At 44.6% G+C, this 72089-nt stretch overlaps 3 protein-coding genes across 4 annotated transcripts; all 3 read left to right on the forward strand.

The window, feature by feature from the left end:
* Positions 1-217: 217 nt before the first annotated feature.
* Positions 218-3069, forward strand: LOC120030056 (tripartite motif-containing protein 35-like). The gene is made up of 7 exons (XM_038975375.1): positions 218-303; positions 606-1046; positions 1402-1497; positions 1618-1848; positions 1942-1964; positions 2048-2166; positions 2307-3069. The coding sequence occupies exons 2-7, from the start codon at positions 633-635 to the stop codon at positions 2855-2857; spliced, it is 1434 nt and encodes a 477-aa protein (XP_038831303.1). The 5' UTR covers positions 218-303; positions 606-632; the 3' UTR covers positions 2858-3069.
* A 20185-nt stretch (positions 3070-23254) lies between these two features.
* On the forward strand, positions 23255-26800 carry LOC120030058 (tripartite motif-containing protein 35-like). The gene is made up of 7 exons (XM_038975377.1): positions 23255-23345; positions 23465-23893; positions 24542-24637; positions 24758-24988; positions 25084-25106; positions 25192-25310; positions 25647-26800. The coding sequence occupies exons 2-7, from the start codon at positions 23489-23491 to the stop codon at positions 26195-26197; spliced, it is 1425 nt and encodes a 474-aa protein (XP_038831305.1). The 5' UTR covers positions 23255-23345; positions 23465-23488; the 3' UTR covers positions 26198-26800.
* A 29368-nt stretch (positions 26801-56168) lies between these two features.
* LOC120030061 (nuclear factor 7, brain-like) lies at positions 56169-58855 on the forward strand. Of its 2 annotated transcripts, XM_038975379.1 has the most exons (7): positions 56169-56273; positions 56387-56817; positions 57355-57450; positions 57570-57800; positions 57896-57918; positions 58004-58122; positions 58264-58855. In XM_038975379.1, the coding sequence occupies exons 2-7, from the start codon at positions 56413-56415 to the stop codon at positions 58782-58784; spliced, it is 1395 nt and encodes a 464-aa protein (XP_038831307.1). In that variant the 5' UTR covers positions 56169-56273; positions 56387-56412; the 3' UTR covers positions 58785-58855. The 2 variants fall into 2 exon arrangements, with proteins under 2 accessions (XP_038831307.1, XP_038831306.1); XM_038975378.1 differs by having other exon boundaries at positions 56189-56817.
* The last annotated feature ends 13234 nt before the right edge of the window (positions 58856-72089 follow it).

The following is a 72089-nucleotide window of genomic DNA, read 5'->3' on the forward strand; positions in this document are numbered from 1 at the left end:
GTTTAGAGTTAGAGAGAATAAAACATACAGGACAAAAGTGCCAAGTGTTTTAATCCACTGTGATTGGCCCTGTTTGTACTTGTTGCATGTATTCACAAGGGTGGGGTGCATGTTAAGTATTCAAACAGGTATTCCCAGGTTCACAGTAAACTCCACCCCCGAGTCACATGATGACTAAAGTTCATCTCAGTGCTGTAACTTTAATATCTCTCCAGGACTCATGTCTGTCTGACACACAACACAACACTGGGATTTTATTTAGATTGTTCTGAAGAATCAGGCTGTTAAACCAACCAATACAAGGTAATATCATTAAAACTGTGAACTTTATGTGCAGCTTCACTTGTTTTGAATGAAGTGACTCTTTAAGACTGTAACTTGTTAAAAGTGAAAGTAACTTTCAGATCCAGGACAGGACAGGGAGTGGCATGGTCATGTCTAGAGGGGATACAGCATTTGTCAAATGTACATCAAAGTAGATTTTTGTACATTTTAGCGAACCCTAACCCTTTTCCTAACCTTAACCTAATTATCCTAACCTGCTGCGTAAGTTATCCTAAACCTGTTACGAAAGTCCATTTTTACAAAAACTGTATCCCTTCTAGACAAACCGAGTGACACAGCGTGAGAAAATGGCTTCTAGTTCGTCTCTCCCAGAGGAGGATTTCTCCTGTACGGTGTGCCTTGACATCTTCAAGGATCCTGTCATGTTGTCATGCAGCCACAGCTTCTGTCAAGCCTGTCTAAAGGAATGCTGGAAAGACAAGGAATCTCGGGAATGTCCAGTTTGCAGGAGAAAATCCTCAATGGATCATCCCCCTACAAACCTCTCTCTAAAGAACCTGTGTGAGGCCTTACGGGAAAGGAGACAGACAGATCTGAAAAGTCCAACCACAGGGTCCAAGGTGCTCTGCAGTCTACACAGTAGCAAACTCAGGCTGTTCTGTCTGGAGGATAAAGAGCCCATCTGTTTGGTGTGTCAGGTCTCAAGGAAACATAAAGATCATGTCTGCATCCCTGTAGACGAGGCTGTACAGGATCACAAGGTAGGAGAAAGATTCTGATAGAAAATATGTGATAGATCAATACTCACACTATGGAACATGAAGTTATCAATGTTTTATTAATGAGTCTGACTCATTTAGATAATAAATTGATTTTCTACACATTGTGTTGACTCAACTGGATGATTGTGAATTTCAGTTTCTGATCCTTTGTAAATCAGTCTTGGTAAGAAATGTAGTCAGAGATCCTGAGTGAAAACATAGGTATCTCTGACATTGACACTTAAGACAAGGATAAAAAGTCTCTGCAGTGATAGAGATGTGTTGTACAGACATGTTCTCTCCTATAAAGAGAGTCCAGAGGTTGTCTCCTCAGTGAGGTTCTGTCTCATTCCAGGAGGAACTCCAGACTGACCTGAAGCCCTTACAGGAGAAGCTGAAGCTCTTTAATAAAGTTAAACAAACCTGTGATCAAACAGCAGTGCACATTAAGGTTAGTATAAATTATGCAAAGTTACAATAGTACAGCATGTATTGTTTCAGTTGTAGCCTACATGTTGGATTTTATTATGATAATAATTGTAGAATGATATATTGTTCTCACTGTCTCCAGAGACAGGCCCAACACACGGAGAAGCAGATTAAAAAGGAGTTTGAGAAACTTCACCAGTTTCTACAAGAGGAAGAGGAGGCCAGGATAGCTGCTCTGAAGGAGGAAGATAAGCAGAAGAGCCAGAAGATGAAGGAGAAGATAGAGCAGATGAACAGAGAGATATCATCACTTTCAGACACAATCAGAGCCATAGAGAGGGAGCTGAAAGATGAAGACATATCATTCCTGCAGGTAAGAACTGCTCTCTCTCAGACATAGATTATAAATTAACAAAGATTTATAGATTAATCATTGATATTGATGACTATATACTCTACTTTCCAGAACTTCAAGACCATGAAGGAAAGGTAAGTGATCTGCTTCTCGTCTCTCTTCTCTGTGGTTGTGAACCCAACCCCACAGAAGTTCTGACTCCTGAATGTTATTCCAGAGCCCAGTGCACAATGCCAGATCCACAGCTGGTGTCAGGGGTGCTGATAGACGTGGCCAAACACCTGGGCAACCTGAAGTTCAGAGTCTGGGAGAAGATGCAGGGGATCATCAAACACAGTGAGTACTGGATAGGAGAGGACATGATGGAGAATAATGTAAGATAGATTTAATTAAGTAGGTTATTTTAAGTAGTATTCTTAGTGTTTATGAAAAGAGACTACATGGTATAATGTGTGGAATATCTCTTTGTTCTGAAGCTCCTGTGATTCTGGACCCCAACACTGCACACCCCTGTCTCTCTCTGTCTGATGATCTGACCAGTGTGAGTCGAACTGGCCCAAAGCAGCAGCTCCCTGACAACCCTGAGAGATTCATGAAGTATGCAGATATTCTGGGCTCTAAGGGGCTCAGCTCAGGTAAACACAGCTGGGAGGTGGAGGTGGGGGACCATACTGACTGGGTTATGGGCGTGGCTAAAGAGTCAACTGACAGGAAGGGGGAGCGGCATGTATCACCAAAGAATGGAATCTATGCGATACTGCAGAGGAGTGGTAAGTATACTAATGGAATGGGAAAGACCCTCCTCCTGAAGAAGATACCCCAGAGGATCAGAGTTCAGCTGGACTACGACCAGGGGGAGGTGTCCTTCTACGACTCCAAAGACATGACACTCATCTCCACTTATAAAGACACATTCACTGAGACTCTCTACCCATACTTCACTATTGGACCAGCTGGTGATGCAAAAGGCACTGGTGTACAGATCTGCCAATCAGAGGTGTCTCTGACAGTGATGCCATCCCAATGAGGTTGTGTGTGTGTGTGTGTGTGCACATGTGTGTGTGTGTGTGTGCGTGCGTGACAGAGAGAGAGAAACATGAGTCAACTAGACTCATACTTTTTATTCTAAATGTGCCTCTTCAGACTCTTGCAGCCTTTTTCCACAAATTCTCTCTCCCTCTGTCACGGATCCCTCTGGTACTGTTGCTCATTCCGTGCACCAGTTTGGAAGGTCTACGTCACCGGCCTCTAGTCACTGAACTGTCTCATCACGCACACCTGGTCCCCATATTCTCCCCTGATTAGTAATTGTATAAGTGTGCCCTTTGTTCACTGTTGCCTGTCGATTATGATGATGTCCGTTGGTCGTGTGAGTACCTTTGCCTTGTTGTTTTGGCTTTCGTGCTGCTTGTATTGTGCAGATGATTACGGGTCTCGTCCTGTGGGGCGCTAATGCAGCCCAGACAGCTCTAGCAATGAATTAGTAAGTGGAGCAGGTACTTTGGTCTTCATGCTATAAAGGGGCTGCACTGATAGACAGACTTGATCCTCTCAATCACATGAAACACATTAGACGAAAGTACCAAACGTAACAAAAATTCTAGTACCGAACCATTTTTTTGTAGTGAAAAAGTACAGAGGTTTTTGGTATACCGTTTAACACTAGTTGGTAGAGAGTAGCACATGCAACACCAGGGTAGTGGGTTTGATTCCCGGGACCACCTGTACTTAAAATGTATACACGCATGACTATAAGTCGCTATTGAGAAAAGCATCTGCTAAATGTCATATATACATTGTGCGCTTGTTTTGATTGGTTAATTAGTTATTCTAGCCAGCTATTTAAACTTGTTGACATCATGGATTAATTATTGACCGGGCAGGCAGTGCACGTGCCCAGAGGCCCTGACCTCCAGAGGCCCTGACCTCCATGGGGCCCTGACCTCCAGGGGCTCTGACCTCCAGGGGCTCTGACCTCCAGGGGCTCTGACCTCCAGGGGGCCCTGACCTCCAGGGGCCCTGACCTCCAGGGGCTCTGACCTCCAGGGGCTCTGACCTCCAGGGGCTCTGAACTCCAGGGGCTCTGACCTCCAGGGGGCCCTGACCTCCAGGGACCCTGACCTCCAGGGGCTCTGACCTCCAGGGGGCCCTGACCTCCAGGGGCTCTGACCTCCAGGGGCCCTGACCTCCAGGGGCTCTGACCTCCAGGGGCTCTGACCTCCAGGGGCCCCAATTGATTTTATTAGTCACTTTCACTTATATGTCATATTAACATGGCATACGTCACGGCAAAATGTTTAGAATTGCAGGAAAGTAGCATTACAACTACAAAATAATTGTTCTATGAAGCAAACTCATATGTTTACCTTTTGTTAATACAATTCTTATTCTGCTAACAGATCCCTCTGTACATATTAAATTATAGTTTTTGATCCCGGTGCTGAGTTAATGTGAGTTAATGTGTAGCGGCTAATTGTATTGCTACCAAGCTATGTGTTTGTAGATGGACTGAGGTGAATAAAGCTACAGCAACCAAGGTGATAATGGCTGGGGTCTTTTGAAGTAGTTTTTTCTGGTCTCCAAATAGAATTTTGTAGTTTTTAAATTGTATAGAAATGCAGTAAATGAGCTAAAACAAGTCAATGAGACCCCGCCCCCCTCCCCCTCCTTCCTTCCCTGACCTACAGGAGAACCCCATTGATACTGTTAGTCATTCTCCCAGAAATATCATTATTAACGTGGCATAAGTCATGGCAAAATGTGTAGAATTACAGACAATTTGTTGTACAACTGCTCAAACAACATGTGTACATCAACTGATAGGGCAGCAGTAGACTAGGGACTCCAGGACTCAGACACACACATTGGACAGAGAGGAGAAAGAGAATATCAGCTTAGATGGCTAAGTACTATACACCACTACACCTCTCCATAGATAACCCTGTGTGTGTGTGTGTGTGTGCGTGTGCTTGTGTGTGTGTATTAGTAATAGGAGTGGTATAGTGAAGTGTTACATTGTCTCAGGTTCAAACCAAACAAATTGAACTGTCCTTTATACCGGTTGGCAGCATGATTCACAGCTATAAACCAGCATGATTCACAGCTTTAAACCAGCATGATTCACAGCTTTAAACCAGCATGATTCACAGCTATAAACCAGCATGATTCACAGCTTTAAACCAGCATGATTCACAGCTTTAAACCAGCATGATTCACAGCTTTAAACCAGCATGATTCACAGCTATAAATCAGCATGATTCACAGCTATAAACCAGCATGATTCACAGCTTTAAACCAGCATGATTCACAGCTTTAAACCAGCATGATTCACAGCTTTAAACCAGCATGATTCACAGCTTTAAACCAGCATGATTCACAGCTTTAAACCAGCATGATTCACAGCTTTAAACCAGCATGATTCACAGCTATAAACCAGCATGATTCACAGCTATAAACCAGCATTATTCACAGCTATAAACCAGCATAATTCACGTCTATAAACCAGCATGATTCACATCTATAAACCAGCATGATTCACGTCTATAAACCAGCATGATTCACATCTATAAACCAGCATGATTCACGTCTATAAACCAGCATGATTCACATCTATAAACCAGCATGATTCACGTCTATAAACCAGCATGATTCACATCTATAAACCAGCATGATTCACAGCTATAAACCAGCATGATTCACAGCTGTAAACCAGCATGATTCACAGCTATAAACCAGCATGATTCACATCTATAAACCAGCATGATTCACAGCTAAAAACCAGCATGATTCACATCTATAAACCAACATGATTCACAGCTATAAACCAGCATATTCACAGCTATAAACCAGCATTATTCACAGCTAAAAACCAGGATGATTCACAGCTATAAACCAGCATTATTCACAGCTATAAACCAGCATGATTCACAGCTATAAACCAGCATATTCACAGCTATAAACCAGCATGATCCACAGCTAAAAACCAGGATGATTCACAGCTATAAACCAGCATGAGTCACATCTATAAACCAGCAAGATTCACAGCTATAAACCAGCATGATTCACATCTATAAACCAGCATGATTCACAGCTAAAAACCAGCATGATTCACAGCTAAAAACCAGCATGATTCACAGCTAAAAACCAGCATGATTCACAGCTATTAACCAGTGGGTGATGGCGTCTTTCTCCTCATTACTACTATGATAATAATGATAGAATATGTTACTAATCTGGTCATGAATCAGACACTTTATCCATCCAGAGTGACATATGCAGGGCTCCAACCCACAGCCATGGTGAGTTATTTAAACCATTACTACTATAGTGAGGTATAGATGGAGTGACATACGGTTATTTCACCAACCAGTAACTAACCACAGGACAGAACTCCCTGCCTCAGCTCTCCCCAATGGGGACTGATGATGTCAGGTGGGTTTGACTCAAAGGTTAAGTAGAACGAACAAAACTCTAAAATACACGCACGCTCTCTCTCTTTCTCTCGCTCTCCCCAACACAGAAGACGAGAGTAGCAGCAGTCAGCTCAGCTCACCCACAGAACACTCTCCTCTGACTTAAAATATTTTTTAAATTAAAATGTTTTTTAAACTGAATATTTTAACATACAGTGAGACACGAGAGATAGTTGAATTGTCCAAAGTCATTTACAAGCCAAATAATATGTCAGGTGTCTTAAAAGCATTTTAGCCATTCTTAGCCAGTGTGCTAATCATTAAAACAGTCATCTACAAGGTTTTAATACATTCTAAATGTAATACAGTTTAATTAGTTTCATCTGTTTGGAAACATTCAAGTCAAGTAAAAGTTATGAAGACTGACTAGAACAACCAATGACAACTAAACTAAAAGCTTAACATCCTTATCATTTATCGCCCTCCAGGTTCCCTTGGAGAGTTCATCAATGAGCTTGACGCCCTGATAAGTTCCTTTCCTGAGGATGGCTCACCTCTCACAGTTCTGGGTGACTTTAACCTCCCCACGTCTACCTTTGACTCATTCCTCTCTGCCTCCTTCTTTCCACTCCTCTCCTCTTTTGACCTCACCCTCTCACCTTCCCCCCCTACTCACAAGGCAGGCAATACGCTTGACCTCATCTTTACTAGATGCTGTTCTTCCACTAATCTCATTGCAACTCCCCTCCAAGTCTCCGACCACTACCTTGTATCCTTTTCCCTCTCGCTCTCATCCAACACTTCCCACACTGCCCCTACTCGGATGGTATCGCGCCGTCCCAACCTTCGCTCTCTCTCCCCCGCTACTCTCTCCTCTTCCATCCTATCATCTCTTCCCTCTGCTCAAACCTTCTCCAACCTATCTCCTGATTCTGCCTCCTCAACCCTCCTCTCCTCCCTTTCTGCATCCTTTGACTCTCTATGTCCCCTATCCTCCAGGCCGGCTCGGTCCTCCCCTCCTGCTCCGTGGCTCGACGACTCATTGCGAGCTCACAGAACAGGGCTCCGGGCAGCCGAGCGGAAATGGAGGAAAACTCGCCTCCCTGCGGACCTGGCATCCTTTCACTTCCTCCTCTCTACATTCTCCTCTTCTGTCTCTGCTGCTAAAGCCAATTTCTACCACTCTAAATTCCAAGCATCTGCCTCTAACCCTAGGAAGCTCTTTGCCACCTTCTCCTCCCTCCTGAATCCTCCTCCCCCTCCTCCCCCCTCCTCCCTCTCTGCTGATGACTTCGTCAACCATTTTGAAAAGAAGGTCGACGACATCCGATCCTCGTTTGCTAAGTCAAACGACACCGCTGGTTCTGCTCACACTGCCCTACCCTGTGCTTTGACCTCTTTCTCCCCTCTCTCTCCAGATGAAATCTCGCGTCTTGTGACGGCCGGCCGCCCAACAACCTGCCCGCTTGACCCTATCCCCTCCTCTCTTCTCCAGACCATTTCCGGAGACCTTCTCCCTTACCTCACCTCGCTCATCAACTCATCCTTGACCGCTGGCTACGTCCCTTCCGTCTTCAAGAGAGCGAGAGTTGCACCCCTTCTGAAAAAACCTACACTCGATCCCTCCGATGTCAACAACTACAGACCAGTATCCCTTCTTTCTTTTCTCTCCAAAACTCTTGAACGTGCCGTCCTTGGCCAGCTCTCCTGCTATCTCTCTCAGAATGACCTTCTTGATCCAAATCAGTCAGGTTTCAAGACTAGTCATTCAACTGAGACTGCTCTTCTCTGTGTCACGGAGGCGCTCCGCACTGCTAAAGCTAACTCTCTCTCCTCTGCTCTCATCCTTCTAGACCTATCGGCTGCCTTTGATACTGTGAACCATCAGATCCTCCTCTCCACCCTCTCCGAGCTGGGCATCTCCGGCGCGGCCCACGCTTGGATTGCGTCCTACCTGACAGGTCGCTCCTACCAGGTGGCGTGGCGAGAATCTGTCTCCGCACCACGTGCTCTCACCACTGGTGTCCCCCAGGGCTCTGTTCTAGGCCCTCTCCTATTCTCGCTATACACCAAGTCACTTGGCTCTGTCATATCCTCACATGGTCTCTCCTATCATTGCTATGCAGACGACACACAATTAATCTTCTCCTTTCCCCCCTCTGATAACCAGGTGGTGAATCGCATCTCTGCATGTCTGGCAGACATATCAGTGTGGATGACGGATCACCACCTCAAGCTGAACCTCGGCAAGACGGAGCTGCTCTTCCTCCCGGGGAAGGACTGCCCGTTCCATGATCTCGCCATCACGGTTGACAACTCCATTGTGTCCTCCTCCCAGAGTGCTAAGAACCTTGGCGTGATCCTGGACAACACCCTGTCGTTCTCAACTAACATCAAGGCGGTGACCCGTTCCTGTAGGTTCATGCTCTACAACATTCGCAGAGTACGACCCTGCCTCACGCAGGAAGCGGCGCAGGTCCTAATCCAGGCACTTGTCATCTCCCGTCTGGATTACTGCAACTCGCTGTTGGCTGGGCTCCCTGCCTGTGCCATTAAACCCCTACAACTCATCCAGAACGCCGCAGCCCGTCTGGTGTTCAACTTTCCCAAGTTCTCTCACGTCACCCCGCTCCTCCGCTCTCTCCACTGGCTTCCAGTTGAAGCTCGCATCCGCTACAAGACCATGGTGCTTGCCTACGGAGCTGTGAGGGGAACGGCACCTCCGTACCTTCAGGCTCTGATCAGGCCCTACACCCAAACAAGGGCACTGCGTTCATCCACCTCTGGCCTGCTCGCCTCCCTACCTCTGAGGAAGTACAGTTCCCGCTCAGCCCAGTCAAAACTGTTCGCTGCTCTGGCACCCCAATGGTGGAACAAACTCCCTCACGACGCCAGGTCAGCGGAGTCAATCACCACCTTCCGGAGACACCTGAAACCCCACCTCTTTAAGGAATACCTAGGATAGGATAAAGTAATCCTTCTAACCCCCCCCCCCCCCCCTTAAAAGAGTTAGATGCACTATTGTAAAGTGGTTGTTCCACTGGATATCATAAGGTGAATGCACCAATTTGTAAGTCGCTCTGGATAAGAGCGTCTGCTAAATGACTTAAATGTAAATGTAAATGTAAACTACAACCCATATAGTGTGTTTTACTTGTCTTAAACTTTTACATGTATTTTGAGTTCATGTTACTACTGTGTAAATCATGTAATGTGGAAAAATAGTGGTTTTATTGGTATTAAGTTTTGGTATTATTTAGCTGTAGGCAGTATTCTCTGTTAGGTAGGAATATGCTGGTTCTCTAAGGAGTTTAATCTGCATTGTAGTAAATTACAAAGGATGGTTCAATTCAGATTGACTAGACGTGGTAATTGTAGCAAAGTGTTTTGACTACCTTAAAGTTCTTATAGTAAAGTAGTAAAGTTGATGTGTGATTCATGATATTTTATCATCTTTATTTTAGCCTGTAGATCCATTGAGATAGTCTAATGTATTCCAGTTGGTGTATCTGTGGAGACAGTAGCATCATCAATGTTGCTGTTCTAATGTGTTGAGACTGAGGAGAGAGACTGAGATGAGTGTGAAATAAAGATGGAGGGAGAGATGAGAGAAGTCTTGGAACATGGTATGTAGGTATTTGATTAGTGTTGTTCCTGGTCAGGTCCCGTCTTAAGGAAAACCTCTGGGCCCAAGATGTGGTTGGGTCACGTGTTAATTAAGGAAAACCTCTGGGCCCTAGATGTGGTTTGGTCATATGTTAATTAAGGAAAACCTCTGGGCCCTAGATGTGGTTGGGTCCCGTGTTAAGGAAAACCTCTGGGCCCTAGATGTGGTTGGGTCCCGTGTTAAGGAAAACCTCTGGGCCCAAGATGTGGTTGGGTTAAGGAAAACCTCTGGGCCCTAGATGTGAGTGAGAGGTCAAAGGTCTAGGAGTAGCTGAAGGTATAGTGTTATTACTACTGGTGAACTCACTGTTTATTTATGAGGAGTGAGTTTCTTTAGACAAAGTCTTAATTTACAACACTGTGATTTTCTCTCTATTTAAACTACTTTTTACATTTCAAGACTTTTCTTTGTGTGTTTTACTTTATCAGAGTAACACCACTGTGTCTAAATGATCACATGGTTTAATTCCTTTATTTTTAACCGGTTATGTTTTATGAAATATTTTATGGAATCAACATTTGTTATGTTCTTGGTTTAGATACTGTTACAAACATATTTTTTGGTAAGCAATCTGTGCTACAATATTAATGTGATTTCTTCTAAAGTTGTGTTAAATGTGTAGGCCTATCTTCATTAGTACTCTGTTTCCACATATTTTAACATTCAAAGATATTGACCTCTGAATCCTCACTAGATTCAACCATATCTTCTAACATTAACTATTGTCTTTGGTGGAAATGTGAATAACTTGAATCCTTGTCAGAATGTCCTTTTTCAGTTTCAACGTTTACCTGTATATGTCCCTGACAGTGTCTGCAGCATTACAACATGAAACGATGACATGATACTGGTCTGACTATTGAGCTACAGAGCTCTGTGTTAAACTGTTATCAGTGAATGTTCTACATGCTACTGGGTCTGGGAGGACATCATGTACAACACAACGTCTGTCATTATTGGTGCTGATGTGAAGCCATGCAACAAACTGACATTAAAAGATCATCAAAGAAACATCTTTATTTCCTGTCGTTGTTATTGGTTGTGTGAAACATTGATCATCAACAGAGGTCATGTATTAAACTGAGATAATGTCATGCTGAAGGTTGGCCATGATTGAAGATTTTACAACATGGACTGGTAATATTTAATGTACATGTTTCAGTATTTCATTTATTTATAGGTATTTAGTGATTTTTGTTTTGTTTGCTAAACTGCATGCTGGAACTAGTGACTGGTCTGTAGTGACTGAGTGCAGTTGAATTGTTAACCACCAGATGGAGGACTTGAGATACAAAATCTCAGCCTTTTGTAAAGATGCCCTGAAACCAGGTGTCTGAGTTGTTACATGTTATGTATGGTAAGTATACGTTGTGGACATCTGTGTTGTATTGTGTATTGTAAGAGTAGCTGGTTCCTGCTCTCTCTCTCTCAGGTCCTGTAAATGAACAACAGGACAGCAGCGACCGTGCTGGACATACCACTGTTCACTACTGTACATAGTTACCACGTCAAACTCAGGTGTTTCCCCCCCTCTTCTACGCTGCTACTACTCTCTGTTATTATCTATGCATAGTCACTTTAATAACTCTACCTACATGTACATATTACCTCAATTACCTCGACACCGGTGCCCCCGCACATTGACACATTGACTCTGTACAGGTACCCCCTGTATAAACACCCGCTTCAGTTATTTACTGCTGCTCTTTAATTATTTGTTATTCTTATTTCTTTTTTAGGTATTTTTTAAAACTGCACTGCTGGTTAAATGCTTGTCAGTAAGCATTTCACTGTAACGTCTACTACACCTGTTGTATTCGGCGCATGTGACAAATAACATTTGATTTGATTTGAAATAAACTCAGGGGTTTATTTAGAATGGTTCTCCAGACACAGTTTGTTAACTGTAGACATGCTAGGTTAGACCCATTCAACCATGCATTATCCATACACAACCCCCCAAGTACACATAGTTTTATTATAGAATGATTCAAAATAAAACTTCACACCACTCTTCTATGTTGTCTCTTTAGTGAGCTCTAGTTACTACTAAATTACTACACAATTACTACAGAAACTAAAGTTAGACAAGTCTGCCTGAGACTTGCAGGTGACTTCCTTTGTTTCCTATATGAGTTGTGGTACTGCTGCTGTTGCCAATTGGTGTTGTTCCTTCTGACGTCTGAGACAGACAGAGGTGTGTGTTGCATATCTGTGTGCATTCCATTCACAGCTCTGTGAGAGAGTGGAGGGAGCAGAGAGAGGGACAGAGAGAGACACCCTCATTACTCCCTCAACACCACCCTCTACCTTGTAATCAGGACCCCACTGACACTTTAGCTGGGCCAGATGGAGCTCTCTCTCTACGATGTGTGGTGTCTGACTGGCTAGGACTGGGAAGGATGGAGCACACACTCCCTCTCTTCTTTTCCACAGTACCCCTCTCTCAACTCCATCTCTCTCTCTCACTCCTTTTCTCCCCCCTCTCTCTGTCAGACAGAGATTAGGGTTCCAGGGACCTTCAGGTTCTGTTGTAGTGTTGGTGTTGGGATGGTTTCACCACAGAGCAGGAAGAGATGAAGTGGAGGGTTAGACACAGTGAGCTGTGCAGAGCCAGGATAAATTGATCCAAGCCGGTGGTGTATTTAAACCAGAAGTGTTAATTTCTTTGTGTGAAGAGAAGTTGGAGACTAACCTCCTTGCCACCACTAAGGACTTCAACAATCCACTAATGTCCAAGTCCTTGTTAGGTGATGTCATACATGTAATTATTGTATTTATTTATTTACACACACACACAGTTCTTTGTGATGCTGGGGACACACTGGGGACAGAAGTTGAACAGTGTCACACAGGTTACTGCTCTATAGGGGCTGCATGGAGGCAAGCCTGGGAGAGAGAAAATAGACAGGAGGGAGAGAATGTAGCAGAATAAAGGACAGAGAGAGAGTTGTGAGAATACGAAAGAAAATGAGGGACTAGAAGACAGAATGAGAGAGAATGAGAGAGTTCAGACAGGGTTCTGAAGGGAGGTGTTGTGTGAGGAGGGAGGGAGGGAGGGAGGAGAGGAGGGGGTGAGTCAGAGAGAGAAAGACGTGAGCCAACGAGTGCAGAACAGAACAACTCCACTAAGACAAGAGAGAGGTGGATAGTTCCCTTTACCAGGAAAGAAGGAGAGAAGAAGATCAAGCCTTTCAGAAACACCAACAGGAGAAGAAATATGAGACTGCAGCACATTTAAAACCTCTAATCTGCTTTACTCACCAACTGAGGACTTATTTCTAGCCCCATTTTATGTTGGAACAGTTACATTTCTTTCTCATTCTACAAGAGCCTACACACTGATTGTAGAAAACTTGCACTGTGTAGTAGTGTAACGGTTTTCCTCCTCCTCTTCATCCGAAGAGGAGGAGCAGGGATTAAACCAAGGCGCAGCGTAGTGAAATGACATGATGCTTTATTAAATAAACAAAAGAGACAAAGACGAAAACGAACTATACTTGATTAAACTAACAAAACAAATAAACGATGCAGACAGACCTGAACGACGAACTTACATATAACGTGAAGAACGAAACGAACAGGAACAGACTACATAAAATGAACAAACCGCAAACAGTCCCGTATGGTGCAAACATATACACAGACACAGGAGACAACCACCCACAACGAACACAGTGAAACAACCTACCTAAATATGACTCTTAATTAGAGGAACGCCAAACACCTGCCTCTAATCAAGAGCCATACCAGGCAACCCTAAACCAACATAGAAACACACAACATAGAATGCCCACCCAAACTCACGTCCTGACCAACTAACACATACAACAAACTAACAGAAATAGGTCAGGAACGTGACATAACCCCCCCCATAAGGTGCGAACTCCGGGCGCACCAGCACAAAGTCTAGGGGAGGGTCTGGGTGGGCATCTGACCACGGTGGTGGCTCAGGCTCAGGGCGAGGTCCCCACCCCACCATAGTCAATCCCAGCTTCCATCTCCCCCTACAAATGACCACCCTCATACTACACCCACTTAATCCTTTGGGTAACATCAATACAAGGGGCAGCCCCGGGATAGAGGGATAGCTCAGGACAGAGGGATAGCTCAGGACAGAGAGATAGCTCAGGATAGAGAGGTAGCTCAGGATAGAGAGGTAGCTCAGGATAGAGGGGCAACTCCGGACTGAAAGGCAGCTCCGGACAGAGAGACAGCTCTGGACTGAGGGGCAGTTCTGGGTAAATAGCCGCTCTGGGCTAAGGGACAGCTCATGACTGGCTGATGGCTCTGGACGCTCATGGCTCGCTGACGGCTCTGGACGCTCATGGCTGGCTGACGGCTCTGGACGCTCATGGCTGGCTGACGGCTCTGGACGCTCATGGCTGGCTGACGGCTCTGGACGCTCATGGCTGGCTGACGGCTCTGGACGCTCATGGCTCACTGGCGGTTCTGGCAGATCCTGTCTGGTTGGCGGCTCTGGCAGATCCTGTCTGGTTGGCGGCTCTGGCAGATCCTGTCTGGTTGGCGGCTCTGGCAGATCCTGTCTGGTTGGCGGCTCTGGCAGATCCTGTCTGGTTGGCGGCTCTGGCAGATCCTGTCTGGTTGGCGGCTCTGGCAGATCCTGTCTGGTTGGCGGCTCTGGCAGATCCTGTCTGGTTGGCGGCTCTGGCAGATCCTGACTGACGAATGGCTCTAGCGGCTCCTGACTGACGATCGGCTCTGACGGCTCGGGACAGACGGGCGGCTCTAATGGCACTGGGCAGACGGATGGCTCAGATGGCGCTGGAGAGACGGATGGCTCAGATGGCGCTGGGGAGACGGATGGCTCAGATGGCGCTGGGGAGACGGATGGCTCAGATGGCGCTGGGGAGACGGATGGCTCAGATGGCGCTGGGGAGACGGATGGCTCAGATGGCGCTGGGGAGACGGATGGCTCAGATGGCGCTGCGGAGACGGATGGCTCAGACTGATCCTGTCTAGCGGAAGGCTTTGGCTGCTCCTGTCTGGCGGAAGGCTCTAGCGGCTCCTGTCTGGCGGAAGGCTCTAGCGGCTCCTGTCTGGCGGAAGGCTCTAGCGGCTCCAGTCTGGCGGAAGGCTCTGTAGGCTCATAGCAGACGGGCGGCTTTGCAGGCTCATGGCAGACGGGCGGCTTTGAAGGCTCAATACAGACGGGCAGTTCATGCGGCGCTTGGCAGACGGACAGTTCAGGCGCCGTTGGGCAGACGGCAGACTCTGGCCGGCTGAGACGCACTGTAGGCCTGGTACGTGGTGCCGGAACTGGAAGCACCGGACTGGAGACACGCACTTCAAGCCTAGTGCGGGGAGCAGGGACAGGGCACACTGGACTCTCAAAGCGTACTCTGTGCCTGGTGCGTGGTACCGGCACTGGTGGCACCGGGCTGAGTGCACGCACATCAGGACTAGTACGGGGAGAAGTAACAGTGTGTACAGGACTCAGGAGACGCACAGGAGGCTTAGTGCGTGTTGTCGGAACTGGAGGCACCGAACTGGATACACGCACTACATGGAGAGTGCGTGGAGGAGGAACAGGTGGTACTGGGCTGGGGCGGGGAGGTAGCGCCGGAAATACCGGACCGTGCAAGCGTACTGGCTCTCTTGAGCATTGAGCCTGCCCAACCTTACCTGGTTGAATGCTCCCGGTCGCCCGACCAGTGCAGGGAGGTGGAATAACCCGCACCGGGCTATGTAGGCGAACCGGGGAAACCATGCGTAAGGCAGGTGCCGTGTATGCCGGCCCGAGGAGACGCACTGGAGACCAGACGCGTTGAGCCGGCCTCATGACACCTGGCTCAATGCCCAATCTAGCCCTACCAGTGCGGGGAGGTGGAATAACCCGCACCGGGCTATGCACACGTACAGGAGACACCGTGCGCTCTACTGCGTAACACGGCGTCTGCCCGTACTCCCGCTCTCCACGGTAAGCCTGGGAAGTGGGCGCAGGTCTCCTACCTGCCCTAGGCCCACTACCTCTTAGCCGCCCCCCAAGAAATTTTTGGGTGTTACTCACGGGCTTTTCGGGCTTCCGTGCAAGACGCGTCCCCTCATAACGCCGGTTCCTCTCTCTCTTTTCCTCCGCTCTCCGAACTGCCTCCAGCTGTTCCCATGGACGGTGATTCACTTTAGCCCATGGTCCTTCTCCGTTAAATACTTGCTCCCAACTCCACAAGTCCTGTATACTCTCCCGTTGCTCGAAATTACGCTGCTTGGTTCTGGATTGGTGGGTGGTTCTGTAACGGTTTTCCTCCTCCTCTTCATCCGAAGAGGAGGAGCAGGGATTAAACCAAGGCGCAGCGTAGTGAAATGACATGATGCTTTATTAAATAAACAAAAGAGACAAAGACGAAAACGAACTATACTTGATTAAACTAACAAAACAAATAAACGATGCAGACAGACCTGAACGACGAACTTACATATAACGTGAAGAACGAAACGAACAGGAACAGACTACATAAAATGAACAAACTGCAAACAGTCCCGTATGGTGCAAACATATACACAGACACAGGAGACAACCACCCACAACGAACACAGTGAAACAACCTACCTAAATATGACTCTTAATTAGAGGAACGCCAAACACCTGCCTCTAATCAAGAGCCATACCAGGCAACCCTAAACCAACATAGAAACACACAACATAGAATGCCCACCCAAACTCACGTCCTGACCAACTAACACATACAACAAACTAACAGAAATAGGTCAGGAACGTGACAAGTAGGACTTTGGGATTTTGAAGAGACAAGGAGAAAGAGGGAGAAAGAAAGAGAAAATAAGGCTTTTTTGGAGCCATGTTTTTAGAAGCAGGAGGCTGCAGTGGAGGAGATCATGCCCGGGAGAGGAGCTTGTTCTGGGGCAGGCGTGGGGAGGTTACCTGGGAATGAATGAAAGTTTACAATGTAGGTGCACACAGGTTGAGCGAAAATAATGAGGTGACAGACAGTGACACATTTAATACCGCCTTTCACACTCTTGCCTGCATCTAGCTGATCTAGTTTGTACTCATTAGTCCAAAAACGAGAGTTTTTATTGGACAAATTCAGTTATGTTTATTCCTGTTTTCTTCCTGGTTCATGTTCAGACGCAAACACAGTTCACATTCATATCAGCCACGTTGTTTTCCTTCTCGCATCTATGCTTTCTCCCCCTCTCACCTTTTCCCTTCGTTTGTGGACTTCAATGCGCAACACATCAGCTGTATGTGAACATGCGAAAATACCTTTCCAAGCCAAACCATATCTTAACTGCCACACACAGCCTACATCCTTGTCACCATATTAGCTAAAGTAACATCATAGTCAACATAGCTAATAGATCTAAACATGAGAAAACCCGCTAAAATCAAGCAGTAACTTTACAGTATATAGTCAGTTAGCAGTTTAGTAGTTACACCGGCGGGCCCCGGTGGCAATTAATCAGTAAAACCAAAAGCTTACCTAAGAGTTCCAGTGTTGTGTTGGATAGCCATAACCAGCTAGCTATTAAAGCATCCTTCTGTTTGAGCAGGGTGTTTCAGTAGGCTTAACTAGCCAGCTGCTTTTGCAAGCTAAGTAAGTAAAACAAAAATGACATTCTCTCTCTTATTCTCTCTTGCTTCTCCTTCATTTTGGAAGAAATGAATTTGTTCAAAACTGTTTGACTATTGTCTTTCTCTCTCTTTGAGTCAACTACTCACCACATTTTATACACTGCAGTGCTAGCTAGCTGTAGCTTATGCTTTCAGTACTAGATTAATTCTCTGATCCTTTGATTGGGTGGACAACATGTCAGTTCATACTGCAAGAGCTCTGATAGACTGGAGGACGTCCTCTGGAAGTTGTTACTGTGTAAGTCCATGGAAAGGGGTGAGAACCGTGACCCTCAGGTTTTGTATTGAAGTCAATGTACCCAGAGGAGGACAGAAGCTAGCTGTCCTCCGGCTACACCATGGTGCTACCCCACAGAGTGCTGTTGAGACTACTGTAGACCTTCATTGCAAAACTGTGTGTTTTAGTAAATTATTTGGTGACGTGAATATATTTAGTATAGTTTTATCTAAAAATAATGACTTAAAAAAATATGTATGTTCACTGAGGATGGTCCTCCCCTTCCTCCTCTGAGGAGCCTCCACTGGTATAAATAGGAATTAGGGACTGGAAGAGCAGGAGAAGTTGATGTGGTGGTATTGATTTTCTATGTTCAAGCTGAATTTCACTGCATACTTGCATCTTCTCAATCGTAAACTAATCAATTACTAATTCAACTCCCTCTAGACGTGAGATAAAGAGGTGTTAGCCTACATTCTGTTGGTTTGGGGACACTGTGTATCCCTTGATGATTTAGATAGTCCTCTATCTGCAGACTGGATCTTCTCTCTTTTACTCTCTCTCTCTCTCTCCTGTGCACTGGCCTCCCACTTGCAGAGCGTCTCTCCCCAAATTATAAAATTAAGTAAAAGATTAAGCAAATCTGCTCCATAAGGCTGATATTATTGTAGACAGCTACTGGGATAGGGCACAGGCCTTTACATTGGTCCTGTCCAAATATCCATACTAGTGTGCTACATACTTGAACAGCATACTATGATCTAATTTGAGTAAAAAAGTATGCAGAATGCCACACCTGCAATGCATTAGTGACTCCTGACTGTGCATTAGTGACTGTGCATTAGTGACTCCTGACATCATGACCTGTCTGAGCAGGTCATGATGACTCAGAACCCCAGCATCACTCACTCTTCTCTCTGTCCTACCCTTCTCCTTCCCTCCTATACATCTAACTCTTCTCTCTGTCCTACCCTTCTCCTCCCCTCCTCTACATCTAACTCTTCTCTCTGCCCTACCCTTCTCCTCCCCTCCTCTACATCTAACTCTTCTCTCTGTCCTACCCTTCTCCTCCCCTCCTCTACATCTAACTCTTCTCTCTGTCCTACCCTTCTCCTCCCCTCCTCTAAATCTAACTCTTCTCTCTGTCCTACCCTTCTCCTTCCCTACTCTACATCTATCTCTTCTCTCTGTCCTACCCTTCTCCCCTCCTCTACATCTAACTCTTCTCTCTGTCCTACCCTTCTCCTCCCCACTTCTACATCTAACTCTTCTCTCTGTCCTACCCTTCTCCTTCCCTACTCTACATCTATCTCTTCTCTCTGTCCTACCCTTCTCCCCTCCTCTACATCTAACTCTTCTCTCTGTCCTACCCTTCTCCTCCCCGCTTCTACATCTATCTCTTCTCTCTGTCCTACCCTTCTCCTCCCCGCTTCTACATCTATCTCTTCTCTCAGTCCTACCCTTCTCCCCTCCTCTACATCTAACTCTTCTCTCTGTCCTACCCTTCTCCTCCCCGCTTCTACATCTATCTCTTCTCTCTGTCCTACCCTTCTCCTCCCCGCTTCTACATCTATCTCTTCTCTCTGTCCTACCCTTCTCCTCCCCTCCTCTACATCTATCTCTTCTCTCTGTCCTACCCTTCTCCTCCCCTCCTCTACATCTAACTCTTCTCTCTGTCCTACCCTTCTCCTCCCCGCTTCTACATCTATCTCTTCTCTCTGTCCTACCCTTCTCCCCTCCTCTATATCTATCTCTTCTCTCTGTCCTACCCTTCTCCTCCCTTCCTCTACATCTAACTCTTCTCTCTGTCCTACCCTTCTCCTCCCCTCCTCTACATCTAACTCTTCTCTCTGTCCTACCCTTCTCCTCCCCTCCTCTACATCTAACTCTTCTCTCTGTCCTACCCTTCTCCTCCCCTCCTCTACATCTAACTCTTCTCTCTGTCCTACCCTTCTCCTCCCCTCCTCTACATCTAACTCTTCTCTCTGTCCTACCCTTCTCCTCCCCTCCTCTACATCTAACTCTTCTCTCTGTCCTACCCTTCTCCTCCCCTCCTCTACATCTAACTCTTCTCTCTGTCCTACCCTTCTCCTCCCCTCCTCTACATCTAACTCTTCTCTCTGTCCTACCCTTCTCCTCCCCTCCTCTATATCTATCTCTTCTCTCTGTCCTAGCCTTCTCCTCCCCTCCTCTACATCTAACTCTTCTCTCTGTCCTACCCTTCTCCTCCCCTCCTCTACATCTAACTCTTCTCTCTGTCCTACCCTTCTCCTCCCCTCCTCTACATCTAACTCTTCTCTCTGTCCTACCCTTCTCCTCCCCTCTTCTACATCTAACTCTTCTCTCTGTCCTACCCTTCTCCTCCCCTCCTCTACATCTAACTCTTCTCTCTGTCCTACCCTTCTCCTCCCCTCCTCTACATCTAACTCTTCTCTCTGTCCTACCCTTCTCCTCCCCTTCTCTCCAACTAACTCTTTCCTCTCTTTCCTCCCTCCCTGGATCAGCGGCCGCAGTACATTGAGCTAAGGATTGTGATGACTCAGATCCCCAGCATCAATCTGGAGTCTCTGGACCAGTATGACCAGCGGCTGCTGGAGCCCAGCTCCACCCAGAAGGTGGGAGAGAAGAAGAGGAAGGACCAGTTCAAGAAGCTCATCACCGGCACCGTGGGGGTAATACCACCTCCCACCAATAGATGGGGGTGTTCTACAACTTCTATGTTTTTCTTTAAGAAAGACCTAGAATTATTTAATAACAAAATAATGTCTAAAATGTCTCCATTGTGACTGTTGAATTGGATATTACTTATAGGATATAAGTTAGACTTGATTGGCGAATGCTGGCAGGCTCTGGACCACAATGCTTTTAAATCTGCATTAGTTGCAATTTGAGTTTTTAGAGTGGGTTTCTGTATAGCACTTTGTGACATCTGCTGATGTAAAAAAGGGCATTATAAATACATTTGATTGATTGATTGACAGTAGTATTTTTCATAAAAGTTTAATTAAATAGGTCCTGTACACTCAAATATAATAAGACAACCATTAAATTCAGACAGATTGTAACTGTATTTGATCTGTCCTCCCCACAGAAAGCTCTGGGCCAGCAGTTTAAAAAGGAGGTACATATCAGAAATCTCCCATCTCTCTTTAAGAAGCCCAAGCTGGAGAAAAGGGACATTGTGGAGCCCAGTGAGACTGGATCTCTAGCAGCTCTCTTCTCCCCAACACAGAACGACATCTAGGAGAACATAACAGCACAGAGAGGCTCTCAGACTGGACTAATACACACACTTTCTACCCTCCCCAGTGGAATTTTACTGCTGAAGGATTGGCTCATCAAGGGTACGACGTCTCTATCCTATTGGTCAACAGTAGGATGAATGGACTCTACAATCTGTGGACAAAGAGAATCAGAATATTCTGTCATGGACTGAACTCTGCTAACTGGTCATACATATTTCTCCAAATAATGTGTCTGTCTGCCTTGATCAGGAATATGGAACAATATGTATGAAGATGATGATGGTTATTGTCCTTCAAGAGGACATGACTGTTGCCATAAACCCTGCAGGTTGTAAATGGTAACAACACATTGCATTTACACAGCTCATATCCTCACTAGCACAACACATTTAGCTTACATTGTGTTTTGTTATTTCCGCTAACATGGACCATCCACCTGGCTGCTAAACATAGAGATAGATAGAGGACTCATCTTTATATCTGTGTCATTATAGCGTCTGACAGCATGGGCAGCACCATTGAGGCTACAACCCATAGTCAAGCAGTCAACTGGGTGGGGATTCCTATTTTAAAATGGTGGATGATGGCAATGCCCATGCTAAAATGGGTTATACCCATGATGAGTCCTCTATCTATATCTATGGTGCTATATGACAGCAGCCATTTTGTGCCAGAAGAATGTTGAATGGGATCCAGTGAGGTTCTGAGGTGGGATAATTCAGAGTATTCTGCTGTATAAGGAGAACTCATCAAGTCAAGGTTTTGTACAGGATCATTCCTCTGTTGATGGGTGAGGTTGTCAAGTAGAACCATCATTGGTGACTTTATGTTTTGCGCTGGTGTTTCTCCCAGCTATGAACAAATGAGAAACCAGCACTACATTCCTCTTAGGTTAAAGGGATAGTTTGCGGCATCACGTTTTTGTCAGGCGTTATTGTTTGTAAAAACTGACTAGTGGATAGCTCATATTTTATTGGTCTGTTTTGTAGGCAACATTGGATACATTTGGAAAAGATCTACAGGAAATTAAAGGGGATACCTAGTCAGTTGTACATCTGAATGCATTCAACCGAAATGTGTCTTCCACATTTAACCCCTCTGAATCAGACCTCAATCCCAGATGAATGAGAATAGAAACTAGGCACCAACTACTGTAACTCAAGTTTATATGGTGTCTGTCAGTTTCCCATTCATTTGGTATTGAGGCCTACAGAATGATTTACACTAAAGACGCCATAATATGGAATCCTCTGTAATATAGACTCCTCTATAATATGGACTCCTCTGTAATATAGACTCCTCTATAATATAGACTCCTCTATAATATGGACTCCTCTATAATATGGACTCCTCTGTAATATAGACTCCTCTATAATATGGACTCCTCTGTAATATAGACTCCTCTATAGTATGGACTCCTGTATAGTATAGACTCCTCTGTAATATGGACTCCTCTGTAATATAGACTCCTCTATAATATGGACTCCTCTATAGTATAGACTCCTCTATAGTATAGACTCCTCTGTAATATAGACTCCTCTATAATATGGACTCCTCTATAGTATAGACTCCTCTATTGTATAGACTCCTCTATAATATGGACTCCTCTATAGTATGGACTCCTGTATAGTATAGACTCCTCTGTAATATGGACTCCTCTATAATATGGAATCCTCTATAATATAGACTCCTCTATAATATAGACTCCTCTATAATATGGACTCCTCTATAGTATAGACTCCTCTATAATATGGACTCCTCTGTTACATCAGTGATCAGTTCTGACAAACATTGATTGTTGTTGTGAACTACCCCTATAAATCTCCTCACCCTGTCAATTATTGTTTTGTTCACACGTGTCCTTTTTTGCTACTCAACACTAAGGACACAATGATCTGTACTTGTACAGGGGACAGAATATAAAACATTTTAGTGCTGTTTACTGTTTTCTGTTTTTAAATAAAATAGACTTTAAAGTCATTTTAAATGTTTGATGTTATCAATTTCTATGTTATGCCATGGTCTACAAATATAAATATAGTTTTGCAGCTTGTAAAGCTGTGCTGTACTGGTCAATAATAATGGTTTACAGAGAGAATAAAACATACAGGACAAAAGTGTTCAGTGTGTAAATCCACTGTCATTGGCCCTGTTTGAATACATGGGTGCATGTTAACTATTCAAACAGGACCAGAGACTATTGAAACTCCTCCCCCGAGTCACATGATGACTAAAGTTCACCTCAGTGCTGTAACTTTAATATCTCTCCAGGACTCATGTCTGTCTGACACACAACACATCACTGGGATTTAATTTAGATTGTTCTGAACCATCAGGCTGTTAAACCAACCAATACAAGGTAATATCATCAAAACTGTGAACTTTATGTGCAGCTTTACTTGTTTTGAATGAAGTGACTCTTTAAGAGAGGAAGTTGTTAAAAGTATAAGTGAAAGTAACTTTCAGATCTCAATCCAGAACGGGGTGACACAGCGTGAGAAAATGGCTTCTAGTTCGTCTCTCCCAGAGGAGGATTTCTCCTGTTCGGTGTGCCTTGACATCTTCAAGGATCCTGTCATCTTGTCATGCAGTCACAGCTTCTGCCAAGCCTGTCTAAAGGAATGCTGGAAAGACAAGGAATCTCGGGAATGTCCAGTTTGCAGGAGAAAATCCTCAATGGAGAATCCCCTTACAAACCTGTCTCTAAAGAACCTGTGTGAGGCCTTACGGGAAAGGAGACAGGCAGATCCAACCACAGGGTCCAAGGTGCTCTGCAGTCAACACAGTGAGAAACTCTGTCTGTTCTGTCTGGAGGATAAAGAGCCCATCTGTTTGGTGTGTCAGGTCTCAAGGAAACATAAAGATCATGACTGTATCCCTGTAGATGAGGCTGTACAGGATCACAAGGTAGGAGAACGATTCTGATAGAAAATATGTGATACATCAATACTCAAACTATGGAACATGAAGTTATCAATGTTTTATTAATGAGTCAGACTCATTTAGATAATAAATAGATGTTCTACACTTTGTGTTGACTGAATAATTGTGGAATTCAGTTTGTGATGAATTCCAAATCACTGTTTTGTATGAAATCTCAGATAATAAGTGAAAACCTACAGAAAGACCCTGGAACTTAAAGCAAATGTCTCTGCAGTGATAGAGAAGTAGTGTACAGTTACAGGTTTACTTTTATTGTCAGGAATGAAAGATGAATATTTCCCTGGAGGCAGAACTGAGTGATTTCCACTAGATGAGCCAGCTGCAACGGCAAAATTGGCAATGTTTTAAAAAATCATTAAAAATAACATTTGCTTTTTGGTCTTAGTTTGAGGTTAAGGTCAGGCATTATAGTTAGCAGTGTGGTTAAGGTTAGGGTTAGGTTTAAAATAAAATGTTATGACGTTGTGGCTGTGCCAGCTAGAGACCACTGCATATCTGCCTCCAGAACAAGATTCATGACAAAAAAAAACGTTAAGTTGCTGTACAGACATGCTCTCTCCTATAAAGTGAGTCCAGAGGTTGTCTCCTCAGTGAGGTTCTGTCTCATTCCAGGAGGAACTCCAGACTGACCTGAAGCCCTTACAGGAGAAGCTGAAGGTCTTTAATAAAGTTAAACAAACCTGTGATCAAACAGCAGTGCACATTAAGGTTAGTATAAATTATGCAAAGTAACAATAGTACAGCATGTATTGTTTCAGTTGTAGCCTACATGTTGGATTTTATTATGATAATAATTGTAGAATGATGTATTGTTCTCACTGTCTCCAGAGCCAGACCCAGCACACAGAGAAGCAGATTAAGGAGGAGTTTGAGAAACTTCACCAGTTTCTACGAGAGGAAGAGGAGGCCAGGATAGCTGATCTGAAAGAGGAAGAGAAGCAGAAGAGTCAGAAGATGAAGGAGAAGATAGAGCAGATGAACAGAGAGATATCATCACTTTCAGACACAATCAGAACCATAGAGAGGGAGCTGAAAGATGAAGACATCTCATTCCTGCAGGTAAGAACTGCTCTCTCTCAGACATACATTATACATTAACTCAAAGATGTATAGATTAATCAATGATATTGATGTCTATATACTCTACTTTCCAGAACTTCAAGACCATGAAGGAAAGGTAAGTGATCTGCTTCTCGTCTCTCTCTTCTCTGTGGGTGTGAACCCAACCTCACAGAAGTTCTGACTCCTGAATGTTATTCCAGAGCCCAGTGCACAATGTCAGATCCACAGCTGGTGTCAGGGGGGCTGATAGACGTGGCCAAACACCTGGGCAACCTGAAGTTCAGAGTCTGGGAGAAGATGCAGGGGATCATCAAACACAGTGAGTACTGTATAGGAGAGCACATGATGGAGAACAATGTAAGATATAGATTTTAATTAAGTAGGCTATTTTAAGTAGCCCCCCCCCCCCCCCCCACCTCTTTAAGGAATACCTAGGATAGGATAAAGTAATCCTTCTAACCCCCCCCCCTAAAAGAGTTAGATGCACTATTGTAAAGTGGTTGTTCCACTGGATATCATAAGGTGAATGCACCAATTTGTAAGTCGCTCTGGATGAGAGCGTCTGCTAAATGACTTAAATGTAAATGTAGTATTCTTAGTGTATATGAAAAGAGACTACATGGTATAATGTGTGGAATATCTCTTTGTTCTGAAGCTCCTGTGATTCTGGACCCCAACACTGCTTTCCCCAAGCTCTCTCTGTCTGATGATCTGACCAGTGTGAGTAAAACTGGCCCAAAGCAGCAGCTCCCTGACAACCCTGAGAGATTCATGAAGTATCAAACTGTTCTGGGCTCTAAGGGGTTCAGCTCAGGTAAACACAGCTGGCAGGTGGAGGTGGGGGACCATCCTCACTGGAACCTGGGCGTGGCTAAAGAGTCAACTGACAGGAAAGGGGAGCGGCATGCATCACCAGAGTATGGAATCTGGGCTATAAAGCAGAGGAGTGGTAAGTATACTAATGGAATGGGAGAGACCCTCTTCCTGAAGAAGATACCCCAGAGGATCAGAGTGCAGCTGGACTACGACCAGGGGGAGGTGTCCTTCTACGACTCCAAAGACAAGACACTCATCTCCACTCATAAAGACACATTCACTGAGACTCTCTACCCATACTTCTCTATTGGACCAGCTGGTGATGCCAAAAGCACTGGTGTACAGATCTGCCAATCAGAGGTGTCTCTGACAGTGATGTCATCCCAATGAGGTTGTGTGTGTGTGGATGTGTGTGTTTGTCTGTGTGTTTCTACGTGTGTGTGTGACAAAGTAACATGAGTCAACTATACTCATACTTTTTCTTCTAAATGTTCCTCATCAGCAACTTGCAGTCTTTTCCCACAAATTCTCTGTCCCTCCCCGAGGCTCCCCATCTAGTCAGTGATGAACTAATATGGACAGGGCAGTAACTACATATAAGGACACCTACAGTAGGTCCGGACATTTGTTATTTTTTCCACAAAAAAAAACTCAGTCGTGTCTCAACTTACTGTTGAGAGAATTGTAGAATACAAAATGTGACATTTAGAAACTTAGTTGTAAATCAGCAGTTTTCTTCTTATGTCACTTACTGACTTTCACTCAATCAGCCCATGTCAGTTAAACATGTTTTGATTGGTAAATTAGTCTAGTTAATCTAGTCAGCTATCTAAACTTGTTGACATCATGAACAAATTACTGACTGGGAACGCAGGGCACGTGCCCAGAGGCTCTGACCTCCAGGGGCCCTGACCTCCAGGGGCTCTGACCTCCAGGGGCTCTGACCTCCAGGGGCTCTGACCTCCAGGGACTCTGACCTCCAGGGGCCCTGACCTCCAGGGACTCTGACCTCCAGGGGCTCTGACCTCCAGGGGCTCTGACCTCCAGGGGCCCTGACCTCCAGGGGTCCTGACCTCCAGGGGCTCTGACCTCCAGGGGCTCTGACCTCCAGGGGCCCTGACCTCCAGGGGCTCTGACCTCCAGGGGCTCTGACCTCCAGGGGCTCTGACCTCCAGGGGTCCTGACCTCCAGGGGCTCTGACCTCCAGGGACTCTGACCTCCAGGGGCTCTGACCTCCAGGGGCTCTGACCTCCAGGGGCTCTGACCTCCAGGGGCTCTGACCTCCAGGGGCTCTGACCTCCAGGGGCCCCAATTGATTTTGTTGTGTAGAGTTGCAGGAAATTGTCTGTAAAACTACAAAATAATTGTTACGTAAAGCAAACTCATATGTTTACTTTTTGTTAATAAAATTCTTTTTCTGCTAACAGATCCCTCTGCACTTATTATATTTTTTATCCTGAGTTAATGTGCAGCGGCTAATTGTGTTTGTCAATAAATTCTAAATGTAATACATCTTAATTAGTTTAATCTCTTCCTTGTTCTTATCACGTTTCAGGTAAGATGCAAATTCAGACTGTGTTGAAGTAACAACGTTTATTACAGCAACAGGGGCAGGCAAACGACAGGTCGGCAGGCAAGGGTCGATAATCCAGAGTAGTGGGGCAAAGGTATAGGACGGCAGGCCGGCCTCGGGGTTAGGGGGAGACAGAGAGGTCAGGCAGGCCGGCCTCGGGGTTAGGGGGAGACAGAGAGGTCAGGCAGGCGGGCTCAGACTCAGGACAGGCAAGGGTCAAAACCAGGAGGACTAGAAATAGGGAGACTGGGGAAAGCAGGAGCTGAGACAAAACGCTGGTTGACTTGAACAAACACGACGAAGTGGCAAAAGACAAACAGGGAACACAGGTATAAATACACAGAGGATAATGGGGAAGATGGGCAACACCTGGAGGGGGTGCAGACAAGCACAAGGACAGGTGAAACAGATGAGGATGTGACAGTTCTGTTTGGAAAGAGACGACACATCTCATTTCCACCTGGTCATTCAGGTCAAATAAGAGTCATGAAGACTGACTAGTTTAATACTAACTTGTATTAAACTTTTGCATGCACTTTGAGTTAATGTTACTACTGTGTAAATCCTGCAATGTGGACAAATACTTTTTTTTCATTTGTATTAAGTATTGGTATTATTTGGCTGTAGGCAGTATTCCCTCAGTTATGTAGGAATATGCTGGATCTCTAAGGAGTTTAATGTATTCCAGTTATTGTATCTGTGGAGACAGTAGCATCATCAATGTTGCTGTTCTAATGTGTTGAGACAGGAGAGAGACTGAGATGAGTGTGAAATAAAGATGGAGGGAGAGATGAGTGTGAAAGAAAGATGGAGGGAGAGATGAGTGTGAAAGAAAGATGGAGGGAGAGATGAGAGAAGTCTTGGAACATGATATGTAGGGATTTGACTAGTGTTGTTCCTGGTCAGGTCCCGTCTTAAGGAAAACCTCTGGGCCCAAGATGTGGTTGGGTCATATGTTAATTATGGAAAACCTCTGGGCCCTAGATGTGGTTGGGTTAAGGAAAACCTCTGGGCCCTAGATGTGGTTAGGCTAAGGAAAACCTCTGGGCCCTAGATGTGGTTGGGTCATATGTTAAGGAACACCTCTGAGTCTTAGGTGTGAGTGAGAGGTCAAAGGTCTAGGAGTATCTAATGGTGTTGTTTTCTACTGGTGAACTCACTGTTTATTTATGAGGAGTGAGTTTCTTTAGACAAAGTTTTTATTTACAACACTGTGATTTTCTCTCTATTTAAACTACTTTTTACATTTGAAGACTTTTCTTTGTGTGTTTACACAATGTTTACCTGTATATGTCCCTGACAGTGTCTGCAGCATTACAACATGAAACGATGACATGATACTGATCTGACTATTGAGCTACAAAGCTCTGTGTTAAACTGTTATCAGTGAATGTTCTACATGCTACTGGGTCTGGGAGGACATCATGTACAACACAACGTCTGTCATTATTGGTGCTGATGTGAAGCTATGCAACAAACTGACATTAAAAGATCATCAAAGAAACATCTTTATTTCCTGTCATTGTTATTGGTTGTGTGAAACATTGATCATCAACAGAGGTCATGTATTAAACTGAGATAATGTCATGCTGAAGGTTGACCGTGATTGAAGATTTTACAACATGGACTGGCAATATTTAATGTACATGTTTCAGTATTTCATTTATTTATAGGTATTTAGTGAATTTAGTTTTGTCTGATAAACTGCATGCTGGAACTAGTGACTGGTCTGTAGGTACTGAGTGCAGTTGAATTGTTAACCAGCAGATGGAGGACTTGAGATACAAAAGCTCAGCCTTTTGTAAAGATGACCTGAAACCAGTTGTCTGAGTTGTTACATGTTTGGTATGGCAAGTATACGTTGTGGACATCTGTGTTGTATTGTGTATTGTAAGTATAGCAGGTTCCTTCTCTCTCTCTCTCAGGTCCTGTAAATGCACAACAGGACAGCAGCGACCGTGCTGGACATACCAATGTTCACTACTGTACATAGTTACCACCTCAAACTCAGGTGTTGCCCCCCCCCCCCCCCCCCTCTTCTAAGCTGCTGCTACTCTCTGTTATTATCTATGCATAGTCACTTTAATAACCTACATGTACATACTACCTCAATAACCTCGACGCCGGTGCCCTCGCACATTGACACATTGACTCCTTACAGGTACCGCCTGTATTAACACCCGCTACAGTTATTAACTGCTGCTCTTTAATTATTTGGTATTCTTATCTCTTTTTTGTAGGTCTTTTTGAAAACTGCACTGTTCATTAAATGCGTGTCAGTAAGCATTTCACTGTAAGGTCTACTACACCTGTTGTATGTGAGAAATAAGATTTGATTTGAATTGAAAAAACTCATAGGTTTTATTTAGAATGGGTTCTCCAGACACAGATTGTTAACTGTAGACATGCTAGGTTAGACCCATTCAACCATGCATTATCCATACACAACCCCCAAAGTACACATAGTGTTATTTTAGAATTATTCCAAATACAACTTCACACCACTCTTCTATGTTGTCTCTTTAGTGAGCTCTAGTTACTACTAAATTACTACACAATTACTACAGAAACTAAAGTTAGACAAATGTTCCTGAGACTTGCAGGTGACTTCCTTTGTTTCCTATATGAGTTGTGGTACTGTCTGCTGTTTGACAATTCTCCTCTTAAGTGCCAATTGGTGTCGTTCTTTCTGATGTCGGAGACAAACAGAGGTGTGTGTTGCGTATCTGTGTGCATTCCATTCACAGCTCTGTGAGAGAGTGGAGGGAGCAGAGAGAGGGACAGAGAGAGACACCCTCATTACTCCCTAAACACCACCCTCTACCTTGTAATCAGGACCCCACTGACACTTTAGCTGGGCCAGATGGAGTCTCTCTCTCTACGATGTGTGGTGTCTGACCGGCTAGGACTGGGAAGGATGGAGCGCACACACTCCCTCTCTTCTTTTGCACAGTACCCCTCTCTCAACTCCATCTCTCTCTCTCTCCTTTTCTCCCCCCTCTCTCTGTCAGACAGAGATTAGGGTTCCAGGGACCTTCAGGTTCTGTTGTAGTGTTGGTGTTGGGATGGTTTCACCACAGAGCAGGAAGAGATGAAGTGGAGGGTTAGACACAGTGAGCTGTGCAGAGACAGGATAAATTGAGCCAAGCCGGTGGTGTATTTAAACCAGAAGTGTTAATTTCATTGTGTGGAGAGAAGTTGGAGACTAACCTCATCCTTGCCACCACTAAGGACCAACAATCCACTAATGTCCAAGTCCTTGTTAGGTGATGTCATAAATGTAAATGCTGTATGTATTTACACACACAGTCCTTTGTGATGCTGGGGACAGAAGTTGAGGTTAATACTCTCTGCTCTATAGGGGCTGCATGGAGGCAAGCCTGGGAGAGAGAGAATAGACAGGAGGGAGAGAATATACAGGAGGGAGAGAATGAAGCAGAATGAAGGACGGAGAGAGTTGTGAAAATAAAAGGGAAAATGAGGGACTAGAAGAGAGAATGAGAGAGTTCAGGCAGGGTTCTGAAGGGAGGTGTTGTGTGAGGAGGGAGGGAGGGAGGAGAGGAGGGGGAGGGAGGGAGTCAGGGGTCTGCTATTAGTAGATCCGAGTGATGCATGACTGCTGTGTGTGTAGGAGAGAGAGAGAGAGAGAGAGAGAGAGAGAGAGAGAGAGAGAGAGAGAGAGAGACTTTTTTTTGACTTTTTGTCTTTCTTTATTGAAACATTCTCATTTCATTTAACACTCACCCCCCCCTAAAAATAAAAAAACAAAAATATATCCTGTACTGCATACATGTACCATACTCACCTTTCCATCTACCACATGATACAAACCAACATCACCATACACAAAAACAATACCCTCTCCTACAACCGTATATCCAAAACATCTTCCCCAGCAATACAGACAGCCCCCCCAACACACCATATCTCCTCAAACATCTCCACACATTTGATCAGTTTATAGAACTCAAACTCAACCCTAAGGCGCGCAGAGACCATCCCATTAAACAATAGTAAAGGGTCTGTTATCCCCCCACCTTTGACCCTGTTTCTCCTTGTTAGCCAAATAGCTAATTTTGCCTGAGCAAACAGAAAATTCAACAAAACACATTTTTCTTTCTCCTTACTCGAATACCTGTATCCCATTATAAACATCCCAACAGCAAAAACCACCCCCAACCTCTCACACAGACATTCCAACAGAGACATTAATGGCATTAACCTGGTGCACACAGAAAACACATGAATCACAGTTTCATTCATTTGACAGAAAGGACACCCCTGCCCAATTCCCGGATCAACACGTGCCAACCAGCTGTTAGTGGCCAGGGCTCCATGAAGAACCCTCCACTGGAGGTCCCCTGACCTCTTTGGTACTGGGGGTTTGTAGAGCGCCCTCCATCTAAAGCCCACCATACTCTCCGCCCCACATACCCCCTGCCACTGATGTGCCTTCACTCCTGTTAGACTTCTAATGTTCCTAACCTTAACGCAGAGGTTGTAGAGAGCTTTACCTCCCACCCCCTCAAATTCCCCCAGGCTCGGAGTGTTAAAATCGAACAAGTCCTCCAGACCCCCTTGCCAGTCTCCAGTCTCTGCCGTCACCTGCAGTGGCGGAAACATTGGTGGCCCCTCTCCCTTTGGCCTCTCAAACACCCCCCTTACCTGCTCAGACAGTGCCTCCTGTACCTCCTCCAGGAATCTCTCCAACAGTCTAAGAGACGTTATTCCTGTTTGTTGCGCCAAGACCTCCGGGGTTTTCCACCCCTCCTCTCCCAGCAGTCTCAGGTCACCTAGCCTTCGTAAACCCCCTGCCATCAGTTGCCTCTGCAGGGTGGCAGACTGAACCGATCTCAAAGGGATGGCTGGGTTGTGGAAAATAGGCTCCTCCCACACCCACTGCCCAGGCTCCACACCCCCCTCTCGTATGGGCCTTAGCAGCTGCCAGGCCCTCAGCACCGCAGAGTAAAACTCTGAGAGACCTGCTGTACTCAGCCTCTCCAGCTTCATGAGGAACAGCTGCCGGTCCAACCCTAATCCACCAGCTCTCCTCAGCAGTGCGCATGCTGGTTCCCTCCAGCCAACATCGGTATGATACAGCAGTCTCTGCACCGCCTTTAGCCGGAAAGCAGCCATCCTGCTCTCCAGTTCCACCAGGCCCTGTCCTCCTTCGTGGACGGTCATGTACAACACTGCTGCCTTCAGCCAGTGATGTCCCGACCAAAAGAAATCCACCAGCTTGCGTTGCAGGTCTGCAAGCAGACCGGCGGGGGGGTTGAGGACAGCCAGTTTATGCCACAAGGAAGATGCCACCAGGTTGTTAATTATCAGCACCCTCCCTCTATATGACACTTGGGATAGGAGCCACCTCCACCTGGCCAGTCTTGACACCACTGCCTGTGACAGCCCCTCCCAGTTCTTCCTGACCCACCTCTCCGAGCCCAGGTACACCCCCAACACTTTAAGCCCTTCACAACCCCACTGCAAACCCCCTGGAAGCAGAGGAGGAGCCCTATCCCCCCATGCTCCACATAACAGAGCTTTGCTCTTTCCCCAGTTTACCTTAGCTGATGAAGCTCCCTCGTACACCTTCAGACTGGTCTCTAGTTCCTGCATATCTTGCCCATCCCTGACCATCACAGAAACATCATCTGCGTATGCTGAGACTGCTATTCCTGTCACCACACCCATGCCTGTCCAGCACACTCCCTGCATTCTCCTGCGTAGCAGTCCTAAAAAAGGCTCAATGGCTAGTGTGTATAGCTGCCCAGATAGAGGGCATCCTTGTCTAATGCCCCGTCTCACCCAGACTGGCCTACTGAGCCCCCCTCCCACCTTAACCATACATGACACCCCAGCATACAACAGCTTCACACAGGTCACAAAACTCTTCCCAAACCCAAACACAGACATCACATTAAACAGATACTCATGATCCACTCTATCAAAAGCCTTCTCTTGATCTAAAGAGACCAGTCCAAAGTTCACATTAGAACCTCTCGACAAGTCCAACATGTCCCTAATCAAGAACAAGTTGTCCGTGATTGAGCGTCCCGGTACACAATATGTCTGGTCCTTGTGTATTATAGAGTCCAGATGGGACTTCAGTCTGTTAGAGAGGACCTTGGCAAAAATCTTGTAGTCCGCACAGAGTAATGCCACAGGCCTCCAGTTCTTAAGTTCACACAAGTCCCCTTTTTTGGGCAGGAGAGTCAGAGCCGCCCGACGGCAGCTCATCGGCAACTCTCCTACCCCGATGCATTCACGCAAGACGCAAAAGAAGTCCTGTCCAATTATTCCCCAGAATTTTTTGTAAAACTCCACTGGGAGTCCATCGACCCCCGGTGCACGACCGGGGGACATCTGGGTTACGGCCTCTGCCAGTTCATGTGACAACAGAGGAATGTCCATTTCATCCCTCTGTGCCCGAGAGAGCTTAGGGAGTCCTGCGAACAAGACCTGAGCACACATAGGATCACACATTTCTGCCCTATACAATTCAGTATAAAACTCCACAGTCCGCTCCCGCATCTCCCCCACCACAGAGGTCACCCGCCCATCAGACAGCCGTAGACAATGCATACCCTTGGCTTCACTGCTCTGTCTTTCCAAACCAAAGAAGAAGGAGCTGGGAGCATCCATCTCCTTGAGCATGGAGAACCTAGCTCTTACAAGTGCTCCCTTTGCTTTAACCTGGAAAAAACTGCCCAGGTCCCTACGTAATTCGGCTAAATTAGCCTGGAGGCCTACATTGCCTTGCCCCACCATCTCTACCTCCATCTCACTAATACACCGCTCTAGTTCCCCCAATACTCTCCTAGCCTCTGATGATGAGAGAGCTGTGTACTGTTGACAGAAAAGCCGAATCTGCACTTTCCCCACATCCCACCATTGACTCAAAGACTCATACTCCTCTCTTCGCTGCCCCCACCTTTCCCAAAAGGTCTGGAAAACTGAGCAAAAAGTGGCATCTTGTAAGAGCTTTACATTGAACTTCCAATAAGATGCCTGCCGGGGCCCTGGTGAAATAGACAGCCGAGCCATGGTTATGTGATGGTCCGAAAACCCCACTGGGAGAATGGTAGCGCCCAGCAGCCTATTGCTCTGATTCCTAGATATGTAAAAACGATCAAGTCGGGCTGCACTCACCCTAGCCCCAAAAACCTTCACCCATGTATACTGTCTTGTGTTTGGATGTTTAGTTCTCCAAACATCCACTAGGTCAAACTGATTAATGATGTCCCCTAACACTCCCACTGACACTGAATGAGGCTCTTCCCCATTTCTGTCTTTTGTAAAATCCATTGTACAGTTCCAGTCACCTCCGATCACCAGCGTCTCCTCAGGCGCTACTTGTGAGAGTTCCTGTCTAAGACTCCCAAATAGAACCCCTCTTTCTCTCCCTGTGTTAGGCGCATACACATTTATAAAAACAAAACCCATGCTGTTAATTTCTGCTTTAACAACAAGCAACCTACCCTTACACACTTCCTTTGAGGAGCAAATTTTTACAGACAGACCCGGTGCAAAAAGGACTGCCACCCCTGCACTAAGATTTGTCCCATGGCTCAACACACTTGCCCCTTTCCACCAGAGCCCCCAATCAACTTCATTCACCACATCACTATGCGTCTCCTGCAGAAATAACACATGTACTTTTTTTTGTTTTACATATTCACCCAACACACTCCTCTTTCCCGCATCTCTGGCGCCATTTATATTAAGCGAGCCTACCCGAAGAGTCTCCATAAGAAGTGGGAGAAAAGCCAGCAGAGAAATAGACCAATAGCAAAGCTCAAAAAGCCCCAGTGTCAGAAAGAAATTAAACATTTAAACAGTGTCTGAAGGTAAACCTTTACGCACTGTTGTGACCCACTTCCTCAACCTAAACCGTTTCTTGGGTGAGAGGACACCATGCCCCTCATTTCTCATAGCATGTTGTACTGATCTTACAAACTTTCTAGGATCAGGAAAAAAAGCCTCAAGATTAACTTTTTTCCCCTTAGTCTCATTCAGGAACCTTGTCAGTTCTCTCAACGTGTACTTAGACCCCTCTGGTTGACTGGCTGTCAGCTCCGGGCCAATTGAAGAGGAGTCTGAAAAAAATAACTCCTCATCCTCTTCCTCAGACTCACTTTCCTCCTCTTCTCTATCTCCCACCCTGACCACCTGCTCTTTCTCTCTGGTTAGGGCCTCACCCACAGCAACAGGCAACATTTCCATGGTGCCTTTGTCCACACCCTTTTTCCTTTTCCGCTTGACACCCTCCTCCTCCCCCCCTAATCTCTTACACTTCCCCACTATACTCTCCTCATCCACTAGAATAACCTGACTAGACCCAGTATCATCTACGCCACCCTCCATAGCATGACTAGGCCCAGCATCATCTACACCACCCTCCATAGCATGACTAGGGCCAGCCTCAGCTACCCCACCCTCCATAGCATGACTAGGGCCAGCCTCAGCTACCCCACCATCCATAGCCTGACTAGACTCAGCCTCTGCTATACCACCATCCATATCCTGCCTAGACCCAGCACCCTCCATAGCATAACTAGGCCCAGCCTCAGCTACCCCACCATCTCTAGCCTGACTAGATCCGGCCTCTGCTTCCCCACCATCTCTAGCCTGACTAGACCCATCCTCCACTACCCCACCATCTCTAGCCTGACTAAACTCAGCTACAGCTACCCCACCATCTCTAGCCTGACTAGGCCCAGCCTCATCTACCCCACCATCTCTAACCTGACTAGGTCCAGCCTCTGCTGTCTGCATCTCCTTACCCCCTGCACTTTGACCTCGATTTCCCCCACTGGCGCTTGTACCCTCACCTTTTCTACGGCCTTTGTGTGGGCACGCAAAACTCTTGTGCCCCAAATCCCCACATTCAAAACACCGTAGACTATCTGTGCTGGCAAAACCTGCATAGAGCCCCTCCCCATGTCTCACTTTAAAGTGCACATTTAGCTGTTGCTCGTTGTTGTTCAGAAACATAAACACTTGCCTCCGGAACGAAACAACGTGTTTAACGGCATCTGCCTGAAACCCTGCTGACAGTACACGGAAACCGCTAGCAAACTTACCAAAACGACTCAGCTCTTTCCTAATTTGATCATCCGTAATAAACGGAGGCAAATTTGCCACTACAACTCTTGTTGAAGGGGTAGAGAGAGGTGAAATTGACACCAACACATCCCTTACAAATATTCCGCTAGCAATTAGCCTACCAACCAAATTAGCCCTTTTCATGAACACAACCACAGCTTTGTTCATTCTAGAAGCAGAATGTATAAACTCAGCTCCTACCTGTTCACCGACCGCGAGTAGAACCTCCTCCACCTTAACTCCGTTCTCAGGAACACACCTGAATCCATGCTGTATAGACAGCGTCTCCTCCGCGCTAGGCTGAGAAGCCATCGCGCACACCACAACTTCAAAAACCCAGGAACGTTTCTCTGTCCTCTTCCACCCTAACTTTGAAAAAAAACTTTGGATACCGCTAAAACAAATATTGCATTAACCCTCCACCATAGAAAATAACATGTAAAGAAAGGAATCAAGAAAGTTAGTTAGGATAGAGCTTTCCACACCAAACACTCAAACTCCAAAAACACCCAGCATGCACTGCGAGAGAGAGAGAGAGAGAGAGAGAGAGAGAGAGAGAGAGAGAGAGAGAGAGAGAGAGAGAGAGAGAGAGAGAGAGAGAGAGAGAGAGAGAGAGAGAGAGGGGGGGGGGGGGAGATTCACATAGGAACCAGGCTGGAATGCTGAGTTTGAGTTTTTATAAAACCTTTATTTTATACTCAAGTGTTAACATAAATAATGACACACTGCCTTTTCAGAAATGAAACAACAAATGTAATTCCTAAACAAAAATAAATACATAACATATACATTCAACTTATTTCATCAGCAAAAAATAATTTCCCCTCCTCTACAAAACAAAGCACTCCTTCGTAGGCCCACTTCTCCTCAAACAATAGGAGATCTTTTACAGCTGAGAAGAACTCAAAATCTACTTTTATTCTTGCTTTCACTAATCCTTTAAAAACACATCTTACATCCTGCCCATATCCCGTTTCTATCTTATGTTTCCTACTCAGAAAAATTGACATCTTAGCTTGTCCCAAAATAACATTTAACATTTGACATTTTCTTTTCTGTTGCTTACTATATTGAAACCCCAAAATAAAAACAGTGTTATTGAAAAACTCCCCTACAGCTTTAAACAAAGATTCCAGCATTTCCAATAGAGGTTTTATCCTCTCACACTCCATGAAACAGTGAAAAATGGTTTCTCTTATATTACAAAAAGGACATCCATCTCTAACATCTGAGTTAATAACAGATACAAAAGCATTAACTGCAATGATGCCATGTAAAACCCTCCATTGCATATCACCAGTACCCTTTTGTAACGGTGGCTTGTACAGTGCTCTCCATTCTGGCTTTACCTTGTCATCAATGCCCAATTTTACCCTCCATGGAGTGTCTTTTCTATTTTTCAATTTATCTTTATTCAACACCTTGACACACCCCCTATACAAGTCCTTCCCATTCACCTCATCCAAACCCACCTCCTCCAACCCTCTCAAATCCAGCAATAACGCCTTTCTTTCTTTCTGACTCTGGGATATTTGGTGTAATCCCTAGTCTTGGAAATGAGACGTCTTCATCTTGTACCTTCTTCTTGTGGCTACTAAGCATACCCCACTCTTCCGCTGACAGAGCCTTCCTGCAGCTCCCCAGCATTTGTCCGACAATCCTTTCCGACCTCATCCCCAAATGTTCAGCCACCCGTCTTCCATCCATTAAGGCGGGCCCAGCCATGGCCATTAACTGTTTTAAGGTGATGATTTTGCCCTTCACCAGAATCTTGGAGAAATGTGGAACAGCTGCAGTTGTACAATCCAGTCTTGCCCCATACACCAGAGGTTCCTCCAACAGCCAATGCACTGACTCCGCTGAAGTTCGTCTGGACACCTTCATTATGCTCCACACTCTGAGAAGGCCTCTGTAAAACGGAGGTACTCCCTCCCTAGAAATCTGGCTACTATCAACCAGAAATAAAGCCTTCTTTAAACCTAATCCTCCAACCCGCTGTAATACAAGACCTGCCACCCCTCTCCACACCACATTTTCCGGTCCATAAAGCAACCTTTGAATAAACTGAAACCGGAAAGCAGCAGCCCTACTAGCAAGATGTACAAGACCTTGTCCCCCCTCCTCTTTTGACAAATACAAAACACTTTGTGGAACCCAGTGATATTTATCCCAAAAGAAATCCACAATAATTGCCTGTATCTTAGCCAGAAGGCCAGATGGTGGTTCTAAAACTGACAACCGATGCCACAGTGCAGAGGCAATCACATTGTTAACTATAATAGTGCGCCCCCTATATGACATACGAGATAGTAACCAACGCCATCTCCTCATCCTCCCTTCCACCATTTCAACCACCCCACTCCAATTTTTTTCCATAGTCCCCTCATCTCCTAGGTACACTCCAAGATACTTAAAACCTCCCTTACACCATTCTAGCCCCCCTGGCAAAGCCATGATCCCTCCAGACCATTCTCCAATCTGTAAAGCACAACTCTTTTCCCAATTTACCTTTGCAGAGGACATTCCCCTAAAACGATCAACCATTAGACTCAAACTATCCACCTCCGCTTGATTTTTCACTAACACAACTACATCATCAGCATAGGCTGAGAGACGAATAGGAGGAATATCCTCTGAAAGGTACACCCCTGCAATGCGACTTCTAATGCTATTTAGTAGTGGCTCTATAGCAATGGCATATAACATTCCTGACAAAGAACATCCCTGCCTAATACCTCTACACACTTTAAAAGGAGCACTCAAACCACCGTTAACTTTCAATACACTTTCAATGTCACCATATATCACCTTTATCATGGCAATAAAACCAGAGCTGAACCCAAACGCCTCAAACGTGTGCCATAAATATTGATGTTCAACTCGGTCAAATGCCTTTTCCTGATCAATTGAAATTAGACCAGCATCCAACCCAATAGCCCTAGAGACGTCCAAAAAATCACGAATCAGAGAAATGTTATCCCCTATCTGCCTGCCAGGAACACAGTAGGACTGGTCCGTATGTATGATTTGCCCCATCACCTCCCTCAGCCTGTTGGACAAAGCCTTTGACAATATCTTATAATCAGTGCACAATAAAGCCACCGGCCTCCAGTTCTTCACCTCCCTAGGGTCACCCTTTTTGGGCAGTAGGGTGAGGACAGCCCTTCTGCAGCTTATTGGTAGTAACCCTCCGGTTAAACTATCATTAACTACTGCTAGCCAATCCTCTCCCAACATAGCCCAAAAAGACTTAAAAAAGTCAACGGGAAGCCCATCAATGCCTGGTGCCCTTCCATTTTCCATGCCTTTTAATGCAGTGTATAAATCCTGCAAAGACAATGATTGCTCAAGCTCAACCTGAGCTTCTGCAGCCACCTTTGGGAGCCCATCAAAGAACTGCTGTGTCACTGTTTTATCCTCTTTGTACTCACACTTGTAGAGCTCAGCATAGAACTCTACTGCCCTCTTTCTAATTTCACTAGGGCTAGTGAGCTCTTGTCCAACAGCTGATTTGAGACAATGAATAATTTTTCTTTGTCCATTCTTTTTCTCTAAACCAAAGAAAAATTTGGATGAGGCATCCATTTCAGATATTCCCTGAAACTTACTTCTCACCAATGCTCCAGTGCTCTGATACCCAGCAGGTCTGCCAATGCAGCTTTTCTCCTCTTGAGGGCCTGAGTATGGCCTCGATCTCCTGTGGTCTCAACCAACGTCATGAGTTCCACTATTTCAAACTCTAGGGCTTTCATTGATCTGGTGATATCCTTGGTGACATTCCTCGTGTATTGATTACAGAATTGTTGAATCTGGATTTTCCTTATATCCCACCACTGTTGAAGGGATACAAAACTGGCCTTTTGAGACCTCCACCTCTCCCAGAAAAAACTAAAACATTTCCTGAAGTGAGCATCACTCAATAAAGTTATATTAAAATGCCAGTATGCGCTTTTGGGTTTTACATCGTTAATGAACACCACCTCTGTTATTAAACAATGATCAGAAAATCCCACTGGGGTTATCACACTTGATTTACAGACCTGAGATTGATGCTCAAAACAATAAAACCTATCTAACCTGGCCATAGAGATGATGTTCTCTCTCACATGCGCCCAGGTGTACTGCCTTCTTCCTCCATGTTGACTCCGCCAAATATCACACAGTTCATGTGTTACAATGAGGCGTTTTAAAAAAGTCCTTGAGGCTATATGAGGTTCTTGGTGATTTCTATCTAAATCGCTGACTGTGCAGTTAAAATCCCCAGCAATAAATAAATAATCCTCTTTGTTACATTTCTCAATGGTATTTGATAATGTCTCTAAAAAACATACCCTCTCAACTGTCACCACTGGGGCATATACATTTATCAGACACATAGTGATGTTTTCATACCTTGCTCTAACTTTTAATAACCTCCCCTCAACTACCTCTTCAACCTCATATGACAAAGGCAAAAACCCTTTTGAGAACAAGATAGCCACACCCCCACTTTTTGAGTTTTTATGACTACACACCACTGTCCCCCCCACTCCTGTTGCCACATAACTTCATTTCCCAAATTACTATGCGTTTCTTGTAGAAAATTTATGTCACTTCCCTTTCCCCTAATTAACTCATACACTATGGCTCTTTTTTTACCATCTCTTGCCCCATTTACGTTTAAAGAAGAAATCTTAAAACTGCTCATGGATGAAAAAAATATACAGAGGAAGATACAGCCACCACATCTCTTTACAGAGTTAAAACTGCAACTGAACTCTTTCATTTTCTTTAGAATTTACATCACTTATCACTCTCGTGACCACTTTCTTGAGTTTAGCAATTTCAGGGCTTTTCAAACCTCCCCCTGTAATTTTTGACATCAGAAACTTTGCTGATTCAATAAACAATTCACTTTCAGGGAAAAAATCAGTTACATTGTAATCCTGCATATATTTCTTCCCTTTTGTCAACTTCAGAAATTGACGTACCTTCTCAATCCCATACCTCCCTTCCACCCCATTTATCTCGCTATTTTGTTGTGACGCGTCAGATGACTCACTCTCGCTATCCTCCCCAGAAGAAAACTCCACCATCTCTACAACTTGTTCATCTTCAACTGATTTATCAATCTCTACCTTTCTCTTAGAATTAGACCCTTCACCACCCCTTAAATTCTTCCTCTTACTCCTCGGTACTTTGAAAACAGCTGCTTCCTTTTCCGTTATTTCAATCTCCTCTTGACCTCCAATTTCATTTTCCAGCACCACCTCAGCGACGGCAGTCGCAATCTCACCGACTGTTTCCCCTCCCTCTTTGTTCTGATCTACCACAATTGCCCCCGTATCCACAATGCCTTCCTCTCCTACTTTTCCAACCACATCTGCCCACCTTCTCCCTTCCCCTGCACCCTTAGCATGTTCATCCCTTCGCGGTGGTGCGTTAGTTGCACCAGCACTAGAGCTGCTACCGGGCTCAGCGCGCTCATTCTCGGGACAACTACGCACCAAATGCCCCTCTCTTCCACAGCCAAAGCATTTCATTGATTCAGTAGAAGCGTAGAAGACATAATCAAATCCATCAATCTTAAAACTGAACGCTAAATTCAGTTCATCTCCGTCCTTTTTTAAGATCATATGCACTTGTCTCCTATGAGACACGACATGTTTCAGCAACGGAGATTTGCATCCAAAAAGAACCTTCTTTATTGTAGATACGATTTGACCATGGCGAGATAACTCTCGCTCCAACACTTCATCTCTAACAAATGGTGGCACGTTAGAAAGTATAACTTTCTTCGCCGGATTCATAAGCGGAAATACCGGCGTCTGTGTCTCCCGCAACACAACACCCCTCTCAACTATCTTATTCACCTTTTCAATGGAATCTAAGAATATCACTACAGCGCTATTCATCCTTGAGGCTGATTTGATGCTATCATACCCAATGATAGCACCCACAGCCAAGCTACATTCTTCCACTGAACACCCGGCCGCAGCAGGAATCTTTACTCCATGCCTCCGACTAAGTTTTTCAAACTCCACACTTCCGCGAGTGGCCATTGCAACCAGCCCCACCCGCTGGTTGTGCCCTCGCGAAAAACCAACCTCAACGATCCCACCACCCCTATACGTGCTTAGTGATAGTTAGACAAGATACCCTTAAAACAACTAAACTAATCAATATATATATATATACATACCAAAACCCAATAGAGTGAAAAGAAATTCCATTCGCTCTCACAATCACTCCTGCTTGACGACTCACTCCCAGCATGCACTCCGACGAGAGAGAGAGAGAGAGAGAGAGAGAGAGAGAGAGAGAGAGAGAGAGAGAGAGAGAGAGAGAGAGAGACTATTTTTCATTCTGCTCTTTCCATAATCCCCCCATCATCAGACAAGCAGAGTAGAGCGGGACGGAGAGAGACGTGAGCCAACGAGTGCAGAACAGAACAACTCCACTAAGACAAGAGAGAGGTGGATAGTTCCCTTTACCAGGAAAGAAGGAGAGAAGAAAATCAAGCCTTTCAGAAACACCAACAGGAGAAGAAATATGAGACTGCAGCACATTTAAAACCTCTAATCTGCTTTGCTCACCAACTGAGGACGTATTTCTAGCCCCATTTTATGTTGGAACAGTTAGATTTCTTTCTCATTCTACAAGAGCCTACACACTGATTGTAGAAAACGTGCACTGTGTAGTAGGACTTCTTGAAGAGAGAAGGTGAAAGTGGGAGAAGGAAAGAGACATTAAGGCTTTTTTTTGGGGGCCAGGTTTTGAGAAGCAGGAGACTGCAGTGGTGGAGATCATGCCCGGTAGAGGAGCTTGTTCTGGGGCAGGTGTGGGGAGGTTACCTGGGAACTGGGTGCGTGTGCTGGTTCTCTGTGCCCTGGTGACATGCTACAGTTGACTGCCATGGGCTGGGCATCAAAACCATGCCCCGGAATAACACAGAGAGAATGTGAGTGTCTACTTCTGTGTTATACCATACCTGTGTGTGTGTGTGTGTGTGTGTGTGTGTGTGTGTGTGTGTGTGTGTGTGTGTGTGTGTGTGTGTGTGTGTGTGTGTGTGTGTGTGTGTGTGTGTGTGTGTGTGTGTGTGCGCACAATGACATTCCATTCGGGTCTAAATAGTAATGAGGGACTGGAAAGAGCAGGGGCAGATGCATGCTGTTCACATGTGTCCATCATTTACCTACCTACCACCGGTACTGTGTGTGTGTCTATACATACTGACAGTGAAATGTGGACTAGAGCATTAATGAAATTCATAAAATGCTCAAGTGGTTAAGTTCAGGTTAATACAATGAATTACATTAACAGTTGATCTTATGAGTGTATGTCCTGTCTAATATGAATACATTTTACAGTGAGATGATTCAATCAGTAAATGTCTAGTTGATGTGGTGGTATTGATTTTCTATTTTCAAGCTGAATTTCAGAAATGTTAGTCTACCTTCTGATGGTTTGGGGACACAGGTTATTTTGTAGACTGGATCCTCTCTATCTCTCTCTCTCTCTCTCTCTCTCTCTCTCTCTCTCTCTCTCTCTCTCTCTCTCTCTCTCTCTCTCTCTCTCTCTCTCTCTCTCTCTCTCTCTCTCTCTCACTCTCTCACTCTCTTGCACTAGCTCTCCCTCACTCTCACAGACCCTCATTTTCTACTTGTTAAATCAAGTAGAAAATTAAGTAAATCTGCTCCTGAAGTTTTTCCTGCTTGCAAGAAGATCTGCTAGACGTCTTGTAAGAGGAAGGAGAGCTTGGAGGGAGGAGAGACAGAGAGAGAGAGAGAAAGAGTTTTCTCCCTTTTGGACATCCTTTTAAAATATTCATCTGTAAATCAGCGGTGAGGATTGGAGTGGAGGAGAGGAGAGGAGTGGAGGAGAGGAGTGGAGGAGAAAGATTGTTCTATCTCAGCTTCTAGAACAGCTCAGATGAATTAAAGATGTTGTGGGAATTGGAAGAGAGCAGAGGACAGAAACACTTGTGTCAGAACTGAATGTATATTTCATACATTCTATATTTCATTTCTAAGAACACATTTTGTACCAGAAGATAATGTCAGGGCTCTCCATGGAAACTCTCCATACTCCAGGACCGTTATAAAGGGGGATTTATCAAGGTGATTGAACAAGTACCACTAATGCTGATATTAGTGTAGTATTGGAGTAGACAGCTACTGGGGCAGAGTACAGGCCTTTACATTGACTTGAAGAGGAGAAAAGAAGGAGACGTGGATAAGAGAGGAGAGCGAAGGAGTGAAGGAGATTGGGGGGGGCAGCATGTCTGGACAAGGTTTATTGGACAATCCTGGACTGCAGGGGTGATTTGGGGGAAGTGTGTATGTGGGTGTATCGGTGGCTGGAAGGCGTGTGTGTGGGTTGACAGTGTGTGGGTGTGTGATTTGGGGGAGGTGTTGAGACTGACTGCAGTATCCCAGTTGCACTTGTCACTGTGGCTTTAGATCAGCCCTGACCTCTGAACTGTAATGAGCCTCAACTCAGCTCAGCTCCAAGTGTTAAAATCACACCATGCTACACACACCTTCTCCTGCCATGGTTATGATGTCTTCAGCCTGCCGTCCATTATTAGTCCCACTCACAGACAACACTCATACTTAAACTATACCATTGGTGTGATTAGGCCTGAGGCAAGTCAACAAGTATTGAGACTTTACATATTTGTTATTGTTATACATGCACACATACACACACTACACACACACTACACACACACACACACACACACACACACACACACACACACACACACACACACACACACACACACACACACACACACACACAGTACACACACTACACACACACACTACACACACACACACACACAGTACACCCCCCCACAAGTTTCAGAAATGGCCTTCCCTATCTCTGCTTCTCTAATAGCTTGTCTCTCTGTAATGTGTGTTGTATCTCTAATAGCTTGTCTCTCTGTAATGTGTGTTGTATCTCTAATAGCTTGTCTCTCTGTAATGTGTGTTGTATCTCTAATAGCTTGTCTCTCTGTAATGTGTGTTGTATCTCTAATAGCTTGTCTGTCTGTAATGTGTGTTGTATCTCTAATAGCTTGTCTCTCTGTAATGTGTGTTGTATCTCTAATAGCTTGTCTGTCTGTAATGTGTGCTGTATCTCTAATAGCTTGTTTCTCTGTAATGTGTGTTGTATCTCTAATAGCTTGTCTCTCTGTAATGTGTGTTGTATCTCTAATAGCTTGTCTCTCTGTAATGTGTGTTGTATCTCTAATAGCTTGTCTCTCTGTAATGTGTGTTGTATCTCTAATAGCTTGTCTCTCTGTAATGTGTGTTGTATCTCTAATAGCTTGTCTCTCTGTAATGTGTGTTGTATCTCTAATAGCTTGTCTCTCTGTAATGTGTGTTGTATCTCTAATAGCTTGTCTCTCTGTAATGTGTGTTGTATCTCTAATAGCTTGTCTCTCTGTAATGTGTGTTGTATCTCTAATAGCTTGTCTCTCTGTAATGTGTGTTGTATCTCTAATAGCTTGTCTCTCTGTAATGTGTGTTGTATCTCTAATAGCTTGTCTCTCTGTAATGTGTGTTGTATCTCTAATAGCTTGTCTCTCTGTAATGTGTGTTGTATCTCTAATAGCTTGTCTCTCTGTAATGTGTGTTGTATCTCTAATAGCTTGTCTCTCTGTAATGTGTGTTGTATCTCTAATAGCTTGTCTCTCTGTAATGTGTGTTGTATCTCTAATAGCTTGTCTCTCTGTAATGTGTGTTGTATCTCTAATGGGTGTATAAATGCAGCCCTGGCTGCTGGACAGCTCTGATAACACTATAGACCATCTAGTGACAATGAGCTGATGATGGATAGGAATGACTAGACTGACCTCTTTCAGCCTCTCTACAGCACAATACTACTCTCCAGTCAAAACACACATCAGCTCAGACTCAACACTTAAACTAACTGTGTTTTTGGCTGGTGTGTGTGTGTGTGTGTGTGCGTGCGTGTGTGTGTGTGTGTGTGTGCGTGCGTGCGTGCGTATATATATATATATAAAATGTCCAGATGAGATTTTCATGACAGATGTTTGGACTAGACTTCTATCTTTTGCTGATGAAGTCAATTTGAGTTGTGTTGGGACCTTGGCTTCATTCTCAGCTGTCAGATGGAATTATTTTAAGATGGTCAAACTAAGGATCATTTAACTATTTGATTTAGAATTTTAAGACCACTTTAGGTATACCATTTTTTATTTGTTTTAATAAAATATTGGATTTGTACTAAAACCACTATAGCACAGAGTAAACACATTCATAAATGGAAAAACAGAAACAAGGTTTTGAAGTGTTTGTCATATATCTAGGAGATATAAGAAAGCTCAGGAAATGTATTTATTTTTATTTATTTTGTATACATTTCTCTCTCTCTCTCTCTCTCTCTCTCTCTCTCTCTCTCTCTCTCTCTCTCTCTCTCTCTCTCTCTCTCTCTCTCTCTCTCTCTCTCTCTCTCTCTCTCTCTCTCTCTCTCTCTCTCTCTCTCTCTCTCTCTCTCTCTCTCTCTCTCTCTCTCTCTATGGGACAGCTTTCTCTCTTCATACATCCTCTCTCTCACTCTCTGTATCCCTACGTCTCTCTGTCCTCTACATCCCTCTCTTCTCTCCTGCTCCCTCTCTCCTGGCCTGTGACTCTCACGGCTGTCACTTCCATGTGCTGTGGAATCTGGTCATGATGACACTCTCAACTAGACCTCTAGCTACCTGCCTGTTATACTTTGGGGTGGCAGGTAGCCTAGTGGTTAGAGCGTTGGACTAGTAAACAGAAGGGTGTAAGATCAAATCCCTGAGTTGACAAGGTAAACATCTGTATTTCTGGCCCTGAAAAAGGCAGTTAATCCACTGTTCCTAGGACATCATTGAAAATAAGAATTTATTCTTAACTGACTTGCCTAGTGAAAAAAAGGTAAAATAAAATAAAATACTGTGCCTGGTGGAATTTACAGGGATATTTAACCAACAGAGTTAACAGCATGATCAACCCATTAAACTGTGTTTATTTGTGTTTTGTGACAGACAGACAGACTGACAGGCAGATAGACAGACGTGACACAGTACTGGTTTTAAGGTTGAAGGTTGGGTGTCTGCTCTGTTAGTGGTTCATGTGTTTCTAATGAGGATCGGTGTTTATTGAGGAAAACAGGTGTTGTTACTGAAATGAGCAGCTTGTCCCCACAGTGAGGATCTCTGATCTCTACCTCCGTCACTGTGTCCTCTCCTCTGTCCTGCAGCCCAAACAGGTCCACAACAAATGGCTCTGCAGCTATAATCACTGCTTCTCTGGCTCTCTACCCGACACAACACATAGGAGTGTGTGTGTTTCTTTATATGCACCATGTGTGTTAGCATGTGGATTTATGTGCACATTTGTGTAGCTACTTATATGCACTGTATATGTACACATGAACACGTGTGTTTTCATGTGTTCTTGTGTGAGCATCAGGCGAGTGTGTTTCATTTTTCTCCCTCCCAATCTCAGATTCCATTTTAGGTAATAATAATAACAATAATAATAATAGTAAGACTAACAATAATAACAACAATAAAAATAATAACAATAATAATAAGACTAACAATAATTATATTAATTTTAATTATATTAATAATAATAATAATTATGCTCAATTCAAACCAGGTCTTTCAACATACAATCTGCTTTCCTTCCCTCCTCAGCTCTGTCTAGTCCAGGGAACTCAACAGATGCAGGAAGAAATAGAATGACTTTTTCACTGTTTATTCTTCTCTGCTGCTGAGTTATAGAGTCGTGGACCGGTGCTGTGTGTGTGCACGTTGTATGTGTGTGTGTGAGACCGGTGGTGTGTATGAAATGGGCTCCCCAGAGGTATACTGAACCAGGAATTATTTACAGGCGGCCGCTGGGCCTGGATGAGATAAGGAAAGATTAGTCAATGATGTCATCAGTCTTCAAGATTCTCCAGGAAGTGTGTTGGAACTAGGAACCAATCTTTAATGGAACTAAATGCAACCCTCACTCCCATTCTCAGTGCTGGAGCCCAGCTCCGCCCACAAGGTGGGAGAGAAGAAGAGGAAGTTCCAGTTCAAGAAGCTCATCACCGGCACCGTGGGGGTAATACCACCTCCCACAGCTAGATGGGGTTGTTCTTCCAATTTTATGTTTTCTCCAGAGAAGACCTAGAATTAATTAATAACAAAACAATGTCTGAAATGTGTCCATTGTGACTGTTGAAATGGATATTACTTATATGATATAAGTTATACTTTATTGGCGAGTGCTGGCAGTATTTTTCATATGAGTTGAATTAAATAAGTCCTGTACACTACGATATAATAAGACAACAATTCAATCCAGACAGATTGTAACTGTATTTGATCTCTCCTCCCCACAGAAAGCTCTGGTCCAGCAGTTTAAAAAGGAGGTACATATCAGACATCTCCCATCTCTCTTTAAGAAGCCCAAGCTGGAGAAAAGGGACATTGTGGAGCCCAGTGAGACTGGATCTCTAGCAGCTCTCTTCTCCCCAACACAGAACAACATCTAGGAGAACATAACAGCACAGAGAGCCTCTCAGACTGGACTAATACACACACTTTCTACCCTCCCCAGTGGAATTTTACTCCTGAAGGATTGTCTCATCAAGGGTACGACGTCTCTATCCTATTAATCAACAGTAGGATGAATGGACTCTACAAACTGTGGACAAAGAGAATCAGAATATTCTGTCATGGACTGAACCCTGCTAACTGGTCATACATATTTCTCCACATAATGTGTCTGTCTGCCTTGATCAGGAATATGGACCAATATGTCTGAAGATGATGGTTATTGTCCTTCAAGAGGACATGGCTGTTGCCATAAACCCTGCAGGTTGTAAATGGTAACAACACATTGCATTTATACTGCTCATATCCTCACTAGCACAACACATTTAGTTAACATTGTGTTTTGTTATTTCTGCTAACATGGACCATCCACCTGGCTGCTAAACATAGAGATAGATAGAGGACTCATCTTTATATCTGTGTCATTATAGCGTCTGACAGCATGGGCACCATCATTGAGGCTACAACCCATAGTCAAGCAGTCAACTGGTTGGGGATTCCTATTTTAAAATGGTGGATGATGGCAATGCCCAAGCTAAAATGGGTTATACCCATGATGAGTCCTCTATCTATATCTATGGTGCTATATGACAGCAGCCATTTTGTGCCAGAAGAACCTGAATGGGATCCAGTGAGGTTCTGAGGTGGGATAATTCAGAGTAGTCTGTATAAGGAGAACTGTCATCAAGTCAAGGTTTTGTACAGGATCATTCCTCCGTTGATGGATGAGGTTGTCAAGTAGAACCATCATTGGTGACTTTATGTTTTGCGCTGGTGTTTCTCCCAGCTATGAACGAATGAGAAACCAGCACTACATTCCTCTTAGGTTAAAGGGATAGTTTGCGGCATCAAGATTTTGTCAGGCGTTATTGTTTGTAAAAACTGACTAGTGGATAGCTCATATTTTATTGGTCTGTTTTGTGGGCAACATTGGATATATTTGGAAAAGATCTACAGGAAATTAAAGGGGATACCTAGTCAGTTGTACAACTGAATGCATTCAACCGAAATGTGTCTTCCACATTTAACCCTCTGAATCAGACCACAATCCCAGATGAATGAGAATAGAAACTAGGCACCAACTACTGTAACTCAAGTTTATATGGTGTCTGTCAGTTTCCCATTCATTTGGTATTGAGGCCTACAGAATGATTTACACTAAAGACGCCATAATATGGAATCCTCTGTAATATAGACTCCTCTATAATATAGACTATAATATGGACTCGTCTGTAATATGGACTCCTCTATAATATAGACTATAATATGGACTCCTCTGTAATATAGACTCCTCTGTAATATAGACTCCTCTATAATATAGACTATAATATGGACTCCTCTGTAATATAGACTCCTCTGTAATATGGACTCCTCTGTAATATAGACTCCTCTATAATATAGACTATAATATGGACTCCTCTGTAATATAGACTCCTCTATAATATAGACTATAATATGGACTCCTCTGTAATATAGACTCCTCTGTAATATAGACTCCTCTATAATATAGACTATAATTTATTTTTATTTTTTATTTCACCTTTATTTAACCAGGTAGGCTAGTTGAGAACAAGTTCTCATTTGCAACTGCGACCTGGCCAAGATAAAGCATAGCAGTGTGAACAGACAACACAGAGTTACACATGGAGTAAACAATAAACAAGTCAATAACATGGTAGAAAAGAAAAAAAAAGAGAATCTATATACAATGTGTGCAAAAGAGCAGAAAAGTAAATAAATAAAAGCAGTATGGGGGGTGAGGTAGGTAAATTGGGTGGGTAGTTTACAGATGGACTATGTACAACTGCAGCAATCGGTTAGCTGCTCGGATAGCAGATTTTTAAAGTTGTTGAGGGAGATAAAAGTCTCCAACTTCAGAGATTTTTGCAATTCGTTCCAGTCGCAGGCAGCAGAGAACTGGAAGGAAAGGCGTCCAAATGAGGTTTTGGCTTTAGGGATGATCAGTGAGATACACCTGCTGGAGCGCGTGCTGCGGGTGGGTGTAGCCATCGTGACCAGTGAACTGAGATAAGGTGGCACTTTACCTAGCATAGCCTTGTAGATGACCTGGAGCCAGTGGGTCTGACGACGAACATGTAGCGAGGGCCAGCCGACTAGGGCATACAGGTCGCAGTGGTGGGTCGTATAAGGTGCTTTAGTAACAAAACGAATGGCACTGTGATAAACTGCATCCAGTTTGCTGAGTAGAGTATTGGAAGCTATTTTGTAGATGACATCGCCGAAGTCGAGGATCGGTAGGATAGTCAGTTTTACTAGGGTAAGTTTGGCGGCGTGAGTGAAGGAGGCTTTGTTGCGGAATAGAAAGCCGATTCTTGATTTGATTTTGGATTGGAGATGTTTGATATGAGTCTGGAAGGAGAGTTTGCAGTCTAGCCAGACACCTAGGTACTTATAGATGTCCACATATTCTAGGTCGGAACCGTCCAGGGTGGTGATGCTAGTCGGGCGTGCGGGTGCAGGCAGCGAACGGTTGAAAAGCATGCATTTGGTTTTACTAGCGTTTAAGAGCAGTTGGAGGCCACGGAAGGAGTGTTGTATGGCATTGAAGCTCGTTTGGAGGTTAGATAGCACAGTGTCCAAGGAAGGGCCGGAAGTATATAGAATGGTGTCGTCTGCGTAGAGGTGGATCAGGGAATTGCCCGCAGCAAGAGCAACATCATTGATGTATACAGAGAAAAGAGTCGGCCCGAGAATTGAACCCTGTGGTACCCCCATAGAGACTGCCAGAGGACCGGACAACATGCCCTCCGATTTGACACACTGAACTCTGTCTGCAAAGTAGTTGGTGAACCAGGCAAGGCAGTCATTAGAAAAACCGAGGCTACTGAGTCTGCCGATAAGAATATGGTGATTGACAGAGTCGAAAGCCTTGGCCAGGTCGATGAAGACGGCTGCACAGTAATGTCTTTTATCGATGGCGGTTATGATATCGTTTAGTACCTTGAGCGTGGCTGAGGTGCACCCGTGACCGGCTCGGAAACCGGATTGCACAGTGGAGAAGGTACGGTGGGATTCGAGATGGTCAGTGATCTGTTTGTTGACTTGGCTTTCGAAGACCTTAGATAGGCAGGGCAGGATGGATATAGGTCTGTAACAGTTTGGGTCCAGGGTGTCTCCCCCTTTGAAGAGGGGGATGACCGCGGCAGCTTTCCAATCCTTGGGGATCTCAGATGATACGAAGGAGAGGTTGAACAGGCTGGTAATAGGGGGTGCGACAATGGCGGCGGACAGTTTCAGAAATAGGGGGTCCAGATTGTCAAGCCCAGCTGATTTGTATGGGTCCAGGTTTTCCAGCTCTTTCAGAACATCTGCTATCTGGATTTGGGTAAAGGAGAAGCTGGGGAGGCTTGGGCGAGTAGCAGCGGGGGGGGCGGGGCTGTTGGCCAAGGTTGGAGTCGCCAGGAGGAAGGCATGGCCAGCCATTGAGAAATGCTTGTTGAAGTCTTCGATTATCACGGATTTATCGGTGGTGACCGTGTTACCTAGCCTCAGTGCAGTGGGCAGCTGGGAGGAGGTGCTCTTGTTCTCCATGGACTTTACAGTATCCCAGATCATTTTGGAGTTAGAGCTACAGGATGCAAATTTCTGCTTGAAAAAGCTGGCCTTTGCTTTCCTGACTGACTGCGTGTATTGGTTCCTGACTTCCCTGAACAGTTGCATATCGCGGGGGCTCTTCGATGCTATTGCAGTTCGCCACAGGATGTTTTTGTGCTGGTCGAGGGCAGTCAGGTCTGGAGTGAACCAAGGGCTATATCTGTTCTTGGTTCTGCATTTTTTGAACGGAGCATGCTTGTCTAATATGGTGAGGAAGTAACTTTTAAAGAATGACCAGGCATCCTCAACTGACGGGATGAGGTCAATATCCTTCCAGGGTACCCGGGCCAGGTCGATTAGAAAGGCCTGCTCGCAGAAGTGTTTTAGGGAGCGTTTGACAGTGATGAGGGGTGGTCGTTTGACCGCGGACCCGTGGCGGATACAGGCAATGAGGCAGTGATCGCTGAGATCTTGATTGAAGACAGCAGAGGTGTATTTGGAGGGCAGGTTGGTCAGGATAATGTCTATTAGGGTGCCCATGTTTACGGATTTAGGGTTGTACCTGGTGGGTTCCTTGATGATTTGTGTGAGATTGAGGGCATCAAGCTTGGATTGTAGGACTGCCGGGGTGTTAAGCATATCCCAGTTTAGGTCACCTAACAGAACAAACTCTGAAGCTAGATGGGGAGCGATCAATTCACAGATGGTGTCCAGGGCACAGCTGGGAGCTGAGGGGGGTCGGTAGCAGGCGGCAACAGTGAGAGACTTATTTCTGGAGAGATTAATTTTAAAAATTAGAAGTTCGAACTGTTTGGGCATAGACCTGGAAAGTATGACAGAACTTTGCAGGCTATCTCTGCAGTAGATTGCAACTCCTCCCCCTTTGGCAGTTCTATCTTGACGGAAAGTGTTATAGTTGGGTATAGAAATCCCAGAATTTTTGGTGGCCTTCCTAAGCCAGGATTCGGACACGGCAAGGACATCAGGGTTGGCAGAGTGTGCTAAAGCGGTGAGTAAGGCAAACTTAGGGAGGAGGCTTCTGATGTTGACATGCATGAGGCCAAGGCTTTTTCGATCACAGAAGTCAACAAATGAGGGTGACTGGGGACATGCAGGGCCTGGGTTTACCTCCACATCACCCGAGGAACAGAGGAGTAGTAGGATGAGGGTGCGGCTAAAGGCTATCAGAACTGGTCGCCTAGAGCGTTGGGGACAAAGAATAAAAGGAGCAGATTTATGGGCGTGGTAGAATAGATTCTGGGCATAATGTGCAGACAGGGGTATGGTGGGGCGCGGGTACAGCGGAGGCAAGCCCAGGCACTGGGTGATGATAAGAGAGGTTGTATCTCTGGACATGCTGGTCTCAATGGGTGAGGTCACCGCATGTGTGGGGGGTGGGACAAAGGATGTATCAGAGGTACGGAGAGTGGAACTACGGGGTCCATTGCAAACCAAAACAATGATAATGATAACTAGCCTGAACAACAGTATGCAAGGCATATTGATATTTGAGAGAGACATACAGTAAGGCATAAAGTGATTGCAGGTCTTGATTGGGAGAGCTAGCTAAAACAACAGGTAAGATAACAGCAGCAATAACAGGGTGCTAGTCTAACACAGCAACAACAGGTAAAAATGGCGACGACTAGGCAGAGAGGGTCGGATTAACTACACACAGATCCTGAGTTAAAGCACAGAGCCGACAGATAAAACACAAATAAACAGAATGGAGTACCGTGAATTAATGGACAGTCAAGCATGCATCAGCTATGTAGCCAAGTGATCATAGTGTCCAGGGGGCAGCCGTAGATGGAGCAGGGAGGCCTCCACTAAGCTAGCACGCGGCGTTTAAAGTTAGTAGCCCGGGGGGAGGTCTGCTCAGACGGAGGGGGTCTGCTCAGACGTGGTCGTGTCGACAGAGAATCCAAGCCGGATGGCGGTGGCGAAAGAGAGGTTGTGAATTGTAGAATTGTGTTTGCTAACTGGTGCTAGCTTCGTGGCAGTGGCGCTAGCTGCGCTAGCTGCAAGCCTAGCTGTGAGGATCAGAAGTAGTGGCTCAGGGATTACGGCAGGAATCCGGCGTTGTTGTCGAGAGACAGTCCGATGCTGGTAAATTGGTGAGTAATATCCAGGCTAATAACAGGGCTGGTGTCTGTGCAGAAGGTAAAAGCTACTAGCAGCGGCAAAAAAAATGGCTAAATTAGCTTGTAGCTGATTTAGACCAGTTGTGATGGATTGGCAGGGCTCTGTGTCGGCAAAAAAAGGTCCAGTCCAATTGGCAAAAAGAGGTATTGTAGCCCAAGAATTCGCTGGTAGACCTCTTCGGCTAGCCGGCAGATGGGCCTAGCTCGAGGCTAGCTCAAGGCTAACTGGTGCTTGCTTCGGGACAGAGGCGTTAGCCAGCAGTAGCTACTCGGTTGCAGTTAGCTAGCTGCGATGATCCGGTGTAATTGTCCAGAGCTTGCGTCAGGAATCCGGTGATGTGGTGGAGAAAATCAGTCTGATATGCTCTGGGTTGATATCGCGCAATAAACTGGTTGATATCAGCTGTTAAGCTGGCTGGTGTCCGAGCTGAAGGTGAAGACCGCTAGCCGTGGCTAACAGTTACTACTAGCTAGTAGCTAGTTAGCTGGCTAGCTGCTGATGGAGTTTCCAGTTATAACGTATAAAAATAGCAGATCCGTATCACATTGGGTGAGGCGGGTTGCGGGAAAGTATATTTAGATCATAGGTGGAAAGTGAGATTAAAAATATATATGAAAAAAAAAGACGAAACCGGCTATTTACATGGGACAGAGACAAACACACGTCCGACTGCTACGCCATCTTGGATTATAATAATAATAATATGGACTCCTCTGTAATATAGACTCCTCTGTAATATAGACTCCTCTGTAATATAGACTCCTCTATAATATGGACTCCTCTGTAATATAGACTCCTCTATAATATAGACTCCTCTGTAATATTGACTCCTCTATAATATAGACTCCTCTGTAATATAGACTCCTCTATAATATAGACTCCTCTATAATATAGACTCCTCTGTTACATCAGTGATCAGTTCTGACAAACATTGATTGTTGTGAACTACCCTTATAAATCTCCTCACCCTGTCAATTATTGTTTTGTTCACACGTGTCCTTTTTTCCTACTCAACACTAAGGACACAATGATCTGTACTTGTACAGGGGACAGAATATAAAACATTTTAGTGCTGTTTACTTTTTTCTGTTTTTAAATAAAATAGACTTTAAAGTCATTTTAAATGTTTGATGTTATCAATTTCTATGTTATGCCATGGTCTACAAATATAAATATAGTTTTGCAGCTTGTAAAGCTGTGCTGTACTGGTCAATAATAATGGTTTACAGAGAGAATAAAACATACAGGACAAAAGTGTTCAGTGTGTAAATCCACTGTTATTGGCCCTGTTTGAATACATGGGTGCATGTTAACTATTCTAACAGGACCAGAGACTATTGAAACTCCTCCCCCGAGTCACATGATGACTAAAGTTCACCTCAGTGCTGTAACTTTAATATCTCTCCAGGACTCATGTCTGTCTGACACACAACACAACACTGGGATTTTATTTAGATTGTTCTGAAATATCAGGCTGTTAAACCAACCAATACAAGGTCATATCATCAAAACTGTGAACTTTATGTGCAGCTTTACTTGCTTTGAATAATGTGTCCCTTTAAGAGAGAAAGTTGTTAAAAGTGAAAGTAACTTTCAGATCTCATTCCAGAACAGGGAGTGACACAGTGTGAGAAAATGGCTTCTAGTTCGTCTCTCCCAGAGCAGGATTTCTCCTGTACGGTGTGCCTTGACATCTTTAAGGATCCTGTCATCTTATCATGCAGCCACAGCTTCTGTCAAGCCTGTCTAAAGGAATTCTGGAAAGACAAGGAATCTCGGGAAAGTCCAGTTTGCAGGAGAAAATCCTCAATGGTTCATCCCCCTATAAACCTGTCTCTAAAGAACCTGTGTGAGGCCTTACGGGAAAGGAGACAGACAGATCCAACCACAGGGTCCAAGGTGCTCTGCAGTCAACACAGTGAGAAACTCTGTCTGTTCTGTCTGGAGGATAAAGAGCCCATCTGTTTGGTGTGTCAGGTCTCAAGGAAACATAAAGATCATGACTGTATCCCTGTAGATGAGGCTGTACAGGATCACAAGGTAGGAGAAAGATTCTGATGGAAAATATGTGATAGATCAATACTCACACTATGGAACATGAAGTTATCAATGTTTTATTAATGAGTCTGACTCATTTACATAATAGATAGATGTTCTACACATTGTGTTGACTCAATGATTGTGAATTTCAGATTGTGATACATTCTAAATCACTGTTTTGTATGAAATTGTAGTATTTGAGATCCTGAGTGAAAACATAGCGTGTATCTCTGACCCTGAAACTGAAAACAAATGTCTCTGCAGTGATAGAGAAGTAGTGTACAGTTACAGGTTTACTTTTTTGTCATGAATCTTTCTTTGAGGTTAGGGTCAGGCATTATAGTTAGCAGTGTGGTTAAGGTTAGGTTTAAAATCAGATTTTATGACGTTGTGGCTGTGTCAGCTAGTGACCTCTCTGCAGAGCTGCCTCCAGAACACGATTCATGACAAAAAAGGCAAAGTTCCTGTGAAGTCATGTTCTCTGCTATAAAGTGAGTCCAGAGGTTGTCTCCTCAGTGAGGTCCTGTCTCATTCCAGGAGGAACTCCAGACTGACCTGAAGCCCTTACAGGAGAAGCTGAAGGTCTTTAATAAAGTTAAACAAACCTGTGATCAAACAGCAGTGCACATTAAGGTTAGTATAAATTATGCAAAGTTACAATAGTACAGCATGTATTGTTTCAGTTGTAGCCTACATGTTGGATTTATTATGATAATAATTGTAGAATGATATATTGTTCTCACTGTCTCCAGAGCCAGGCCCAACACACTGAGAAGCAGATTAAGAAGGAGTTTGAGAAACTTCACCAGTTTCTACGAGAGGAAGAGGAGGCCAGGATAGCTGCTCTGAAAGAGGAAGAGAAGCAGAAGAGTCAGAAGATGAAGGAGAAGATAGAGCAGATGAAGAGAGAGATATCATCACTTTCAGACACAATCACAGCCATAGAGAGGGAGCTGAAAGATGAAGACATCTCATTCCTGCAGGTAAGGACTGCTCTCTCTCAGACATACATTATACATTAACTCAAAGATGTATAGATGAATAAATGATATTGATGACTATATACTCTACTTTCCAGAACTTCAAGACCATGAAGGAAAGGTAAGTGATCTGCTTCTCGTCTCTCTCTTCTCTGTGGGTGTGAACCCAACCCCACAGAAGTTCTGACTCCTGAATGTTATTCCAGAGCCCAGTGCACAATGCCAGATCCACAGCTGGTGTCAGGGGGGCTGATAGACGTGGCCAAACACCTGGGCAACCTGAAGTTCAGAGTCTGGGAGAAGATGCAGGGGATCATCAAACACAGTGAGTACTGGATAGGAGAGGACATGACGGAGAATAATGTAAGATAGTTTTGAATTAAGTAGTCTATTTTAAGTTGTATTCTTAGTGTATATGAAAAGAGATTACATGGTATAATGTGTGGAATATCTCTTTGTTCTGAAGCTCCTGTGATTCTGGACCCCAACACTGCATCCTCCTGGCTCTCTCTGTCTGATGATCTGACCAGTGTGAGTTGTACTGACCCAATGCAGCAGCTCCCTGACAACCCAGAGAAATTCACAATGTACACAAATGTTCTGGGCTCTAAGGGGTTCAGCTCAGGTAAACACAGCTGGGAGGTGGAGGTGGGGGACCATCCTGGCTGGAACCTGGGCGTGGCTAAAGAGTCAGCTGACAGGAAGGGGGAGGTGAGTTCATCACCAGAGAATGGATTCTGGGCTATACGGCTGGATAGTGGTAAGTATAGTAATGGAATGGGAGAGACCCTCCTCCTGAAGAAGATACCCCAGAGGATCAGAGTGCAGCTGGACTACGACCAGGGGGAGGTGTCCTTCTACAACTCCAAAGACATGACACTCATTAAGACACATTCACTGAGACTCTCTACCCTTACTTCTCTATTGGATCAGCTGGTGATGCCAAAAGCACTGGTGTACAGATCAGCCAATCAGAGGTGTCTCTGACAGTGATGTCATCGCAATGAGGTTGTGTGTGTGTGTGTGTGAGAGAGAGAGACAGGAATAAAGAAAAATGAGTCAACTATACTTACTTTTACTTTAAATGTGCCTCGTCATTAACCTGCAGCCTTTTCCCACAAATTCTCTGTCCCTCCCCAGGCTCACCATCTAGTCAGTTAGAAACTAATATGGGCAGGGCCGTAACTACATATGAGGAGTGTCAGGACCCGGTGCGAGAAACAGTCACTAATAATCGTCAGAACCCAGATGAGGCAGACACAGCAGTACTATAGATGGTGGTTTAATTAAAGAACAAAATCTTCAGGCAAAGAAACTAAATCCACAATGTCCAAAAATAAAGCCAAAAGGCACAAAATGGAAATCCTCCAAAATACAAAAGAAACTCCACAAAGTGGTAAAAAACAGCAGGGAAAAACAAACCTCAAAAGACTACTCAAATAATACACAAGAACTAAACCAGAGAACCTCTGGAAAATCCAACAAGAGAAATATCTGAATAAAACAAGGCTTGGGCTGGGGCTGGGTGCTAACTTACAAACACTGAGCAAGGAACTGAGGAACACACAGGGTTTAAATACTAACAAGGGAATGACCTACAGGTGCAAACAATAATTAGAGCAAGAAAAAACAAAAAGGTACAAAAAAGGTGCAATGGGGACATCTAGTGACCAAAACCCGAACAGTCTTGGCCAAAACCTGACAGAATCCCCCTCCTAGGAACGGCTCCTGGCGTTCCTACCAGCCTTCTCAGGGTGGAGGGTCCTGAACTGACGAATGAGGTCAGGGTCCAGTATGTCCTTGGCAGGAACCCAGGAGCGCTCCTCGGGACCGTAGCCTTCCCAGTCCACCAGATACTGCCAGGACCGCTGCACCCGGCGGGAATCCAGTATCCGGTGGACGGTATAAGCCGACTGGCCACCGATGACACGGGGCGGAGGGGGAGGTCTGCCTGCCGGGATAAGGGGAGAAAAAACAACAGGTTTTAATAAAGAAATGTGAAATGTTGGATTGATCTTAAGGGATCTGGGTAAGTGCAGGCGAAAAGTAACGGGATTGACTCTCCTGGCAATCTTAAAGGGACCGATGAACCTCTGGGACAGCTTGCGAGACTCCACCCGTAGTGGTAAATTCTTAGTTGAGAGCCATACTCTCTGGCCGGGGTACAGGGTAGGACCGGGACGGCGACGTCTGTTGGCTTGTCGTTGGTACTGCTGAGAGGAACGCAGAAGATTAAGACGTGCCTTCTTCCACGTAAGCCGACAGCGTCTGATGAACCTCGAGGCTGAAGGCACTCTGACTTCTGCCTCCTGGTCCGGGAACAATAGAGGCGCATAGCCAAACTGACACTCATGCGGGGATATACCAGTGGAGGAGGAGCACAAGGTGTTGTGCGCGTACTCGGCCCAAACAATGAATGATGACCATGTGGACGGGTTGTTGGAAACCATGCATCTGAGGGTGGTTTCCAGCTCCTGGTTCATCCTCTCAGTTTGGCCATTGGACTCCGGATGGTACCCTGAAGATAAACTGGCCGTGGCCCCTATGAGTTGGCAGAAGGCCTTCCAAAACCTTGAGGCGAACTGGGGACCTCTGTCGGAAACCATATCTTGCGGAATCCCAAAGACTCGGAACACATGGTTAATCACCAACTCAGCTGTTTCCTTGGCAGAAGGTAATTTGGTCAAGGGAACAAACCTGGCCGCCTTAGAAAACCTGTCGATGATGACTAGGATCGTAGTATTACCATGGGACGGAGGAAGGCCAGTAATAAAGTCCAACGAGATATGGGACCAGGGTCGGTGGGGAATAGATAGAGGGTGAAGGAGTCCTTGAGGGCGGAGGTGAGAAGATTTGCCCTGGCAGCACACGGAACAGGCCTTGACGAAAGTGGCAACGTCTTCTTTTATGGTGGGCCACCAGAACTTACGCTGGATGAACTCCAAGGTGCGACCTACGCCCGGGTGACAGGTGAGGCGAGAGGAGTGCCCCCACAGAAGGACTTGGGACCTTGCTGCCTTGGGAACAAACAACCGATTAGCAGGACATCCTCCAGGGCCCGGTTCGATGGCTTGAGCTTGTTTCACGGTATCCTCCACTTGCCACGAGATCGAAGCCACGATCTTAGCGGCCGGAAGGACAGTCATGTCAGTATCTTCTCGAATGGCAGGAGAGTAGATTCGTGACAAGGCGTCCGGTTTGAGATTCTTCGACCCGGGTCTATAGGTGAGGATAAACTGAAATCGGCTGAAGAAAAGAGACCATCGAGCTTGTCTGGAGTTCAACCGCGTCGCCTGCTGGATATACTCCAGATTTTTGTGGTCCGTAAGCACTTGAAACGGTTGAGAAGCCCCCTCGAGCCAGTGTCTCCATTCCTTCAATGCCATCTTAACCGCTAGGAGTTCACGATCCCCCACATCGTAATTCCTCTCGGCCGGGGTAAGCCGGTGAGAGAAGGCGCAAGGATGAAGCTTCTTGTCTTCACCCCTCTGAGACAGGACAGCTCCAACCCCAACCTCTGATGCGTCTACCTCCACCACAAAAGGTTCATCCGCCGTTGGTAGTGTCAGGATGGGAGCAGAGAGGATGCGCTGCTTGAGTCCTTGGAAGGCCGTCTCAGCTTCTCTTCCCCACAGAAACCTTGTGTTGCCACCCTTGGTTACAGCTGAGAGAGGGGCTGCCACCGAGCTGAAGTTCTTGATGAACTTGCGGTAAAAGTTGGTGAAGCCCAGGAAACGCTGAACTTCCTTAACGGACTTAGGGGTGGGCCAATCCGCTACCGCCCCTACCTTCTTGGGGTCCATCTGGACTCGACCGGGTTCCACTATAAATCCCAGGAATTGTACTCGAGAGGAATGGAATTCACACTTTTCCGGCTTAACGTACAAATGGCTGTCTAGGAGGCGTTTGAGCACTTGTCTGACATGCTTAGTGTGTTCTTGAAGGGAGCTCGAAAAGATGAGGATGTCATCCAAGTAAACAAACACGAAGATGTTAAGCATATCCCTAAGCACATCGTTTATGAGCGCTTGGAACACAGCCGGAGCGTTGGTCAGGCCGAAGGGCATCACCGAGTATTCGTAGTGACCAGTAGGCGTGTTGAAAGCGGTCTTCCACTCGTCCCCGGGTTTGATCCGCACAAGATGGTATGTGTTCCGCAGGTCAAGCTTAGTGAAGACAACTGCTTCCTGGAGCAGCTCAAAGGCTGTGGCCATAAGGGGTAGCGGGTACGGACGGTTATGGCATTGAGTCCCCGGTAGTCGATGCAAGGTCGTAATCCACCGTCTTTCTTGGCCACAAAGAAAAACCCTGCTCCCGTCGGCGAGGTAGATGGACGCATGAGGCCTGCTGCCAGAGCGTCCTTGAGGAGAAAGGGAGGAGAAAGGGAAAAGATCCGACCCCTGGGAGGGCAGGTCCCCGGAAACAGGTCGATGGTGCAATCGTAAGGTCTATGGGGTGGTAGTTTGGTGGCCCTCTGTTTGCTAAATACCAGTTTGAGGTCATGGTAACACTCGGGAACTCGGGACAGGTCGATGGATTCTAGAGACTCGGAAGGGGAACTCGGGGAACTCGGGAAGATACAAGTGGCTTGGCACGTAGGACCCCACTGCTTGATAGTGCCCACAGACCAGTCGATGTGAGGGTTATGGCTGTGAAGCCAGGGATAACCAAGGACGAGAGGGAACTCGGAACAGGAGATCAGATGAAAGTTCATCACTTCCTGGTGTTGGGAAACTGAAAGTCGCAAGGGGGTAGTGGCACGAGTAACAAGTCCAGATCCCAAAGGGCTTCTATCCAACGTAGTAACCCTTATGGGGTCACTCAGAGGTTCAGAAGGAACGCCATTCTCTTTCGCCCAGACCCCATCCATGAAGTTACCTGCGGCTCCAGAGTCTACCAAGGCTTGAAGAGAAAACTCGTGGTCGTCCCAGGAAAGGGTAACTGGAATGAGCAGGCGGGAGTTGGATGGATGGGAGGAGGTTATGTTTCCCGTTACAGTCCTCCCAGGCCTGCACGGGAGAGTGCGTTTCCCTGGAGCCCGGGACACGTGGAGCGGAAATGGCCCGGTTTGCCGCAATATAGACAGCATCGCTCCCTCATCCGGCGGTCTCTCTCAGCCTGGGAGATGCGTCCAACCTGCATGGGTTCTGGTGGAGCCAGCGAGGATAAAGGTGGAGACTCGGAGCTGGAACCGATAGGAGCTAGGGTGAGCGGTCTACGGTTGAGTTCTCTCTCTCTCAGACGCTGGTCTATGCGTGAAGCCAACTTGATAAGGGACTCGAGGTTGTCCGGTGGTTCCCGAGTGGCCAGTTCATCTTGGATGGTGTCAGAAAGACCCTTCAAAAAACACACTGTGAGCGCCTCGTCGTTCCAGCCACTTGCTGCTGCCACAGTGCGGAACTGGATGGCATAGTCCGTCACGCTGCGCCGACCTTGGCGGAGAGTCAGGAGCTGTTTGGCTGAGTCAGGGCCATTGGTAGGACCTTGAAACACTCGCTTGAATTCTTCAGCAAAGGTAGAGTAGCTGGCACAGCAGGGACTTTGGGCATCCCACACAGCAGTAGCCCAGGCTAGGGCTTTTCCCGACAGCAGGGTGATGATATATGCTATCTTGGACCGGTCGGTGGGAAACGACGATGGCTCAAAGGAGAGAGAACATTGGGTGAAAAACCCCTTACAAACACTCGGATCCCCTGAGAACCGTTGGGGAGGCGGTAGACGAGGTTCAGCCAGGGGGTTAACTGCCAGGGGCACTTGAATCTGATGAACTGGAGCAGAAGCGGTTGCCGGGGAAAGTCGATCCGAAATCTGCTTTATGGAAGTCAGCATCTCTGACAGAAGTTGAGAATGTCTAGCCATTAAGGCCTCTTGCTGAACCAGAGCAGCTTCGTGGCGTTGGACAGTCCCCTCGTGGTGGGACAGCATGGAAAAAAGATCCTGGGTACTGGCTGCCTCTGGGTTCATTATAATGGCTCAGTGTTTCTGTCAGGACCCGGTGCGAGAAACAGTCACTAATAATCGTCAGAACCCAGATGATGAGGCAGACACAGCAGTACTATAGATGGTGGTTTAATTAAAGAACAAAATCTTCAGGCAAAGAAACTAAATCCACAATGTCCAAAAATAAAGCCAAAAGGCACAAAATGGAAATCCTCCAAAATACAAAAGAAACTCCACAAAGTGGTAAAAAACAGCAGGGAAAAACAAACCTCAAAAGACTACTCAAATAATACACAAGAACTAAACCAGAGAACCTCTGGAAAATCCAACAAGAGAAATATCTGAATAAAACAAGGCTTGGGCTGGGGCTGGGTGCTAACTTACAAACACTGAGCAAGGAACTGAGGAACACACAGGGTTTAAATACTAACAAGGGAATGACCTACAGGTGCAAACAATAATTAGAGCAAGAAAAAACAAAAGGTACAAAAAAGGTGCAATGGGGACATCTAGTGACCAAAACCCGAACAGTCTTGGCCAAAACCTGACAAGGAGACCTACAGTAGGTCCAGACCTCTGACATGTTTTCTAATGAAAACACTCAGTCAGGGTCTCAACTTACTAGAGTTTTAAAATGCAGTAAATGTATAGTAATGTAAAATGAGTGACATTTAATAACTTACTGTTGAGAGTTAGAATAGTAGAATACACAAGGTGACATTTAATACCTTACTGTTGAGAGTTAGAATACCAGAATACACAAGGTGACATTTAATAACTTCCTGTTGAGAGTTAGAATAGTAGAATACACAAGGTGACATTTAATACCTTACTGTTGAGAGTTAGAATAGTAGAATACACAAGGTGACATTTAATACCTTACTGTTGAGAGTTAGAATACCAGAATACACAAGGTGACATTTAATAACTTACTGTTGAGAGTTAGAATAGTAGAATACACAAGGTGACATTTAATACCTTACTGTTGAGAGTTAGAATAGTAGAATACACAAGGTGACATTTAATAACTTCCTGTTGAGAGTTAGAATAGTAGAATACACAAGGTGACATTTAATACCTTACTGTTGAGAGTTAGAATAGTAGAATACACAAGGTGACATTTAATACCTTACTGTTGAGAGTTAGAATAGTAGAATACACAAGGTGACATTTAATAACTTCCTGTTGAGAGTTAGAATAGTAGAATACACAAGGTGACATTTAATACCTTACTGTTGAGAGTTAGAATAGTAGATTACACAAGGTGACATTTAATACCTTACTGTTGAGAGATAGAATAGTAGATTACACAAGGTGACATTGAATATCTTACTGTTGAGAGTTAGAATAGTAGAATACACAAGGTGACATTTAATACCTTACTGTTGAGAGTTAGAATACCAGAATACACAAGGTGACATTTAATAACTTACTGTTGAGAGTTAGAATAGTAGAATACACAAGGTGACATTTAATAACTTCCTGTTGAGAGTTAGAATAGTAGAATACACAAGGTGACATTTAATACCTTACTGTTGAGAGTTAGAATAGTAGAATACACACGGTGACATTTAATACCTTACTGTTGAGAGTTAGAATAGTAGAATACACAAGGTGACATTTAATAACTTCCTGTTGAGAGTTAGAATAGTAGAATACACAAGGTGACATTTAATACCTTACTGTTGAGAGTTAGAATAGTAGAATACACAAGGTGACATTTAATACCTTACTGTTGAGAGTTAGAATAGTAGAATACACAAGGTGACATTTAATAACTTACTGTTGAGAGTTAGAATAGTAGAATACACAAGGTGACATTTATAAACCATGTTTTGATTGGTAAATTAGTCTAGGTAATCTAGTCAGCTATCTAAACTTGTTGACATCATGGACGAATTACTGACAGGGCACGGGGATCTCCAGGGGCCCTGACCTCCAGGGGGCCCCAATTGATTTTGTTAGTCACTTTCACTCATTTATCATATTAACCCACCATAAATCATGGTAAAATGTGTGGAGACACAGGAAGTTAGCTTTAAACTACAAAACTGTCTCCCCATCCCATGGAAACATTTATTGAATTGCAGGAAAATACTTGTAAAGTTACAAAATAATATGTTTATATATGTTTACTTTTTGTTAATAAAATGATTTTTCTGCTAACAGATCCCTCTGTATGTATTAAATTATAGTTTTTAATCCCAGTTCTGAGTTAATGTCAGTTAAAGTGTTGCAGGTAATTGCATAGATTATAGTGGCGCAGCGGTCTAAGACACTGCATCTCAATGCAAGAGGCATCACTACAGTTCCTCGTTTGAATCCAGACTGTATCACATTTGGCTGTAATTGGGAGTCCCATAGGGCATCGCACAATTGACCCAGCATCTTCTGGATTAGGCCAGGGTAGGCCGTCATTGTAAATAAGAATTTGTTCTTAATTGACTTGCCTTGTTAAATAAAAAATATAACAAATAAATAGCTGACAGGCTATGTGTTTGTAGATGGACTGAGGTAAATGAAGCTACAGCAGCCAATGGGGTTGTTTTCTTGCTTGTTACTGCTGTTTTCCAAATAGCATTTCAGAGTTTTAAAATTGTAAATGAGGAAGGATGGTGGATATGGAGTTTGAAGCACATGGCGGAGAGAAGGTCGTGCCCATTCCTGTCATTTGTAAGGAACCCAGAGTAGAGGAACCTGAGGGGTTATCAGAAAAGTACACTAGAGTTTTCCCTGCATTTGCAGTTCAACGTGTTATGTCTAAGAAAGTCGCAGGGCTCAAGGTTGAGAGAATGCCAAGAGTGTGCAAAGCTGTCATCAAGGCAAAGGGTGACTACTTTGAAGAATCTCAAATAAACCACTATTTTGATTTAACACTTTTTTGGTTACTGCATGATTCCATATGTGTTATTTCATAGTTTTGATGTCTTCACTACTATTCTACAATGTAGAAAATAGTAAAAGTTAAGAAAAACCCTGGAATGAGTAGGTGTCCAAACATTTGACTGGTACTGTATATATATACACTGCTCAAAAAAATAAAGGGAACACTAAAATAACACATCCTAGATCTGAATGAATGAAATATTCTTATTAAATACTTTTTTCTTTACATAGTTGAATGTGCTGACAACAGAATCACACAAAAATGATCAATGGAAATCAAATTTATCAACCCATGGAGGTCTGGATTTGGAGTCACACTCAAAATTAAAGTGGAAAACCACACTACAGGCTGATCCAACTTTGATGTAATGTCCTTAAAACAAGTCAAAATGAGGCTCAGTAGTGTGTGTGGCCTCCACGTGCCTGTATGACCTCCCTACAATGCCTGGGCATGCTCCTGATGAGGTGGCGGATGGTCTCCTGAGGGATCTCCTCCCAGACCTGGACTAAAGCATCCGCCAACTCCTGGACAGTCTGTGGTGCAACGTGGCGTTGGTGGATGGAGCGAGACATGATGTCCCAGATGTGCTCAATTGGATTCAGGTCTGGGGAACGGGCGGGCCAGTCCATAGCATCAATGCCTTCCTCTTGCAGGAACTGCTGACACACTCCAGCAACATGAGGTCTAGCATTGTCTTGCATTAGGAGGAACCCAGGGCCAACCGCACCAGCATCTGGTCCCACAAGGGGTCTGAGGATCTCATCTCGGTACCTAATGGCAGTCAGGCTACCTCTGGCGAGCACATGGAGGGCTGTGCGGCCCCCCAAAGAAATGCCACCCCACACCATGACTGACCCACCGCCAAACCGGTCATGCTGGAGGATGTTGCAGGCAGCAGAACGTTCTCCACGGCGTCTCCAGACTCTGTCACGTCTGTCACATGTTCTCAGTGTGAACCTGCTTTCATCTGTGAAGAGCACAGGGCACCAGTGGCGAATTTGCCAATCTTGGTGTTCTCTGGCAAATGCCAAACGTCCTGCACGGTGTTGGGCTGTAAGCACAACCCCCACCTGTGGACGTCGGGCCCTCATACCACCCTCATGGAGTCTGTTTCTGACCGTTTGAGCAGACACATGCACATTTGTGGCCTGCTGGAGGTCATTTTGCAGGGCTCTGGCAGTGCTCCTCCTGCTCCATGGGCCTGTCTCCTGGTAGCGCCTCCATGCTCTGAACACTACGCTGACAGACACAGCAAACCTTCTTGCCACAGCTCGCATTGATGTGCCATCCTGGATGAGCTGCACTACCTGAGCCACTTGTGTGGGTTGTAGACTCCGTCTCATGCTACCACTAGAGTGAAAGCACCGCCAGCATTCAAAAGTGACCAAAACATCAGCCAGGAAGCATAGGAACTGAGAAGTGGTCTGTGGTCACCACCTGCAGAACCACTCCTTTATTGGGGGTGTCTTGCTAATCACCTATAATTTCCACCTGTTGTCTATTCCATTTGCTCAACAGCATGTGAAATGTATTGTCAATCAGTGTTGCTTCCTAAGTGGACAGTTTGATTTCACAGAAGTGTGATTGACTTGGAGTTACATTGTGTTGTTTAAGTGTTCCCTTTATTTTTTTGAGCAGTGTATATATACAAAAAAGTGTGTTTTGTCTTATATTTAAATTGTTGACAGCCAGTAGACGCCGCAATTACATTGGAGAAGGCGACACATTTAAGTAGCGATGCATTTAAGATGATTATGTTGTGCAATGGAAGTTGTTTTCTGTTGGTTGGGAGCTAACTTGTCCAACAAAAATATAGGATATATTTGTTGTCTTAAGGGTGAAGGTGTTACAGGCTTTGGTTTTTCCATGTATGTTTTGAGGTTAGACTTTAGCACGTATAGCTCGTTAGCATGAAGAGCGCACCGAATGGTGTCACCTCATTAGTCAGTATGTGTTACACCTGTGCCATCTTGTTAGTGGGAAGGTGTTTCACCTGTGCTGATTGCCATCTTGTTAGTGGAAAGGTGTTTAACCTGTGCTGGCCCAGGTGCTATTTAAGAGTGGCTGGCCCAGTGCTCTTTTTGTGTTAAGAGATGTGGAGGGTCAACACCTCTAGTTGGCGCTCCCTATTTGATTTCTAGAAAAATATTCCTTTGTCTGATTTTGTTTTGCTCGACCTTTGTGGTTTGCTTCCTGTCTTTGGGTTTGGTGTTGTATTATATTTTGTTTACCTTGGGCAAATGTAGTGGGCGCTCATGGTGGGTGTCTTTTAGGGCCCAGTTTTTGATAGTCAACTTGCAGTGTCCACCCCTTTGAGTGTCTTTAAGAACCCCTCCTAAAACCCCACCTGTTTTGTTTTGGTTGTTGTCAGTGACTCTTTGTTTGTTCCCCCTTCTGTTAGAGTGACATTTTTGGTTTTCTTGCCGGGGAACGTAACAGGAGGTTCAGATCCAGTAGGCCAGTCAGAGGAGAATAGTCTGGCGGGGGGGTGACCAGTAGACCACTCTCCTCTAACTTAAAACATTTTTTTTATTTTTTTAAACTGAATATTTTAACATACAGTGAGACACGAGAGATAGTTGAATTGTCCAAAGTAATTTACAAGCCAAATAATGTGTCAGGTGTCTTAAAAGCATTATAGTCATTCTTGGCCAGTGTGCTAATCATTAAAACAGTCATCTACAAGGTTTTAATACATTCTAAATGTAATACAGTTTAATTAGTTTATTCTGTTTGGAAACAGACGACACATCTCATTTACACCTGGTCATTCAGGTCAAGTAAGAGTGATGACGACTGACTAGAACAACCAATAAGAACCAAACTACAACCCATATAGTGTGTTTTACTTGTCTTAAACTTTTACATGTATTTTGAGTTCATGTTACTACTGTGTAAATCATGCAATGTGGACAAATAGTGGTTTTATTTGTATTAAGTTTTGGTATTATTTAGCTCTAGGCAGTATTCTCTGTTAGGTAGGAATATGCTGGTTCTCTAAGGAGTTTAATCTGCATTGTAATAAATTACAAAGGATAGTTCAATTCAGATTGACTTGACGTGGTAATTGTAGCAAAGTGTTTTGAGTACCTTAATAAAGTTCTATTAGTAAAGTAGTAAAGTTGATGTGTGAGTCATGATATTTTATCATCTTTATTTTAGCCTGTAGATCCATTGAGATAGTCTAATGTATTCCAGTTGGTGTATCTGTGGAGACAGTAGCATCATCAATGTTGCTGTTCTAATGTGTTGAGACTGAGGAGAGAGACTGAGATGAGTGTGAAATAAAGATGGAGGGAGAGATGAGTGTGAAAGAAAGATGGAGGGAGAGATGAGTGTGAAAGAAAGATGGAGGGAGAAATGAGTGTGAAAGAAAGATGGAGGGAGAGATGAGTGTGAAAGAAAGATGGAGGGAGAGATGAGTGTGAAAGAAAGATGGAGGGAGAGATGAGTGTGAAAGAAAGATGGAGGGAGAGATGAGTGTGAAAGAAAGATGGAGGGAGAGATGAGTGTGAAAGAAAGATGGAGGGAGAGATGAGAGAAGTCTTGGAACATGATATGTAGGGCTATGACTAGGGTTGTTCCTGGTCAGGTCCCGTCTCAAGGAAAACCTCTGGAACCTAAACCTGACAATTCTCCTTTTAAGTGCAAATTGGTGTCGTCCCTTCTGATGTCTGAGACAAACAGAGGTGTGTGTTGCGTATCTGTGTGGGTCATTCTACGCAAATGGTGGCTTCTTTATTCACCAGGAAAAACACTTAAAAGTGTGAGATAATGACACTAAAAATATTTTGTGTTTTTTTATTAATTAAACATATGTAAGATAGTTATATTGCAATTTTTATATATATATATATATATATATATATATATATTGTAGAGCACGGTCAGTACCATGAAATTGGCTTGTCACTCGGGTCAGGAATCATGGTTTAGTGACATATTTTGAGATAAAACATATCTTTTTCTCCCTCTTGTAACGGTACTCGTCCTCGTCTGATGACGAGTATGAAAGATCGGACCAATGTGCAGCGTGGTAAGTGTCCATTTTAATGAAATCCAACTGAACATGAACACTGAATGACAAAACAACAATAGAGAATGAACGAGACTGAAACAGTTCTGCATGGAAAAAACACAGACACAGAAAACAACTACCCACAACCCATAGTGGGAAAACAGGCTACCTAAGTATGATTCTCAATCAGAGACAACGATCAACAGCTGCCTCTGATTGAGAACCATACCAGGCCAAACACAGAAATACAAAACCTAGACTACAAAACATAGAATGCCCATCCCAACTCACGCCCTGACCAAACTAAAATAAAGACATAAAAAAGGAACTAAGGTCAGAACGTGACACCTCTTTAAATGTCATAATACAAAGGAAAGTATTATAGTTATTTAGTGGACTACTTAAAAAACTAAAATATCTAATAAGTATTACAAATAATTTACAATCAACAGCTGTCCCTTAATTTCATGTCACTGGTGTTAAAATGTATTAAAACTACCACTGAAAAAAAGTCCTTGCCAAATTCTTCCTGGGTCAAAGGTTCATTGGAGATGGGACTGTTTTGAAAAGCACATGGTGAGTGTGCACTTTCTTCATATGTTAACAATTTGATGATTAACTTTGTAATTTCATGAGAGGACTTAAGATGTGTCATAGGTGTTATACAGTTTATAGTAAGTGGAAAGGAAATTGGATTAAAATGATTGATAAAATTGCATGATTAAGTGATTTATTTACAATTTAAGAAGTGTGGTTTGAGCTACAGTTGCCGCCATCTTAGATATGCCGTCTTGTCTGGAGATTTGTCACTGGTGTTACCGTTCTTGCTGGTAGCACCAGTAACATGACAATAATGCCAGTGACAATCAATAACACCACACACTTTTTTCTCAACGTAATGCTTTATAAAACTCTCAACAATTATATTGAAAAATACTTATTATCATTTTGTTACTGTTTCAATATTGTAATCACATAATATGACTTTCCTTTTGATAGATATGGTGAAATTAAGTGCTGCTGAAAAGCTAATACTCTACAAACAGCACATGGATTTTGACCCGCATCGCAGGGCAGCCTACCTTAAACAAAAACACCAGACTTATTTAAAGGATTTAAAGAGTCAAAAAAAAAAGTGAAGGATCTCACAGAAAGGGAAAAAAGAAAGGAGCGATGGAAATGGTGGGTAAGACATGCAAAACACAGAGAGAGATTGAGAGCAGGAACAACAGTGTTGACTCCCAGCAAGCCATGCTTTTGTTTACCTGGCCACTGTTTCAAATGCTAATTCGTTTTCATTTGTGGCACAAAACCAAAGCATTGATTGCTGTCATTCCGTGTCCATAGACTGCTTACATGGTAAGGAAACCAATATGTAATTTCCTAATTCAGATGAACTATCCCTTTAAGTAGGCCTAAACAATATTTGTCAGATGGCACGAGAATT

Source organism: Salvelinus namaycush, chromosome 35, assembly GCF_016432855.1.
Source record: "Salvelinus namaycush isolate Seneca chromosome 35, SaNama_1.0, whole genome shotgun sequence".
NCBI lineage: Eukaryota > Metazoa > Chordata > Actinopteri > Salmoniformes > Salmonidae > Salvelinus > Salvelinus namaycush.

Bases quoted from the DNA above. Each gene is read 5' to 3' on its own strand.
- LOC120030056 (XM_038975375.1), top strand. From the start codon at position 633: ATGGCTTCTAGTTCGTCTCTCCCAGAGGAGGATTTCTCCTGTACGGTG. The intron at 1,047-1,401 runs GTAGGAGAAAGA...GTCTCATTCCAG, and splicing joins AGGCTGTACAGGATCACAAG to GAGGAACTCCAGACTGACCT. The intron at 2,167-2,306 runs GTGAGTACTGGA...TTTGTTCTGAAG, and splicing joins GCAGGGGATCATCAAACACA to CTCCTGTGATTCTGGACCCC.
- LOC120030058 (XM_038975377.1), top strand. From the start codon at position 23,489: ATGGCTTCTAGTTCGTCTCTCCCAGAGGAGGATTTCTCCTGTTCGGTG. The intron at 23,894-24,541 runs GTAGGAGAACGA...GTCTCATTCCAG, and splicing joins AGGCTGTACAGGATCACAAG to GAGGAACTCCAGACTGACCT. The intron at 25,107-25,191 runs GTAAGTGATCTG...ATGTTATTCCAG, and splicing joins TTCAAGACCATGAAGGAAAG to AGCCCAGTGCACAATGTCAG.
- LOC120030061 (XM_038975379.1), top strand. From the start codon at position 56,413: ATGGCTTCTAGTTCGTCTCTCCCAGAGCAGGATTTCTCCTGTACGGTG. The intron at 57,801-57,895 runs GTAAGGACTGCT...TCTACTTTCCAG, and splicing joins AAGACATCTCATTCCTGCAG to AACTTCAAGACCATGAAGGA. The intron at 58,123-58,263 runs GTGAGTACTGGA...TTTGTTCTGAAG, and splicing joins GCAGGGGATCATCAAACACA to CTCCTGTGATTCTGGACCCC.